The sequence below is a fragment of the Arachis stenosperma genome, chromosome 9 (assembly GCF_014773155.1).
Source record: "Arachis stenosperma cultivar V10309 chromosome 9, arast.V10309.gnm1.PFL2, whole genome shotgun sequence".
Taxonomy (NCBI): Eukaryota; Viridiplantae; Streptophyta; class Magnoliopsida; order Fabales; family Fabaceae; genus Arachis; species Arachis stenosperma.
In genome coordinates, this window is record NC_080385.1 from 15,165,238 (window position 1) to 15,237,326 (window position 72,089).

Genomic DNA, 72,089 nt, shown 5'->3' on the forward strand with positions numbered 1-72,089 from the left:
CAAATACGGTTTATATATCTCTTCGTGCAACAACCGTCACTAAAATATCAATGATTTAGCAACAAATATGTTTTCTGCCTTGCCAACCGCTACTAAACTGTTATTTAGTAGTAGTTTTGACTAAACTGCTGCTAAATAAAATTGATTCCACAACCCATAAAATTTTCACCGCTACTTTCATTAATGTAGTAGTGGTTTTCAAAAATTGGCTTTCAAAAACTGCAATTATCTGTTGGAATTGTTGTAGTAAACCGTACCCTTCTAGTAAGAAACGATATCTAGTTGGTCTAAGGTTCCACGAAATCTATTGTAGACATAAGGTCAAGTATTAGTAGAAGATTTACTTGTCAATAATACGTAATCTAGATATCATTTTTGGAATAATAATAATAATAATTGTTCCTTAACTCTTATAATTCGGATGAAGACGGTTATACCTCGGATTCATATTCAAAATTTTAAATAAAGTTCTATCCAGTAAAAAAGAACCACTTCGCTCCAACTCTCTCGGATTCACCCCAAAATTCGATGATAGTGGCGACAGGTTGGTTAACCGGAACAACGATAAATAACAGCACTAACAGGGCTAAAGGGGCAGATTTCAAGAGAAAGAATGTCAATCCTAATACTTTTAGTTTAGTTTTCACTTTAAGAGATATATTATTGATTTGAGTGTTGGAGTTCGTTTTAAAGGTTCTACGACTAGGAAAAAACTTCAGGGATCTCCTATTTCCGCTGTTCAGGAAATGTGGAAGCGTTTATCAAGTAGCGGCGACAAGCTATAGCTCGGAGAATATCCTTGACGGAACATTTGGCACCCACCGTGGGGCTGAATTCTAACGTTACCCCACAATTCTTCTTCTTTGTTTATTTTACTTCTTTTTTGTAGAATTCCTAGCATGACCGATGACGCAGCATCACCCCTCCCTCCCACTCATGCTAAATTAGCAGTTGTGAATGTTGTCCTCCAAGCGGAAGTGAAGAAAATGTCCAAACTTCTAGCAGGTAGAACAGGTGGAGATAGGGAGGAAGGTGACAAAAAGAATGCGAGTAAGGAAAACCCTAAGGATGAACATCATTCTGAAACAAATACGGCGATGGAAGATACTCCCCCGAAATCCGTAAAAAGAAGAACAAATCCTTTCTTGGCAAAAAATAATGAGTTTCCAAATGACAAAAATGTCACACTCCCAACAACATTAAAACCATATAAGGGTTTTGGTGATCCAAAAATTCACGTCACTAAATTTGAATCCATGATGTGTTTTAAATGGCGCTTCTGATCCAATCTTATGTCGTTCCTTTCCAACTTTCTTGGACGGAGCTACTTTATTATTATTTTTCAGTTTGTCTGTAGGTTCAATTTCCAGCTTTAAAGAGTTTGCCAACCTATTCGTTAACCATTTCGTGGCCTCAAAGATCTACGTCCATGACTCTAATTTCCTCAGCACCATCAATCAAGGCCAACATGAAAGCTTAAAAGATTACATGATAAAGTTTGCCACAGGCGCAATGAAAATTCCTGATCTCAGTCCAGACTTGCACTTACATGTGCTGAAGAGCGGCCTCTGCCTAGGAAGATTCCAGGAGACTATTGTAGTCACTACCCAAAATATTAACCAAGTATAGGGATAAAGCATCGGGGCAGATAGAAAATGAAGAGCTAAGAGAAGCCAGGAAAGCCAAGAAGCAAACACCCCGAAGAGAAGAAGACAAATACGAGAACAAAAGAAGCCATTCAATTTGACGCCGAAGTTCGACTCATACACAAAGTTTAACACGAAAAGAGAAGACATAATAAAATAAATCCTTCACGTTAAGAACTTAAGATCATAAAATCATCCAGTAAAGCAGGAACTTATCAAGATCAGAAGTACGTAGACAAGAGCAAATACTGCACATTCTATCAAAAGTTCGGCCACACTACCGATGAATGTGTAGTAGCCAAAGACCTATAAGAAAGGCTGCAAGACAAGGGATGCTGGACAAATACATCAATGACAGGATTCAAAACGAAACAACAAGCCCTACAACAGATCAACCAAAATATAACTCAGCATCCAAAGATAAAGAAAAATGGCATACTTCATCTAAACTTTCCACGCCAAAGGGAGTCATTAACTACATTTCAGGAGGTTTTGTAGGAGGAAGAACCACCAACTCGGCTAGAAAGCGAAGTTACCTAACAATGCTAACCATGGAAGGATCTTCGTCATCACAACAACCCCTCCCTCCGAACACATTTCTTTCAATGCATCGGATTTCAAGTCACAATTCCCGAACTTAGATGATCATGTTGTAATCTCAGTGAACATGGAGGACCTGACAGTCAGAAAAGTATTACTTGATCTAAGAAGCAACACAAATGTATTATTCTACTCAACTTTTCAAAATATGCAACTTAGCGAAAAAACTTTGCAACCTTCAACCGGAGAATTTGTAGGATTCTCTAGGGAAAGGGTTCCTGTGACAGGTTATGTGTGGTTAAGAACTACACTAGGGGAGCACCCACGCTCAAAAACCCTAGATATTCAATTCTTAGTGGTTGACTGCGTCAACCCTTATAATGTTATTTTGGGATTACCATCCCTTCATTCTTTTAGGTAGCATTTGGTAGATAGACAGAGACTGAAAGATTGAGACTGAGAGACAGAGACTAAGAGACATAGACTGAAATAAATTTCAGTATTTTGTTTGGTGCAAAGTGAGAGACAGAAATTGAAATAAGAATAAAACTCTAATTTAATTTGTACAAAGGATAAAATTGAAATTAATTAATTAAAATGAGGGTATTTTAGGTATAAAATGTTATTAAAGTTTCAGTCTCTGTCTCTAAAAATTTCAGTCCCCTGTGTCCTTACTTTTTGGAGGTACTGAAATATTGAAATTTTGGATATAGAGACAGAAATTTTAGTACCAATCTCTGAGTCAACAAACATGATACTGTGTCTCAGTCTCCCAGTCTCTGTCCCAATACCTCAAAACAAATGCTACCTTAGAGCTATTATTTCTACAGTTCACTTGTGCGTAAAGTTCCATTTGCAAGATGACATTGTTGCAATCGTACACGCTGACCATAAGGATGCACGACAATGTTACAATGCAAGCTTGAAATTGAAACCACCATCAATAGAACCAATTCAACGGCTCAACCCTGTTTACAATACAGACAACATCCCTACACTGGCCGAACTCGACCCTCAAGACAACGTCTCCAGCTGACCTACACTAATGGACGAGCTGCACAAGGTAAACTCACCGAACTTGAAACCCAATACACTAATATCGGATCTCCTTTTTCTGCAGGCAATGAACAAAACCTCACCAAATTACTCCAATCCAATATCGACCTTTTCGCATGGACACTAGCAGATATGCCTCGAATTGATCCAAATATCATATTCCATAAGCTTGCCATTAGCCCTAATGTCCGTCCAATATGTCAGAAAAAGCAAAATTTGGGAACAAAAAGAAGAGATGCTGCCATTACAGAGACACAGAAATTGCTTGTTGTAGGGTTTATCCGTGAGATCAGATTCTCATCATGGTTATTAAATGTCGTTATGGCAAAAAAGAGCTTAAGGAAATGGCGCATGTGTGTAGAATTTACAGACTTGAATAAAGCATGTCCCAAAGATTCATATCCATTGCCGAGCATTGACAAATTGGTAGATAACACCTCGGGTTTCAAAGTCTTAAGCTTCATGGACGCCTACTCCGAACATAATCAGATACTAATGTACCCAGAAGATCAAGACAAAACCGCATTCATAACTGATCACATTAACTTTTGTTATAAGGTAATGCCTTTTGGACTTAAAAACGCAGGAGCAATAAATCAGAGGTTGATGGATTAGGTCTTCAAAGATCAAATTGGTCAGAATATGGAAGTATACGTTCACGACATGGTAGTAAAATCAGATTCGGAAGAAGCCCACCAAGCTGACCTTCACAAAGTCTTCAGCAACTATGACAATACAATATGAGGTTAAACCCAGAGAAATATGTGCATTTGGATTTCATGGGGGCAAATTCCTCGATTTCATGTTAACACACCGAGGGATAGAAGCAAACCCTGACAAATGCTGAGCTGTGATACAGATGCAATCACCTCGAACAATTAAAAAGGTTTAACAACTCACTGGTTGTATCACTTCTTTAATAGCCTTAGGAAGGCCAAAAATTTCACCTAGACTGACGAGTGCAAACAAGCTTTCACCAACTTAAAAAATCTTCTCAGCTCGCCACCTATTCTTCAGAAACCACAACATGGTAAACCTCTTTACTTATATCTTCCAGTTTCAATTCACGTAGTTAGCTCTGTACTTGTCACAGAAATAGGAAAAGAACAACGCCCAGTGTACTTCATTAGCAAGGTGATACAGAATATGGAAACCAATACCCAACTGTGGAAAAACTAGATTCGCCTTAATAATCACATCTCGACGACTGCAACATTATTTTTAGAATAATCAAATTATAGTTCGGATAAACCAACCACTACGCCAAATATTAGCACGGCCATACCTAGCGGGAAGGCGCAACAAGTGGTCAGTCGAACTATCAGAGTTTAACATCTCCTACTAATAAAGAGGATCATTGAATGCTCAAATACTGGCCAACTTTTTTGCCAAATTCACCACTATACAGGAAATCCTCCCAGTTTGGGAATTATATGTCGACGAAGCCTCCAACGATGGGGTCTGTGGATAAAGAATTCTCCTTAAAGACAACATCAGCGTCTTCGCCGAGCAATCCATAAGGTTCTCATTCTAGGTGAACAACAATCAGTCCGAATATGAAGCATTGCTCGCTGGACTACGACTTGCGAAGGAGGCAAACATTCAAAATCTCAAAGTACACTGTGACTCCCTACTCATCATCCAACAAGTAGGTGGTCATTTTCAGGTATGAGACTCTCTCTTAGAACAATACTTAAATGCAGTAAAAGATCTTACACAACATTTCAAAATTTTGAAATATCACACATACTTAGAGAACAAAATCATAGAGCAGATATCTTGTCCAAATTAGCAACTTCTAGAATACAAGATTTTCAAAAAATTTTATCACAACTAACCTTTATTGAACCAAGCATATATGATAAAAGTGTTCTAAGTTTATCGCAGCAGGCAGATTGAAAAAGCTCATACATAAACTATTTGAAAACTGGGAACATACCACCCGAAGAAAAACCATAGTTATTTAAAAAGAAAGCAAGTTACTACACAATCATGGGAAACGACTTGTATAAAATAGCGTTCTCCCAGCCATTATTGAAATGTCTCGGACCCACAGATGTAGAATTGGCAATTTCCAAGGTCCATGAAGGTATCTGCAGCATGCATATTAAGTTGGAGCCTGGCCTCGAAGCTCTTAAGAGTAGGATACTACTGGGTACTCGCCAATGTTAAGAAGAGATTGCATGGAAAAAGTCCACTGTTGTGATAGTTGTCAAAAATGCGCACCAATTATCCATAGCCTAGCAGAACTGTTGCATGGCTAAAAAATCGGATGACCTTTTCATAAATGGGGACTCGATATCCTCAGACCATTCCCAACATTAGTAGGCTAGGTAAAATTCTTGCTGGTAGATATAGATTACTTTACAAAGTGCATAGATGCACAACCACTTGCCAAAATAACCTCAGATAAGGTACGCTCTTTTGTTTGGAAATTTATAATATGTAGGTATGGTTTGCTTAGAGAAATCATTTCCGATAATGGTCGACAAGTTACTGATAAAAAAATTGCATCTTTTTCAACGAATCTTCACATCAAGCACCAGTTTTCCTTTGTAGAGCATCCACAAAGTAATGGGCTTACAGAGGCAGGTAAAAAAATTATTTTACAAGATTTAAGGAAAAAATTATCAGAGGCCAAAGGATGTTGAGTCAAACTTATTCCCAAAATCTTATGGAGTTATAACACCACACCACAGTCATCAACAAAGAAACACCGTCCCGACTAGTACACGGCACATATTCGATAGTTCCAGTGGAGATCTCCAAACGATCACTATGAACTGACCTCTTGGATGACACGACCAACACACAGGTACAATTAACCGAACTCGACACACTTGATGAAGAACGTGACTTGGCCAGGCTAGGACAACAATCTATGCAACTTACAATACGACGAAAGTATAACAACAGAGTTTGGCCAAGATTATTGCAACAAGGAGATTTGGTATTTCGAAAAATTAAAGAAGTTTGGAAACCTCCAGGACATGAAAAACTTGCAGCAACTTGGAAAGACCCTTTCAGAGTGTCAAAGGTTCATGGAAAAGGAGCTTGTTCTTTGTAGGCACTAGCCGGAATGGAGTTACCCAATACATGGAACATGTCTTCCTTAAAATTGTATTATAGATAATCCTGTGTAAAAGACGGGACTGAGATGTACTCTTTTTCCTGATCATGAGTTTTTATCCCACAAAGAATTTTACTGGGACAGGATTTAATAAGGCCGATCACCCCACGCCCTCCACAACGGAAGGTCTTATCAATAAAAACAAATTAAAACATTCCACACTATCTCATTTCTACAAACAACATACAAAAGTTGAAAGTCAACAAGTGAACATAAAAAATCAAAACTGACATATTATTCAAACATCTAAATAAGTTTTCTACAAAACAAAACCGATATTAAAGATTAGTCACAATCCAACAATAACAGTTCAAATAAAAAAGTTCCAAAACTAGAGAAAGACATTTTCAAAACTAAGCATCTTTATCAATAGCAGCCACGTTCTCATCTTCCACTTCACCAGCTTCGTCATCAATGAGCTCACCATTGATGACGATCTTCGTAACATCAAGCTTGCCGATGTCAAATTCGGGTGCGAAAGTCACCACCTGACTCACTACTCAATCAAAACCTCCAGCAAACATCTCTAACCCCTCATGCTCCAACTCATGAATTCTGGACATCATTTTCCTTTTTCATTATTAGCTTCCTTCATTTGGCTTTGTAAGAGGTGAATATGATCCTGAAGCTTTATAATATCTTTTTCTCCGTCTTTCATCTTTGCAGTAACGGCCTCCATCTCTTTCACAGACCAAGTTTGCCACCTTTTTTGCCTGACCCTTTTCTTCGGTCCCTAACAACTTGGTGGTCCGACCTATACACAACGGCCTTGAAGTAATTACCTACAAACAAATGGTCACATAAGACTAAATGAACAACAAACGAATATATAATCCAAACATTACAAACTCTACCTGCATATACTTCCCAATACCCTCCTTCCCAATTTTCTTCAACATCCTCACGTCGCTAACATGCTGAGCGATCTTATTAGACAGCTCTGCAAAAGGAAAATGCTCACTCCATCGAGACTGTGCACCATCCCCATTGATAAAACCATGTAACTTCTTTTGCCTTTCGAAAATAGATTTACCCCCTGATCCCACATTTAACTCCTCCTCAGAAAGAATCTTTAAAGACTTCTCTAAGTCAAGTCATTTCCTTTTCATCTGGTGAACATGAAGAGCACTTGATTGAATGGCATCAGTGCCAGCCTCCTTGTTCACACCAGAAGCAACACCATATGTCACTCTTCTTTTTCTGGCTCAGAAAAGACTGTAAATAAGAAGTGGTCAAGTTCGAAACCCTTCTACATACAATATACAGAAAAATATACGTATGATATGAAAATAAAATTATTATACAACAAACTCTCTAAAAACAATTCATTTACCTGTATAATCCACCAGTGCCTCATTTTCTGATTCCACTTTTAACAATTCAGATATCGACAACAATTCCCTTGCTGCAAAGCAATCTATCAAGTAATCCAAAAACAAATTTTGCTCGTCAAACGTCACTCCTCACAATAGTCCCCAATATTTGCATCGGCTCCGGACACCAGTAAAAAAGAAATTTTCACCTAACTCGTCATCTAAAAAGAAGGGGTACTCAGTTTCTGATGACCAAACCTTCACAAATATAGCCTTAAATCTTTAAATGAAGATTTATACAAAATAAATAGAAAGCGACTTAGGTAGCTACTAAGGTTAATCCAGAAACATTTTCGCACACCCTTAAATTGAAATAAGGAGAAAAAGATATTCAATGAAGGAGGAAACTCAAGGAAATCCATTAAACATTCAAAGGCTCGCAGAAAAGCCCATGCATTTGGATGGAGTTGCGAAGGAGCACAATTTAGTTGAGTCAATACATTGCATTCGAACTCTAAAAAAGAAAACTTCAAGTTTAACTCTGTCAAACAAAAAGTGTACAGGTAGAAATACACCCAATCCCCTCTTTTCTCGCAAATCATTTCTTCACCACTTCAGGGAAGTAACTCAACACCAACAGCCGCACCAGTCGTTATCAACTTTACAGAATTGAGTGCATGCAAGGACTCAACATTGTTGAAAGCTAAAGCACGATGCTTCACATCATGGTGAACCCACCCGTAAATATAATCTTTTTTAACTTTTACTACCTTATCTCTAGCCATCACCTAAAAAAAACAAAAAGAAAGACAAGAACTACTAACCTTTTAAAGTCATGTCTTTTTTTTTTTTCTTCAAACTAGATACAGTAGATAACTAGTGTTCTTTTCCAAAGCAAAACAAGTAATAAAGAAACTAAATAAACCCCCTCACACGTTCTCCCACTACTCAACGGTTAAATTTAAAAAAAAATGTTTATTTACCAATGTGATGTGCAGTAATGATTTCTTTGAAATAACCACACAAAAATTTATTACCACATCACACTTTTCGAATTCCAGAGGTATGAAACCAAGCTTGTCTCTACCTTTTAAAATGTCGCGAGTTGAGCTTGGGGGCTCAAGGGACAACATTAATCCAAGGTTTAACACCATAATGAAAACTCAACTTGCTAACAAGAAGGTGCGATTCAGCAAGTCAAGTTTGGGGGCTGTGTTCCTTAACCTTTATAACTCGGATAAAGACGGTTATACTTCGGATTTATATTCAAAATATTTTAAATAAAGATCTTTCCAGTAAAAAAAAAACCACCTCCAACTCTTTTGGATTCACCCCAAAATTTGGAGATAGTGGTGACCGGTCAGTTAACCTGAACAACGATAAATAGCATCATTAACAGGATTAAAGGGGCAGATTTTAAGAGTAAAAATGTCAATCCTAATACTTTTAGTTTGGTTTTCACTTTAAAAGATATATTATTGACTTGAGCGTTGGAGTTCTTTTTGCAAGTTCTACGACCAGGCAAGAATTTCAAGGTCTTCTATTTCCGTTGTTCAAAAAGCGTGGAAGCGTTTATCAAGTAGTGGCGACGAGCTATAATTCGGAGAGTATCATTAACAGAACAATATTAATATAATAAATGTACGTATTTGACACAAGGTGGAAACTCAGGTGCATAGTTAACTTTATGTGAAGTTGATAGTTGAGAGTTGTTAGATAACGATTTAATCAAACTTATCAAATCATTTAACGAGTTTCAACTATCAACTCCACATCAAGTTAACTACACTTAAGTTTCTACCTTGATACAAACTCTCTAAGAATGCTCGGTTGCTTAATTACTCTTAAGCAGTAAAATAAATATTTTATTAAAAAGTTAATGTATTTTGAAAAAATGAAATAGACTGCTGTAAAAAGCAAAAACAAATAATTTACACGATAATGCTACATGATCAAATCATTTTAGTAATTAAATTCATCTAAATTAGTCCAATAACTTATTAACACAATAAAATCTAATCGAAAAAAAAAATGCATAAAAAAAACTTTACAAAAATAACTTTTATATCTAAGATTTCTCTAATTTTTTTTCTCATACTTTATGGAATGGATGAAGATACGTACGTACGAGCAAAAGCTTCATAACAGTCGTCGTTATTTAAATGGGACCCACCTCCGAAGTCCAAAAAGCGCCGTGGCTTTCATTCTTTACTTAGAGCATTATCCACATTTTGGACTTTAACAATAATAGAAGGCAGGTGCACCAACGAAAAAGAAGAAAATTTATTGAACACAAAAATAGAAATATGGGATCTAACTCGTTAGGGTTAGCAAATTTCACAGACCACACAAATCAATTCGTGGCAGTTACTTACTTGCTAACTATATGGAAGCTACTATTTTGGATGTTTTGATTTGGAAATAGTAGAATAAGAAGAAGAATATTAATAGAGGTGATTGGTTCATTGTTTGGTGGTGTACGTGCGAATAATACATTTGAATGGCTCTGAACTTGCCCTCTCCAGCGCAAGTGAAGCCCTTCTTTTTCGCTTCTGATTCCCCAAAGCTTCCAGGTTCTTCTCTTCTTCCTCTTTCTTCTCATTCATTTCTCTCTCCTCTATCTGTCTTTTTCTAAATTATATGTGCTTCTGCTTCTCACTTTTCACTTTTCACTTATAATTTTCATATTTACTAATAACGTAACAAAAACAAAAACTAATAAGAAGGTGATCCTATTATACCTAATTTATAAAATTTGAAAAAATTGGCTTAAAAAATTCTGTTTAATTTTTTATTGATTGCTTTCTTAAAAAAATAATTCTCTAACTAAATTGATATATATACCTTTTTACACTGGTAACTTCTACTTCTCTTTTTTATTTATTTTTTTTATTCTTTTATGATTTGGACCAATATTTATGGGCTATTATTGTGATGACTTAGTAATATTTTCTTGAATAACCGTCTTTTTTTTTCTCTTAGTCTTAGCCACATGTGCCATCGTCCTTTATTACACCTATGATGTATATATGCTCTGATCAACGCTTTGATGCAAAATTGGAAACCATGGAGAAGGCAACAAACTAAAGCAGTTTAACTGGTTTTCTTAGAAGATCATAAATTAAAATCATGCAGCATATTATTTTGATTACTGAGGAAGAAAAAGCTTTTACCAAAGAAGCCTTGTTTGTATATATTTGACAAAGAGTTGACTGATAAGCTGCATGGACTGAAGATAAGAAATATTTGGACCGAGAAAAGAAATGGGAAATAAAGGTTGAATTATTTGTTTTCATTTAATTATTAGGAGATCAATATATTTTGAGTAGTGATATATAGGAACGTAAACCCGCTTTTAGTGGGTTATCCATTTTAAGAAGAAAGATAAAGAAAGGGAGAGAGGAGCTAGGAATACAGACAAGGAAAGAGAGAAATAGGAAAAAAAGGTGAAAATATTATTTTGACGGACAACAATCACAATATAATATATAGGGAGCTATTTAGATAAAGGTATTTAAAATGTTTTTTTTTAAGATATTTTTAAATAATTAAAATTTAATATATATAATTAATTAAATTATATTATTTTTATTAAAATTGGATCAAATAAATTAATTTAGCCAAAAAAATTGATAAATTATACTTTAAACCGATCTAAATTAATATTTTTTATAAAAAATAATTATAATATTTCTATTATAAAAAATAAATAAAATATATATATATATATATATATATATATATATATATATTAAGAATTTTAAATTCTAACCCTTTTCTTTTCTTTGTGTCGTTATAGGGTTAGAATTTAAAATTTTTAAAACTAAAAAAATATATAATAAAAATATTTTAGTCATTTTTTATAATAAGGTTATTGTAGTCATTTTTTATAAAAAATATTAATTTAAATCAGTTCAAGGTTTGGTTTATCAAATTTTTTATCAAATCAATTTGTCTGATATAATTTTGATAAAAATAATATAATTTAATCAATTATATGTATTAAATTTTAGTTAATAATAAACATCTTTAAAAAAAGACGTTTTAAACATCTTTATCAGAGTATCTCCCTAATATATATATATATATATATATATATTACTAAATCATCCATTAATATAAAATATATATTAAAATAAAAAATACAATTAAAATGAGTTAAATACTTAAACTACACATATATGTATTTATAATTAAATACATAATGATTTAATTGATAACTATTTTTTAGTGTATATATAATATTTTTATTTGATAAATACAATAGATAAATTTTTTTATAATATTTAAAAAAATATAGCTAAAATTAAAACTATAATTTCTTTTTTCCTATTTCCAGTACTATTTAATTTGAAAACTAAAAATGTGTGATTAACTTAAAAGTGTTGTTAAAAAATAAAAGTATGTAACTTTAATTTTAGTTTTATTTTTAATTGTTGCTAAACTTTTATAACTATTTTAGCTATTATAATTATAGCCATCATGATCATACACTTCGTCAAGAAAAAAAATGTATCTACCAAAATACTGTATCATTATTATATTTTTATTTATCTACCAAAAGATCTTTTTTACTGTACAATATTTTCCGAACGTATTTTCTAACATAACTAAATATAAATTAGCCCTAAAAAGCATTTTCTAACAAATTTTTTTTCCTTATTGATAAATTCACATTTTGCATGCTTGTATAAAGTTTATGAAATAACCAAGGTTTCAACAAAAATCATTTTTCAACAATATTTTAGAAACATTTTTAATAATAATAATATTTCGGAATAAAAATAGTTTTCACATTTTTCAACTATATATAAAAGTGAAAACCTTCATGCAGTTATTTTTATATAAAATTGATAGTTAAAGATCGTTAAATGATAATTTAGTCAAATATGTCAATTTATCTAATGATTTTTAACTATAAATTTTTACTTTCAACTTTACTTAAGTACTTGTTTGGGTATCATTAAATCGATAAAAAATATTTTTTTATTTTTTAATGTGTTTGACAAATTTTTAATAGTAAAAATAAAAGAAATAGAAAAATAAAAAAATCTTTTTTAAAAAACTACAATTTACAATTTTTTTAAAAAGATCTTTTTTCCTTTAAAAAATATGTTTTTTACATAATAAATGAACAAAAAAATATTTTTATCTTATTTTATTTAAATATAATTGATAAATAAAAATATTTTTTTACATGAGATATTTAAACATAAAATCACTTTTACTTTTGTAAAAAATATTTTAAAAAAACACTCTAAAAAAATCTTTTTTAAAAATAGTATCTAAACAAACCCTAAAAATAACTGTGTCTGAGTGTCCCATATACAAATATTAAACTTTAAAATAACCTTTTTAATATCCCAAACACCCTTTAATAATGAATAGTTCTATAACTAGCATTATTGCTTTTTTACATTCTTAAAACATACACATTTGATTTTTATTTTTTTAGAATTTTCTAGAGTAGTTGTAGCCATGTAGAAAAATAATAGAAAATATTTAACTATAAGTTTTCTTGCAATTGATTTTATTACCCCTGAAATATAAGATCTTCAAAAACGGAGTTACGAGTAACAGGCTTATACAGTTATATTAGTTTGATAGTTTCATCGATCAATATTTAATTTGCTACTAATAATATATGCATGCAAAATGATAAGTATTATTATTGAAAGAAACTTTTGAGGGGATTTCAACGTTGAAAAATTTTATTATTTTGTCACTGTCTTGTTTACCAAATAAATTTGTATACCTGCCAACGAGTTATAGTTCAAATAATATAGTCTCTCCATACTCATTTAGATTACAGATTCGAGTCTTACTTCTAATTTTAAAAATAAATAAATAAATTTGTATAGCTTCTATTTTCATGTTAATGCTCCAAAACAAAACAACTCAAATAGCCAACTGTCCTACCAGCTCTCTCAAACAACGACATACGTGTAGTTTTACATGACTAATAAAATTATTAAATAACAATACTACATGATCAATAAAATTTGTTGTTTTTTATTAACACTTGATCAATATTTTAAATATTAAATTTTAAATTTTAATAGTATATAAATAAAGTATTAATCAAAATATTAATAAAAAGTGATAATTTCGTGACATTTTTAGATAAACTTGGTTGTAGTGGAATAGTAGGTAAATATTGATGGTGGAATTTGATTGGTATTATCAGGAAGCTTTTCTTTGAAGAGAAAAGAAAATGAGACAACAGTAGAAAGAAGAATATGTTGCTCAGTGCAATCACCAGCACCAGCATGGCCAGGAACTGCTATTCCTGATCCTAATGCTAAAGTATGGGATGGACCAAAACCAATTTCTATCTTAGGATCTACAGGTTCAATTGGAACCCAGGTATGCACAATTAACTCACTTAATTGTTTCAATTCATTTAAGGAAGCACTTGCAATTCATTTAAGTAATTTGCTTATTTTCTATTGTAGACACTGAATATAGTGGCTGAGTTTCCGGATAGATTTAAAGTGGTGGGGCTTGCAGCTGGTTCAAATGTTACTCTTCTTGCTGATCAGGTAATAAATAACTACTTAGTCCAAATAATTGCTATCAATTTGAATCATTCCTAGAATTGTTGCACCATATGCAGTATATGCTCATTGTCATTCCTTTTTGGCAAGAAATTGGCCCTTGCAATTCATTTTTTGCTCTTAAAGCATTTCAGTTTTCTGTTACAACTGTATAGTTAGCAGTTACAGTTATTTATTTATTTATTAGTTAGTTATCTAGACTGTATTTGGAAGAGAGATCGAGACTGAGACTAGATTACAGAGACTAAAAGGCAGATATTGTGTTTGGTATTAAATATACATAACAGAGTTATATCTCAATATCATGTTTAGTTTGTGATAAATATAAAGAATGAATAATAGATTTAAAATTTAAAAAGTTAAATGAGAGTATTTTTTTTTTAAAATGTTATTAAAATTTAAGTCTCCGTCCATAAAACTTTCGGTCCCTGTTTTTCTACTTTTCGTTGATACCGAAAAATTGAATTTTTCTATCTTAAAACTAAAATTTTAGTTCGGTCTCTAGTTACCAAATACTATACTGAGTTCAGTCTCCTATATCTTCACACGCTAGTGTAGTTAAACATTTTAACTAGATTAGATTAATACGGTTTTAAGATTGATTCAATATCAATTCAAACGGTTTTGATAAATTAATTTAATTGGTATAATGTTTCCATGTTATGCAGATAAAAACATTTAAGCCTGAACTTGTTGCTCTTAGAAATGAGTCTCTAATTGGTGAACTCAAAGAGGCTATTGCTGATTCCGATCACAAACCTGAAATCGTCGCCGGAGAACAAGGAGTCATTGAGGTGGGAAAATCTTTTGTCCTCAACACCATATCATTCACTTACTTTATACAACACAATTTGTTCTTCCATTTTATTTTATTTTATTTTTTCAGGTTGCTCGCCACCCTGATGCAGCCACTGTAGTTACAGGAATAGTTGGTTGCGCAGGATTAAAGGTAAATTTAAATTCTAATTGCTTAGATTATCTCATTTACCTATTTAATGTGTATCTAATTTTGAATGTTGTAATTTAATACAAAAATAATATAAATAAAATAAAATAGCAAATTGTGTTTCAGAACAAGTTGACTAAACTTGTTTGACTGAATCATCCATCAGTTTGCAATGTTATCTTCATGTGAAGATATCTTCGTGGGAATATCCACCTTCATAAATTCAATTCTGTTAAAAGATATCTCTTTGTGGTGATAACTATCTTTAGATTATGTTTATTGCATACTATGAATTTTTCCCTGCAAAGCAATTTTCTTCAGATACAAGTTATTACTGGATTTGGATCCTCTAAAGTTTGAATTTCACTTTAGAGAGTAAAGTGTGATCTCTCACCATTTATTTCATAGGTGGGACCAAGAATAAATATGAAAGAAAAGCCATTCAAGAATAGAAGATCACACTTTACTCTCTAAAGTAAAATTCAAACTTTAGAAGATCTAAATCCCAAGTTACTACATTTCAATTACAGAAAAGACATATAGAAAATGGTGAATTACATTAAACTCTCCTCGTTATACACATATATCGATACACAAATACAAAGATCATTATAAGCTTAAAAGAAAATGTTACTATTTATTACTTAACAGGAAGTTGATACTTTCCCTTATTTGTTGAATGTTATAGCCAACTGTTGCTGCCATAGAAGCAGGGAAAGACATAGCATTGGCCAACAAAGAGACAATGATTGCTGGAGGCGCCTTTGTTCTTCCTCTTGCTCACAAACATAACATCAAAATTCTTCCAGCTGATTCAGAACATTCTGCCATCTTTCAGGTGCTTTCTAAGTTCTTCGTTTATGTCCAATTTTGTGACTATCTCAGGGTAAAGATACTGAGATATAAAAACAAACAATGTCTGTATTTTAGGGGGAAAAAAATCCGTCTAGTTTTGTATTTACCCGAAAAAAATGAAGACAGTATTAGAATTGATATTAGATGGGCCTAACTTAACCCCAAAAACTAGTTCATGGGTGAAGGATGATTCACACTTTATCCTTGAGAGATTTGAGACTTGTAATAGACAGAGATATAACCTTCTGTTTTGTCACTGTCTCGGTATTTTCGAATTCAATCATGCTACTACACATAAAAAATCCGTCACCAAATCAGCGCTCGTATAAAATACATGTTTGAAATACAAAATACATATTGAAAATGAGTTAAACAATATATGCGTTTATATACAAATACATAATACCTGATTTGGTAGTTGATTTTGTGTATGTACATAGCATTTTTGTTTCGAATTTCAGTCTTGAGATACTTACCAAACATGACTTAGAGATAATCCTTATCTCATTTATTTGGTTGGAGTCGATGGATTTACTATTGCACTTTTTTTTTACCACTTAATGCTGATGATCATCACTGATGCTTGAAGTACTATTTCCTATATACAGTGTATCCAAGGGTTACCAAAGGGTGCACTTAGGAAAGTAATTTTGACTGGATCTGGAGGTGCTTTCAGGTAAAGAAAAGTAGTTAGAAGAAGTGTTTTCAAAGTTGGCTTTTGAGTTGTGAGTCTTGTGTGGTTGGTTCTGCTTTTTATAGAATTGGTTTTTGTGTAAAGTGATTTATGTTTTGTAGGTTTTCTGAAACTGATTTATGAGTCTACCTGCTTTTATTGTTGACTAGTCTATTTGAATAATTGACAGGGAATGGCCAAAGGAAAAGATGAAAGACATTAAACTTGCTGATGCACTAAAGCATCCTATCTGGACTTTGGGAAGAAAGATAACTATTGACTCAGCTACCCTTTTCAATAAGGTTTTCCTGTCCTCAATGTTTCTGGATGTTTTTTTCTTTGAAAAAAGAAATCTATTTGATAATATTATTCATAGTTATAAATTAAATTTCTCTATTTCTTATTCTGTAGGGTCTGGAAGTAATTGAAGCACATTATTTGTTTGGAGCTGAATATGATGATATTGAGATTGTTATTCATCCACAATCTATCATACATGGAATGATTGAAACTCAGGTTTAACCTTGCAATATTCTTTTAGATGTTACTTGAATTTGTATTATTTATATTTATTTAGAAAGCACAAAATCACCACATTAATTGCGTATTTGTGTGTCAAGCACATATATTTTCTCTTTTTGCCTCTACTTTTCTATTCTTTCTTTATAAAATTCTGAAAACAAAAAACACTAAAAATGAAAGCGCAAAACAAAGGCATAGTTTTCTTTTCACCTCTCACTTTATTTTCCTTTTTGTTTGATCTCCTTTGTATAATATCCAACAACAAAAATGGGTTCATACAGCAGAACAAGATTTCCAGATATATTCGATTATTAAACTTACGAAAAAATTGTTGTTTTTTTCAGGACTCATCTGTTATTTCACAGTTGGGGTTACCAGATATGCGTTTGCCTCTCCTCTACACATTGTCATGGCCAGAAAGAGTCCCTTGTTCTGAAGTAACTTGGCCCCGTCTTGATCTTAGCAAGTAATATCACTTGAAAACTTTTTTATTGATTTTAGAGAGGGAACTATGCAAATTTTGGGTGATTGATAGAGTTTATGTTTAAAATTTGAATACTCAGGTATGGTTCCCTAACATTTCAAGCACCAGACACTGATAAGTTCCCATCTGTGAATCTTTGCTATGCTGCTGGACGTGCCGGAGGAACAATGACTGGAGTTCTCAGTGCAGCAAATGAGAAAGCTGTTGAATTGTTTGTTGAAGAAAAGTAAGTAGTATTACTTCCCTACTTACTTATTTTTCTTATGCAAATTTCGTTGCATTCTTTATGTTTCTATGGACATTTTTAATTACCTTTATTGAAGGTTATCATACACCTAAGTAGTATGCATCTGGACTATTGAATTGCGTAAGCTTATTTTTCCCAAGTAAAACTACTTATATGAGAAGAACAATCTTGTCTCTTTAGAAACAATTTTGCAGTTTCAATCCACTATTACAATGACTACTCATTTTCAAGAGAATATATGCCACTTGACTTATGTAGCATGAAGAATTCCTTCTATTTGAAGCTATGAATAGTGAAAGAAACTAATTGGCTGTTCACTAAGGATGAGAGTTTGGAGAAGGAAGGAAAATGAAGGGTTTTTAGTGTAAAATTTACAGTAGAAAACTTTCTTTACCTTTCCTTCCAGTTCTCCCTGAAATCCAACTCACAAACAGCCTCTAAGAAAACATATTAGTCCAATAATGTGTGCATATGCATGTTTTGCGCAGACTCATACCGCAATTAGGGTAAAGTTAGCAAAACTGAAATCTTAAATCCTAAATCCTAATTCCTAAAACAGATAAAACATGCATTAAATACTGTTCTGATTAACTACTACTTGGTTCTGTTTCCAGGATTACCTATCTGGATATTTTCAAGGTTGTGGAGTTAACATGCGAAGCGCATCAGAAAGAATTGGTGGCATCTCCTTCACTTGAGGAAATCCTTCACTATGACCAGTGGGCACGACAATATGCTGCTGGTCTGCAAATAGCTTCAAGTATTTGAAATTCGAATCCTATTTGATGGCATGCATCAAGTGTGTAAATGTATATGAATAGCCAGAATATGTTTCTACACTTAGAAATGGTTTCAATAAAAGTTCACTCAACACAATGTTGCAAAAGCAATTTGTCATTTTGATGCAACCTGCAACAATATCAAGTGTATCACAAAACACTCTAGCTCCATGAATGGTGAGCGTGGAATGAGAATCAAACTATTTTTCTGAGAAATGAGAGAACACTACACTAACTTCACAAGGAGACACGAATAAACAATGAAGAATGATTCATATTGTTTCTAAGTTAGTGATTATACACTGTATATATACAAACTAACTAACTAGAGTCAGCCGCATGTGACCATGGTTAGCCTAACTGTAACTAACTACCACATACCAATGTCATAACTGACAAACTAACTTAATTACTTATTATGCACATTACCAAGATCCTCATAAAAGAAGGTGTTTTGCCCAAGGGCCCTGGTTAAGGTTGCTTCAAATGGAAAACTTCAAAGTTTTTATTAATTAAAGAATTTAATTTTATTGCCTTGTTAATATAAAGCAATTTTACATATGCATCCAATAATATATACTACATTAGTAAAATTAACTACCTTTCACTTTATATAAGAGAAATATAAAGTGAGATGCACAAACCTGTTTGAAGAAAGACAAATACAAAAGCAATCAAAATGCCACTATTAGGAAATGATAATTTGTCCACCAAAGCCTAAGGACAATGATAAAAGAACTCTGTTTTAACTCTCTTCTGATGTCTCTAAATTTTCTATCCACCAAAAAAAGGGATAATTATCAAACTGAGAAATGACAAAAAGGGGTTAAATCTGACTAATTAATCCATTTAACTTGTCAACGATAATGGGTTAGATTATATTTTGCAAACCCTTCTTTTGGTACATGTATCATTCTTATCATTTTCTATTCAATAAAATGACACTTATAATCATCATTTCAAGTGGTGGTAAATGTCTAGATGATATTGGTAATCTCCATTCAAACGCTTCATATATGTTGCACTCAAGCATTCGCAGGCACAACAACAATTGAATTTCAATCATGACTTTCAGAACCTTACATAAACAACAAAATTGAAACCCTATATATAGTATAATGAAAATGAAGAACCATCATTATAATCTATATTAAGGGACCAAAACTAACTTCTAAAGACAAAGTGCTGGACCTGGCTGAAGAAGTGCTTGTCCCTTGAATTTTTCTTGTATGCAATTTTGATTTTGGAAGGAAAAGAAGGAAAAGGAAACGCTTGAAGTGCAAGTCGCATCCGTTTAGCACTTATAACCCTTTACTTCTATCCCTTCTCCTTCAAAACTTCAACTTAAAAACACACCCTAAAAGAAGTGATGATTTATGGCATGTTATCGCATTATAAGCAAGAAGTGAAACATAAAAGGAAGATCTAACCATCAACTATAAGTCAACTTCACAGTGGAGGCGACTTCAAAATTTCTGAACCTGTCCATGATAGTATGTCTTTTGAATTCATCGAGGTCTAGGCTTCAGCATTGCTCGTAGTGTGGTTAACAAAACTTTCAAGAATGCAAAGAAAATCCTTCCAAGTGAAAGCTCCACAAGAACTATTGCCCTTCGCAATATGTAGGAGTAGGAATACTTTGCAAGAATGTGGCCCTTGCAGCGCGGTCAGTTGAGAAGTGTCCTAATACAGCAATGGTAGATGTGCTACTTCCGATCTTCTCAATTCCCCTAGAGATCATGCATGTATGGCTGGCCTCTACAACTACTATTACATTTCCACCTAACAATGGCGAAATGGTTTCAGCTATCTGCCTTGTAAGCTGTTCCTGAAGCTGGAGCTTGAAACCATAAAAATGTACAATTGATTGCAAAAGGGATTTTCCGATGCAAGTGAAGCCTTCGGAAAGGAAGTATCCTATGTGAACAACTCCATGAAATGGAAGTAAATGATGCTCGCACTGCGACCAAAAGGGCAAGTTCAGCTCAGAGCATATTTGTTTGTTGTTGGAGTTTACTTCCAATTTGGAGTTCAGAGAGTTTAAGCCACCAGAAAGAGTACCGTTCAACTTCACATCCATGTCAATGCTTTGGAAATTCAACAACCATTTCACATATTGGCTAGGAGTTGCCGCAAGTTCCTTCCGCATCGGATCTTCTCCCAGTGATTTTAGAATTGAAGATACAGCTGTGACCATTGCAGGATTGAGAGGTACAATTTTTGACGAAACTTTAGCAGAAAGAGAAGACACAGATGGACACCAGCATTGGTCAGATGATCCTCTAGGACAAACATTTTCAATATCTATATCTCGAAATTTAAGTAGGCCAAAAAAATCGGTCCAAACATCTGCATTTTTGTTTCCAAAAACTCCAGAACCTGAAGAGACAATCACATTCACCCACCTTTGGTGGTTTGACTCAAGAAAGATTGATTCTATATCTGGAAAGTGTAAATGTTTACACTGAAGTATCACAGCAACACCTGCTGGCTTTATTCCCTGTTGCAAACCCAAACACACTTCATCTGCTAGACGTTGTGGCTCTTGGAGTCGTTTAGCAAATACATCGGTCACACGAGAAAGTTTGCTTAAACCCAACACTCGTTTTCCAGAAGGGACATAACCGACATGACACTTGATTTGGAATGGTAGCAAGCATGATTCACAATAGGAAAAATGATCGAGATCACGGACTACCACAAGTCCGCCTGCACCCCCTGCATGACCGATTCTATTATTGTCCAGACCAGCTTCAGGGAACAAAGCATCGCCAACGATTTCATTCACCTTTTGTCTGTAACCTGGAAGAAGATCAATTCACTAAAGATTAGTAAGAGTACCATCAAGAAAATATGATAACACAATTTGATAAAATGCTAAACGGACATCAAAATCAAAAGAAACCGTAGAAGATGATCAAATATTCAAGGCAGAAAAAAATTTCAAAAGTTTTGAACGTAATAATTAGTCAGCCAACCATAGAAATAAACAATGATCATCATGACTATCTATATCTTAACCATAGTGTACACATTTAATTAAAGAGCAGTAACCTCAAATCCTTTGTGCCTAATAAAGTTGAGACTATAAGCAAAGGATCCAAAGTTTGTGGTTGAAGTAACATACATTCACTCAACAATATGCAATGATTTCACAACCACATTAAAATGCTGGACCAAAAGGGATTCTATTTGGCTACATCTGGTAGTTGATAGAGAACGCAAATACAGAAAGATACACAAATCAGAACTCAAGACATGTACTGACACTGTGTCCTAGCATACAAATTTCATGTATTTTCTGTCCTTCTAGAAAGTGGAGATAATGAGAACACAAACTTTTTGTCTCTGTATTTGTATACTATCCCCGCAGCTAAATGCAGCATTAATTGATAAGAGGAGTGCTAGAGGGCCAGCAATTTTTGTGATTTGTAATCATCAAATAGTCATCAATGATGATTTTAATGGTGTGAGATTGGTGTGAGATTTCATCCAATGGCTCACTTTTTTTTGCTTGTAATATGCTGGCCAGAATTTAATAAAGTTGCTGGGCCCCTAGACTTTTCCAATTGGGATAAAGATCATAGCAGCAAAAATAAAAGAAAGTATAGCACCCTCCACCAACTTCCACCATCTTAATTAGATCCAAACATGCACTAGGATGGAACAAGGAAGAAACCAATATTAATGGCAATGATGAAGTAACAACTTGATAGATCTCCCTCTAAAAGAAAAATCAACAACGACTAACATGCACTAGTTTTAACCAAAAGGGTTGATTGAATGGTAAACTATTCAACCACTTAAACAAGTCTGGGGTTCAAATCCTGCCTTGTGTATAAAGCAAACTGCCAGCGGCAAACCCTTGAATGGATTTCTGATCGGCGGCATATTAGTCCTTGTCCGGGGAAACCATGGGAAACCAAAGATGCACTAGTTTTTGGGTTCAGTTACGTCTACACAATTCTAATGATGTTGTCTCAAAAGAATATTAACTAACACAGAAGCTAGAAGTTACTCTAAATAATTGAAAAAGGAGGATATAAATGATATACCTCTGGTTCCTTCAAGGAGGGCTTTGGCGACACGAAGAGGCGTCTTTCTAAGACCTTCCCTGTTTACATCTTCACCAAGACCTTGCAAGAGAAGCTTCACAGCATCACCAATGGCAGCAACACGCTCTTCATCAAAACCAACTTCACCAAGTCCAATACTCAATTCATTCTCAAGCTCACCGTTGAAATGCCCCTCATCCAAACAGCCCATTGAAATCTAACAATTCCCACAAAACCAGGAATATCGATATCAATATCAAACAACAACAGAAAACGGATCCAAAGTGACGAGAACAAGATCCGAGACAGAGTGAGAAACAGATCAGAAATCAGAAAAATGATCTATCAGATCGGTCTCGGAAACAGAAGGAATTAAAGAATCATGAATTAGAGACAGAGAGAGAAAGAGAGAGAGATAGGGAAGACAAAGAGGAATGGATTCGTGGGGTTAAGGTTGATCTTGAAATGTGTGGATCCTGGTCTTCTATCTCGTAGAATGCTAAGAAATGGAATTGTAAAGACGGACCCACACAAAGAAGAAAGAAGGTTGGTGGTGGTGTTGGTAACGAATGGTACGAAGGGTGGGGATGTAATGAATTTGTGTGTGGTGTATGTATATATAAGGTGGCGCTGCAAAGTGCAAACCAAAAAGGAAGGGATAGGGATCTGTGTAGTGGGATTGGGTTGGTGGGTGGGTAAATGTTTTGGTGGCTGCAGCCATGCACCAACTTCACCTTCACTCACATTTAAAGATAAGGGTAAAGGACAAATAGATCCTTGAGCTTTTAAATTGTGGATATTTAAATTCTTTAAGATTGGAAAATACAAAATGATCCATGACCTCTTAAAACGTCGTATAAATTGGTTCTTTCGATAAATTTGTATGACAACGCGTTATGGATCCAGGTTATCTGGTGTTTATGTGGCATAGCAATGGGTGCGTGTCTTTAGGATAGTGTAAACGGGACTGACGTGGTCACCTTGAGAAAGTTATGGGACATTGTGGTCCTTGGGCACTAAGAGGACGTCGTTTCGAAAAATGTTTTGTAATGGTTCTTATGAGATATGCCAATGCTGCCCATATCAATTACATACAATTACAAAAAGCCCTAGCACTTACGTTTTTCCTCCAAAAAATACAACATTTCGTCTCCGTGTTGTGGTAGATGCTGTTCCGTGAAGCTATTCCATCGAAGCTTTGTGGTTCTACCTGCGTCTGCCGTGGAGAGTGGTAAGTACATTGTTGTTCAAGTTTGTTATGCTTATGCTCGTTATTTTGTTATCAATGTCGTAGGGTGGGACTAATAGGGTCTGTAAGTAAGTGCCGTAGGTGATTAGTTGTGGGGTTAGTCATTTATCGTTTATTGTCTAGTGAGGTTTTGGAGATTTTGATAATAAGGGTTTGTTTTGTCTTCTGTTGTGAATTGGAAAATTCAACAGATGGTTGATTTATTCGATGTTCCCGTGTTTCATCATGGGAAAAAATTTTCAACGGCACCCACCGGTGAGTTAGTCTATCTGCATGGTCAAGTTGAGAAATTTTCTCCGATGGACCTGGATTTTGTCAATTTCAGAGATCTGGTGACGATGTTTAAAGGACTGGGATATCAATCGTATAAGGAGGTCTACTAGTATGATCGAAAAAGCAAAGATATGGAGTCAGGGTTGCATGTACTAAGGGGGTGCAGGGATCAACCAAATGCGATAGGCTAAGTTGAGGAACAAAGACACAGAGGAGTTTTACATTTTCTTTGACCATCCTGTTGACCAACCTGAGATCGCGGATGGTGATGGTGAGAAAAATGATGAGATGGAGAAAGAAGTCGATCCGAATGACTTGGATGAGTTGGATGACTAATCTACTGATGATGATAGCGATGACAGTGAGGAAGATGAGTTGTATAAACCACCACCAGCTGGTTATGAAAGTGGGGGTGAGAGTGGTGAAGACGATGAGGGCAGGAGGGTAAGAGCTGCCAAAATAAAGAGGAAACAAGTGTCTCTATCGTCAAGGAAAGGGGATGAACCCAAGGAGAAGCCAAAAAGACAAGCAACTCCTGAGGTTAAGAGGCAGAGATTTAAAGCAAGAAGGGTGGGCTCATTTGGAGAAGGTTCCTCAAGGTCTACTGGGCCTGCAAAATAGCCCAGCACAAGTAGGCCAGGAACGCAGCCCAATAAATCTAGGCCTGCTAGGGAGCACAGCATGATGCCTGCCATTGCAAAGTATGTCAGTGATATAGACACAGAGGATCAGGACATTATGTTTGAGTACAAGTCTGAAGAGCTGCATACCCCTGTCTCATTGGAGGATAAAGGGAACAAACCACAATGGCCTAAGTTTGATGAATAATATGGCTTTGGATAAGGCAGATTTAAGCTAGGGACAAAGTTTGCTACAATAGAAAGGTTCAAGGAGGTTGTAAAGGATTCATTTATTGCTGAGGGGAGGGAGTTGGTCTGGATTAAAAATGATAAGGAAAGGGTTAGAGTTGGCTGCAAGGGTAAGGATTGTCTTGGATTTCCCATCTCTCATACAATAAGCAGCTGCAGTGTTTCCAAGTTAAAACATATAGGAGTGAACATACATGTGCACGAGATCTGGGAAGCAATGCAGCTGACCAGCATTGGATCAGCAGAAAAGTGGAGAAAAGGATGACCACACATCCCCACATGAACACACATGAGGCTATTGATTTCTTGAAAGAAGAGTTCAACCTAGTGCTACACCCTAAAATGGTTTACAGAGCTGTGAGGGAAGCAAAGGACAGGATCATGGGCAATGAGATAGAATAGTATAGGAAGCTCAAGGACTATCTAATAGAGATACACAGAAGCAATCCAAGGTCTACTGCCTTGCTGGACATTATTCCCCAGTCACAAGCACCCCCAACATTCGACAAAATGTATATATATTTCGATGCCTGCAAGATAGGATTTAAGAGTTGATGCAGGCCGTTGATTCATTTGGATGGAGCATTCCTCAAGACATATCATGGGTGTAAGAACCAGAGTTTTCACGAATAAAATAATTTAAATGCCCAAATTAGGTTTCGGAAAGTCAGAACGAGAATTTAGAAATTTAAATATGATTTTTGGACTCAGTAGGAATTTCCGAGTCAGAAAATGTGTTTTCTGCAAAAAACCATGAAAAATCGTGGACCGACTGTTAAACCGGTTGAACCGGTTCAAGTCTGCTTGGTGCTGCGCGAGAAAAAGTGAAACAGTCAAAAACTTTAGAAAAATATTAGAAATGAAAAACCGGGCGTTAGTGTTAAAGGTTTGGCCCAAAATTGGGCCGAACGGGCTAAAAACGCTAACGGGTTGGACTGGGCCTAAGTTGGACCCAAGCCCAACATATATAAGGGTTCATTAATGAATCCTTCAGCCATAAGACACACACACACACACACACACACACCAGATTTGAGAGAAGAAGGAGAAAAGAGAAGAAGTACTATTCACTTCTCCCTTCAATCCGTGATATCTCGAGCTATGGTGCTCCGATTCGCGTGCCGTCAGCAGCTACGTGAAGCTCTTGCTGAGCCCGTCACTTTTATCCAAGCTTTGTGGTAAGATTTTCGAGTTTTCCTGCCCAGTTTTCGTGCCCTTGTGCATTTTGAGTTTTTGGTTTGGTTTTTGAGTGAAATCTTGTGATTTTGGGTGTTTAGGTACACTCTAGCACTTGATTGTTTGAGATTTTGGCTTCCAAAACTGTTGGGCAAGGTAAGAACTCTTGAAACCCTTGTGAGTTTATGTTTATGTTGAGCCTTAGATTGTTTAGTGATGATTGGTGTGTATATAGCTTGTTTGTTGTGAGTTTGGGAGCTTTTGGAGCTTGTTGGAGTCATATTGGAGGCTTGCTTGTGGTTGAAAGCTCACCTTGTGCTCTTTTGGAGTTTTGGTTTATATTGGGAATCGGCCAAGGTATGATTTTGGTTTCCTCTATGTAGTATATAATATTCATGGACACTTAGGTTAGTTAACCTTAAGATAGGTTGAAAGATGTGAATGTATGATTTGATTGTATATAAATGTATGCTTGATGATGGGTTGAATGTAGGTGAATGGGTTTGAATGTGATAAGTTACATAGTGTTAGATGATGATTATTAATGATTTGTGTTGGTGGGTATTGAGATACAAAGATGGATGTTGATGATGATTTTGATTATTGGTTATTGTGGTTGATAATGATGTTGAGATTATGATGTATGATGAATTTGGATGTTTGATAATTGTTGATCATTGATGAGCGGATAATTTGTATACTTTTTGGCATTGTTTTTAGTATGTTTTTAGTATGATCTAGTTAGTTTTTAGTATATTTTTATTAGTTTTTAGTTAAAATTCACTTTTCTGGACTTTACTATGAGTTTGTGTGTTTTTCTGTGATTTCAGGTATTTTCTGGCTGAAATTGAGGGACCTGAGCAAAAATCTGATCCAGAGACTCAAAAGGACTGCAGATGCTGTTGGATTCTGACCTCCCTGCACTCGAAGTGGATTTTCTGGAGCTACAGAAGCCCAATTGGCGCGCTCTCAACGGCGTTGGAAAGTAGACATCCTGGGCTTTCCAGCAATATATAATAGTCCATACTTTGCCCAAGATTTGATGGCCCAAACCGGCGTTCAAAGTCACCTCAAGAAATTCCAGCGTTAAACGCCGGAACTGGCACCTAATTGGGAGTTAAACGCCCAAACTGGCACTAAAGCTGGCGTTTAACTCCAAGGAGAGTCTCTACACGAAATTTCTTCATTGCTCAGCCCAAGCACACACCAAGTGGGCCCGGAAGTGGATTTTTATGTCATTTACTCATCTATGTACTAGTTTTCTATAAGTAGGACCTTTTACTATTGTATTAGGGAGAATCTTTTGATCATGTTTTTATGATTGAACCCTCTTTGGGAGGCTGGCCATTCGGCCATGCCTAGACCTTGTTCTTATGTATTTTCAACGGTGGAGTTTCTACACACCATAGATTAAGGTGTGGAGCTCTGCTGTACCTCGAGTATCAATGCAATTACTATTGTTCTTCCATTCAATTCCACTTGTTCTTTGTCCAAGATATCACTTGTTCTTCAACATGATGAAGGTGATGATTGACGCCCATCACCATTCTCACCCATGAACAAGGTGACTGACAACCATTCTTGTTCTACAAGCATCTGAGGCTTAGTGAATATCTCTTGGATTCCTGATTGCACGATGCATGGTTGATCGCCTGACAACCGAGTGCTCGCCTGACAAACGAGCCAACCATTCCGTGAGATCAGAGTCTTCGTGGTATAGGCAAGAACTGATGGCAGCATTCAAGAGAATCCGGAAGGTCTAACCTTGTCTGTGGTATTCTGAGTAGGATTCAATGATTGAATGACTGTGACGTGCTTCAAACCTGTAACCTACTGGGCGTTAGTGACAGACGCAAAAGAGTGATTCTATTCCGGTAGGGGAGGGAACCAAACCGGTGATTGGCAGTACTGTGACAGAGTGCGTGCATTAGCTTTCACTGCGCGGATGGGAGGTAGCTGCTGACAACAGTGAAACCCTACACGAGCTTGCCATGGAAAGGAGTAAGAAAGGATTGGATGAAGGCAGTAGGAAAGCAGAGAGACGGAAGGGAAGGCATCTTCATACGCTTGTCTGAAGCTCTTACACCAATGATATACATAAGTATCACTATCTTTATCTTTATGTTATTTTCGTTCATCATCACATATATCTGAGTTTGCCTGACTAAGATTTACAAGATGACCATAGCTTGCTTCAATGCTAACAATCTCCGTGGGATCGACCCTTACTCACGTAAGGTATTACTTGGACGACCCAGTGCACTTGCTGGTTAGTTGTGCGAAGTTGTGTAATGCCATGGTATTGAGCTACCAAGTTTTTGGAGCCATTACCGGGGATTATGAGAGTTGTGAAAAAGTATTGTTCACAATTTCGCGCACCAAATTTTTGGCGCCGTTGCCGGGGATTGTTCAAGTTTTGAGCAAGCTTTTGGTAACAATGCCTGGGATTGTTCTAGTTTGGACAACTGACGGTTCATCTTGTTGCTTAGATTAGGTATTTATTTTTTTCGAAATTCTTGAAGATGAATTCTAGAGTTTCATGATGATTTGTTGAAATCTGGCTGGCTGAGAAGCCATGTCTAATCTGATTGGACCGAGGTTTCAACTTATCACCACAAGAGCTTGTTGATTTTCATCAATTTTGCTTTTGGAGCAGTGATCTGCTAAGGCTTGGCTGACCTTTGGTCATGTCTAGTGTTTTGGACCGAAGCTTTCTTTGAAAGCTTGGCTGGCTGTGAAGCCATGTCTAATTCCTGGACCGGAGTCTTAGACTAGCATTGCACTGATTCCTGGAATTCTCATTAAGAATTTTGATACCTTTTTCCACTTAATTTTCGAAAAACACAAAAAAATTACAAAATCATAAAAACCAAAAAAATATTTGCTGTTTCCTGCTTAAGTCTAGTGTCTCATCTTAAGTTTGGTGTCAAATGCATGTTTTTGTTATATTTTTCGAATTCATGCATATAGTTCTTTGTTTTGATCTTTGAATTCTTTTGGCTTGAATGTTTCTGTGTCTCATATAGTGTCAGTAGTACACAAACTGCTAAGTTTGGTGTCTTGCATGCATTGTTTTTTTTTATTCTTGTTGCATTTTGATTATTAAAAATCCAAAAATATTTTTAATTTGTGTCTTTTCAAGTCAATAATACAAAGAATTGAAGATTCAGAACATACTGCAGAGGAATTATACAGAAAAAGCTGAGTATTCAAAAATGCCCAGTGAAGAAGGCAGACTGGCGTTTAAACGCCAGCCAGGGCACCTGGTTGGGCGTTTAACGCCCAAAGAGGTAGCATTTTGGGCGTTAAACGCCAGAATGTATACCATTCTGGGCGTTTAACGCCAGGATGGTGCTAGGGGGAAGATTTTGTTTTCAAATCAATTTTTTTTCAAGTTTTCAAAGTTTTTCAAAATCAAATCTTTTTCAAATCATATCTTTTCAATCAAATGTTTTCAAAATCAATTTCTTTCCTTTTTCAAAGATACTTACTAACAATTAATGATTTGATTGAACATTTTTTGCCTTTTCTATTAAGGAAGGTTTTATGTTTGAATCATATCTTTTCTTGTTAGGCAAGTCATCAATTTTTTTTTATCATATCTCTTCAAATTGTTTTCAAATCATATCTTTTAAAATTGTTTTCAAATCATATCTTCTCAATCACATCTTTTTAAAACCATAACTTTTCAATTAAATCTTTTTAACCACATCTTTTTCAAAATAGTTTTCAATCAAATCTTTTTAATTTCTAATTTCAAAATCTTTTTCAAAAATCACTTGATTTCTTTTTCACTTTGAATTTTCGAAAATTATCAATCAAATTTTCAAAATGTTTTCAAAATCTTTTAAATGAATTTTCGAAAATTCTCTTCCCTCCTTCCCACATCCTTCTATTTATGGAGTACCACTCCTTCTAAATGCACAATTCGAACCTTATCTAATAAAGTTCGAATTCTTCTTCTCCTTCTTCTTTCTATTTCTCTTTTCCTCTGACACTTCAAGGAATCTCTATACTGTGACATAGAGGATTCCACATTTTCTTGTTCTCTTCTCTTTCATATGAGCAGGAGCAGAGACAAGGGCATTCTTGTTGAAGCTGATCCTGAACCTGAGAGGACCCTGAAGAGAAAGCTAAGAGAAGCCAAAGCACAACTCTCTTTAGAGGACCTGACCGAATTCTTCAAGGAAGAAGAACCCATGGCAGCCGAAAACAACAACAATGCCAACAATGCAAGGAAGGTGCTGGGTGACTTTACTGCACCTACTCCTGATTTCTATGGGAGAAGCATCTCTATCCCTGCCATTGGAGCAAACAACTTTGAGCTTAAGCCTCAATTAGTTTCTCTAATGCAACAGAATTGCAAGTTCCATGGACTTCCAATGGAAGATCCTCATCAGTTCTTAGCTGAATTCTTGCAAATCTGTGACACAGTCAAGACTAATGGGGTTAACCCTGAGGTCTATAGACTGATGCTATTCCCTTTTGCTGTAAGAGACAGAGCTAGAATATGGTTGGACTCTCAACCTAAAGAAAGCCTGGACTCTTGGGAAAAGCTAGTCAATGCCTTCTTGGCAAAGTTCTTTCCACCACAAAGATGGAGTAAGCTTAGAGTGGAAGTCCAAACCTTCAGACAGAAGGATGGAGAATCCCTCTATGAAGCTTGGGAAAGATACAAACAATTAATCAGAAAGTGTCCTTCTGACATGCTTTCTGAATGGAGCATCATAGGTATTTTCTATGATGGTCTCTCTGAACTGTCCAAGATGTCTTTGGATAGCTCTGCTGGAGGATCTCTTCATTTGAAGAAGACGCCTACAGAGGCTCAAGAGCTCATTGAAATGGTTGCAAATAACCAATTCATGTACACTTCTGAAAGGAATCCTGTGAACAATGGGACTAGTCAGAAGAAAGGAGTTCTTGAGATTGACACTCTGAATGCCATATTGGCTCAGAACAAGATATTGACTCAACAAGTCAATTTGATTTCTCAAAGTCTGTCTGGAATGCAAAATGCACCAAACAGTACTAAGGATGCTTCATCTGAGGAAGAAGCTTATGATCCTGAGAACCCTTCAATGGAAGAGGTGAATTACCTAGGAGAACCCTATGGAAACACCTATAATTCTTCATGGAGAAATCACCCAAATTTCTCATGGAAGAATCAAGAGAGACCTCAACAAGGTTTCAATAACAATAATGGTGGAAGAAACAGGTTTAGCAATAGCAAGCCTTTTCCATCATCTTCTCAGCAACAGACAGAGAGTTCTAAGCAGAATACTTCTGACTTAGCAACAATGGTCTCTGATCTAATAAAGACCACTCAAAGTTTCATGAATGAAACAAGGTCCTCCATCAGAAATTTGGAAGGACAAGTGGGACAGCTGAGCAAGAAAATTACTGAACTCCCTCCTAGCACTCTCCCAAGTAATACAGAAGAAAATCCAAAAGGGGAGTGCAAAGCCATAGACATGGCCGAATATGGAGAGGAAAGAGAGGAGGAGGACGCCACTGAGGAAGACCTCAGTGGGCGTGTACCAATCCCCTCTGAGTTCCTCAATGAGGAACAATGGGAATCTGAGGCTCAAAATGAGACCATAGAGATTCCATTGGACTTACTTCTGCCATTCATGAGCTCTGATGAGTATTCTTCCTCTGAAGAGGATGAGTATGTCACTAAAGAGCAAGTTGCTAAATACCTTGGAGCAATCATGAAACTGAATGACAAGTTATTTGGAAATGAGACTTGGGAGGATGAACCTCCCTTGCTCACCAAAGAACTGGATGACTTGTCTAGGCAGAAACTACCTCAAAAGAGGCAAGATCCTGGGAAGTTTTCTATACCTTGTACCATAGGCACCATGACCTTCAAAAAGGCCTTGTGTGACTTAGGGTCAAGTGTAAACCTCATGCCCCTCTCTGTAATGGAGAAATTAGGGATCCTTGAGGTGCAAGCTGCAAGAATCTCATTAGAGATGGCAGACAATTCAAGAAAACAAGCTCATGGACTTGTAGAGAATGTTTTGGTGAAGATTGAAGACCATTACATCCCTACTGATTTCATAGTCCTAGAGACTGGGAAGTGCATGGATGAATCCATCATCCTTGGCAGACCCTTCCTAGCCACAGCAAAGGCTGTGATTGATGTTGATAGAGGAGAGTTGATCATTCAAGTGAATGAAAAATCCTTTGTGTTTAAGGCCCAAGGACATCCCTCTATCATCATGGAGAGGAAGCATGAAGAGCTTCTCTCAAAACAGAGCCAAGCAGAGCCCCCACAGTCAAACTCTAAGTTTGGTGTTGGGAGGCCACAACCAAACTCTAAGTTTGATGTTGAACCCCCACATTCAAACTCTAAGTTTGGTGTTGGGAGGTTCCAACACGGTTCTGAGTATTTCTGAGGCTCCATGAGAGTCCTCTGTCAAGCTAACGACATTAAAGAAGCGCTTGTTGGGAGGCAACCCAATGTTTTATAGTTAACTATTTTCTTTTGTTATTTTATCTTTTTTGTAGGTTGATGATCATAAGAAGTTACAAAAACAATGAAAAAAGCAAAAACAGAATGAAAAACAGGAAGAAAAATAGCACACCCTGGAGGAAGAAGCTGCTGGCGTTTAAACGCCAGTAAGCCTAGCAGTTGGGCGTTTAACGCCCAGTCTGGCACCATTCTGGGCGTTTAACGCCAGAAAGGGGCACCAGACTGGCGTTAAACGCCAGAAAAGGGCTAGAACCTGGCGTTAAACGCCAGGAATGGGCATCAGCCCGGCGTTTAACGCCAGAAATTGCTCAAAACGTGATTTTGAGCAACATTTGGTGCAGGGATGACTTTTCCTTGACACCACAGGATCTGTGGACCCCACAGGACCCCACCATCACTCTCTCTCTTCTTCCCCCATTCACCAATCACCTCAATACCTCTTCCCCAAAAACCCTTCACCTATCAAATCCCATCTTTCTCTTCACCACTCACATCCATCCTTCATAAAACCCCACCAACCTCACCCTTCAAATTCAAACCACTTTAACTCCCAAACCCACCCATACATGGCCGAACCATTACCCCCCCTCTCTCCTATATATACCCTTCTTCAACACTTCATTTTCACACAACCTAAACACCACTTCTCCCCCTCTTTGGCCGAATACACCACCATCTCCCTCTTCTTCATTTCTTCTTCTTCTACTCTCTTCTTTCTTCTTTTGCTCGAGGACGAGCAAACATTTTAAGTTTGGTGTGGTAAAAGCATTGCTTTTTCATAACCATTTATGGCATCCAAGGCCGGAGAAACCTCTAAAAAGAGGAAAGAGAAGGCAAAAGCTTCCACCTCCGAGTCATGGGAGATGGATAGATTCCTCTCAAGGGTGCATCAAGACCACTTCTATGAAGTTGTGGCCTTGAAGAAGGTAATCCCCGAGGTCCCCTTTTCACTCAAAAAGGGTGAATATTTGGAGATCCGCCATGAGATCCGAAGAAGAGGTTGGGAAGTGCTTACCAACCCCATTCAACAAGTCGGAATCTTGATGGTTCAAGAGTTCTATGCCAATGCATGGATCACCAAGAACCATGACCAAAGTGTGAACCCGAATCCGAAGAATTCTCTCACTATGGTTCGGGGGAAATACTTGGATTTTAGTCCGGAGAGTGTGAGGGTGGCGTTCAACTTGCCTATGATGCAAGGAGATGAGCATCCTTACACTAGAAGGGTCAACTTTGATCAAAGGTTGGACCAAGTCCTCACAACCATATGTGAAGAGGGCGCACAATGGAAGCAAGATTCAAGAGGAAAGCCGGTTCAATTGAGAAGGCATGACCTCAAGCCCGTGGCTAGAGGATGGTTAGAGTTCATACAACGCTCAATCATTCCCACTAGCAACCGGTCCGAAGTTACCATAGACCGGGCTATCATGATCCATAGCATCATGATTGGAGAAGAAATAGAGGTTCATAAGGTTATAGCCCAAGAACTCTATAAGGTGGCGGACAAGACCTCCACCTTGGCAAGGTTAGCCTTTCCTCATCTCATCTGTCACCTCTGTTATTCAGTTGGAGTTGACATAGAAGGAGATACCCCCATTGATGAGGACAAGCCCATCACCAAGAAAAGGATGGAGTATACAAGAGACCCCTCTCACCATGAGATCCCTGAGATTCCTCAAGGGATGCACTTTCCTCCACAAAATTATTGGGAGCAACTAAACACCTCCCTAGGAGAATTGAGTTCCAACATGGGACAACTAAGGGTGGAGCATCAAGAACACTCCATTCTCCTCCATGAAATTAGAGAAGACCAAAGAATCATGAGGGAGGAGCAACAAAGACAAGGAAGAGACATTGAGGAGCTCAAGCACTCCATAGGATCTTCAAGAGCAAGAAAGAGCCGCCATCACTAAGGTGGACCCGTTCCTTGCTTTCCTTGTTCTTTATTCTTCTGTTTTTCGATTTTTATGCTTTATGTTTATCCATGTTTGTGTCTTGTGATCATTAGTGTCTTAGTGTCTATGCCTTAAAGTTATGAATGTCCTATGAATCCATCACCTTTCTTTAATAAAAACGAGCTTAATTGAAAAGGAAAGAATTGCATGAATTCTGAATTTTATAATAGTTTAATTATTTTGATGTGGTGGCAACACCTTTGTTCTCTGAATGTATGCTTGAACAGTGCATATGTCTTTTGAATTTGTGGTTCATGAATGTTGGCTCTTGAAAGAATGATGAAAAAGGAGACATGTTACTGACGATCTGAAAAATCATAAAAAATGATTCTTGAAGCAAGAAAAAGCAGTGAATACAAAAAAAAAATCGAAAAAAGAAAGAAAATGAAAGAAATAAAGTTGTGATCCAAGGCAAATAAGAGTGTGCTTAAGAACCCTGGACACCTCTAATTGGGGACTTTAGCAAAGCTGAGTCACAATCTGAAAAGGTTCACCCAATTATGTGTCTGTGGCATGTATGTATCCGGTGGTAATACTGGAAGACAGAGTGCTTTGGGCCACAGCCAAGACTCAATAAGTAGCTGTGTTCAAGAATCATCATACTTAACTAGGAGAATCAATAACACTATCTGGATTCTAAGTTCCTAAAGAAGCCAATCATTCTGAATTACAAGGGATAGAGTGAGATGCCAAAACTATTCAGAGGCAAAAAGTAAAAGCCCCGCTCATCTAATTAATACTGATCTTCATAGATGTTTTTGGAGTTCATTGCATATTCTCTTCTTTTTATCTTATTTGATCTTCAGTTGCTTGGGGACAAGCAACAATTTAAGTTTGGTGTTGTGATGAGCGGATAATTTGTATACTTTTTGGCATTGTTTTTAGTATGTTTTTAGTATGATCTAGTTAGTTTTTAGTATATTTTTATTAGTTTTTAGTTAAAATTCACTTTTCTGGACTTTACTATGAGTTTGTGTGTTTTTCTGTGATTTCAGGTATTTTCTGGCTGAAATTGAGGGACCTGAGCAAAAATCTGATCCAGAGACTCAAAAGGACTGCAGATGCTGTTGGATTCTGACCTCCCTGCACTCGAAGTGGATTTTCTGGAGCTACAGAAGCCCAATTGGCGCGCTCTCAACGGCGTTGGAAAGTAGACATCCTGGGCTTTCCAGCAATATATAATAGTCCATACTTTGCCCAAGATTTGATGGCCCAAACCGGCGTTCAAAGTCACCTCAAGAAATTCCAGCGTTAAACGCCGGAACTGGCACCTAATTGGGAGTTAAACGCCCAAACTGGCACTAAAGCTGGCGTTTAACTCCAAGGAGAGTCTCTACACGAAATTTCTTCATTGCTCAGCCCAAGCACACACCAAGTGGGCCCGGAAGTGGATTTTTATGTCATTTACTCATCTATGTACTAGTTTTCTATAAGTAGGACCTTTTACTATTGTATTAGGGAGAATCTTTTGATCATGTTTTTATGATTGAACCCTCTTTGGGAGGCTGGCCATTCGGCCATGCCTAGACCTTGTTCTTATGTATTTTCAACGGTGGAGTTTCTACACACCATAGATTAAGGTGTGGAGCTCTGCTGTACCTCGAGTATTAATGCAATTACTATTGTTCTTCCATTCAATTCCACTTGTTCTTTGTCCAAGATATCACTTGTTCTTCAACATGATGAAGGTGATGATTGACGCCCATCACCATTCTCACCCATGAACAAGGTGACTGACAACCATTCTTGTTCTACAAGCATCTGAGGCTTAGTGAATATCTCTTGGATTCCTGATTGCACGATGCATGGTTGATCGCCTGACAACCGAGTGCTCGCCTGACAAACGAGCCAACCATTCCGTGAGATCAGAGTCTTCGTGGTATAGGCAAGAACTGATGGCAGCATTCAAGAGAATCCGGAAGGTCTAACCTTGTCTGTGGTATTCTGAGTAGGATTCAATGATTGAATGACTGTGACGTGCTTCAAACCTGTAACCTACTGGGCGTTAGTGACAGACGCAAAAGAGTGATTCTATTCCGGTAGGGGAGGGAACCAAACCGGTGATTGGCAGTACTGTGACAGAGTGCGTGCATTAGCTTTCACTGCGCGGATGGGAGGTAGCTGCTGACAACAGTGAAACCCTACACGAGCTTGCCATGGAAAGGAGTAAGAAAGGATTGGATGAAGGCAGTAGGAAAGCAGAGAGACGGAAGGGAAGGCATCTTCATACGCTTGTCTGAAGCTCTTACACCAATGATATACATAAGTATCACTATCTTTATCTTTATGTTATTTTCGTTCATCATCACATATATCTGAGTTTGCCTGACTAAGATTTACAAGATGACCATAGCTTGCTTCAATGCTAACAATCTCCGTGGGATCGACCCTTACTCACGTAAGGTATTACTTGGACGACCCAGTGCACTTGCTGGTTAGTTGTGCGAAGTTGTGTAATGCCATGGTATTGAGCTACCAAGTTTTTGGAGCCATTACCGGGGATTATGAGAGTTGTGAAAAAGTATTGTTCACAATTTCGCGCACCAATCATGGATATAAAGCATGAATGAGTTTAATGATGGAAATTGATAGTGATAGAGTGATGAATGGTGAATGTGTGTTCGTGGAAAATTATTTGTAAATATTATATGTTGATATTTGAGATTGAGAATGATGAAGTGTGGTGGAAGATTGGTATAGATTGTGAAATTGTGACCCGAGAGGGTAGGATTTGGTTAAAAATGGAGTTTGGAATGGTTTGGTATGGTTTTGGTTGTGTTTTGTAAGAAATTGTGGAAATTGTGGTATTTGGTAAGAGTTGGTTTTTGGTAAACTTTGTCTGATCATAACTTTTGCCTCAGTTTTCAAATTTTGTTGAAACTGGTTTAGAATTAAAGATTTTTGAAAATCCTTCGATTTGATGTAAAGTTTGTAAAATTTAGAATTTTGTAGAGGGAGTTATGATCATTCAAAGAATGGTGTAAAAATCTGAAATTTTGCAAAGTTACAGAATTTTGTGATTTCTGGTATGTGCACACCCACAACCCTGCAAAAAGTTTGACCTGTGCGGATGCACAGACCTGTGCGTACGCACACGTAGGGGAAGGCTCCCTGTTTGCAGTGCTAGCACAACTTGTGCGCGTGCATACCAATGAGGAATTGCAACCTGTGCATACGCACAGCCCTGTGCACACGCACACGTTGGGAAGGGTCGTCTGTTGGGGGCGCTAGCACACCTTGTGCGAATGTACAGACCTTACAAAATTTAGTACCTGTGTGTACGCACACTTTCAAAAACTTCTTCTGGGCGTGCGCACACACACCCTTGTGCATACGCACACGCCCTGTTTTTCAAAATTTAACTTTGTTTTCAACTATTTCACCTTCCCAACAAGATTGTGAGCTTCTATAACACCATTCTAAGACTTTTGGGCTTGTTTTTGAGTATGAGGATTATTATGAAAAAAATTAGCAACCGGAGGTTTAGGTTTCTGGTATATTGAGAATGAGTTTGGTTGAAAGAGAAGGAACATCAGTGAGCTTGGTGAGTACTGATAACGAATTGAGAAACTGATAAACATGAGAAATATGAATGTTTAAGGGTGTTGATGGGAATGATGAATCTTGATGAATGTTGAGAGTGTGGGCACTATATCCTTGGAATGATCGTGTTTGAAAGAGAGTGTGCTGTACTATATCCTTGGAATGTTGAGAATTGATAAGTTGAAAGTGGATTGAGATGAGAAATGGTGATGACTGGTGATGATTTAAGGTGAATGGACTTGTTGGATGTGGAAAGTGTGCCAAGCACTATATCTTTGGAATGATTTATGATGAAATATATGTTGTAGTTGTTTTCCTTCTCTGCCGCAAGAGTGTGCCAGGCACTATATCCTCGGAATGAGCATGCAAGTGTGCCAGGCATTATATCCTCGGAACGATAGTGTGCTAGGCACTATATCCTCGGAACAAAAGTGTGCCAGGTGCTATATCCTTGGACGTGGCAGAAAGGCAACATCCGAAAGGATATGTCGGGTTTGCATTTATAGACCGACAAATGATATTACGAGCCAATAGGATAGACATTCATCATGTCCATTTTCTATGTGTCTTGTTTGTTTTGCCTAATTGTAATTCTTGTCTAAATGAATAATACGATTCTAATGCTAGTTTCCCTACTTGCTGTATATCTAAACTACTTGTGTTTTACTTGCTTGTATTAATTGTGATTGTCTGGTGTTGATGAGGTTAGGTAGGCGGTGGCGATGGGATCGCATGGAGGATAGGCAAGTGGAGGCTGTAGGACATCGGTGTTTAGTTAAAATAGAAATCCCCTAAGATAGAGTACCCTGTTTATTTCTATTAAGATGTATATATATACTTTATTGCTTTAGTTATGTCTTAAGATGAATCGTGTGAGGGATATGAAGTCTAGGATTGCCTTTGGCGTCCCGGGATCTTATATCCTACATCACTGGGCACCATTACCATACTGAGAACCTCCGGTTCTCATACCATATTTCTGTTGTGTTTTTCAGATGCAGGTCGCAACCCACCTTTGTGAGTTGCTTGGATGGTGACAGAAGCTGAGGATCTTGTTATTCTTGGAGTCTTTTTGATTTATTTTGTTTATACATCTCTCACTGTTGTATTTTGCTTTGCCTAGAGGCTTGTATTTGAGAGAGAAAAACTTGTATACGCTTAATTTTTTTACTATCAAGTTTCAGTTTGTCTGTATATATATATCTAGTCGGCTTAAACTCCGCAAGCTGTGGCTAGTTTATTATGATATTATACTCCTCATTTTTTTTGTTATATCACACCTGTTTCTTGCTCTTTAAGATAGAAGCTTCATTAGTACGTTTGCACTTTTTAAATCTTGGTTTTGGACTATATCCTTCATCGGACTTCTAGATTATATTAATTTCTTCTATATAGTATATGTATGAGCTTAGAACTGTCGTAATCTCTGATTAACCTTTGCTTTACGACGCGAGGTAAAGTTTAAACTAATTAGGGTGTTACAATGGGGGCCAATTACTGTCTGCTGTGGCACAGAACACTAATAACCAGTTTTATGTGATTGCCTATGCTGTAGCAAGGTCTGAATTAAAAGAGTCATGGAAGTGGTTTCTGACCCTACTATAAGAGGACATTGGAGATGTGCAACAACATAGTTAGAATTTTATGTCCGACCAGCAAAAGGTTAGTTAGTGACTTTCTCTACCTAATTTAAATACTTATGATGTAATTTAATCAAAATCCCTCTTGAATGAATCTGTGTTAGAGGCTGATGCCTGCATTGAAAAAGATAATGCCAACAGCACATGTGCGAAATTGTATCATTCACATGTGGAAGAATTTCATCAATCATTTCAAGGACTTATACATCAGGAAGTTAATCAGGATGCCTATGCATACCTAATGAAATTTGAACCTGCCACATGGGCAAGGGCCTACTTCAGTCATGGTCCAAAAATGGACAACCTGACTAACAATATGTGCGAGTCTTTCAACTCCAAGATCACCAAGTACAGATGCAAGCCTATACTCACAATGTGCGAGGAAGTGCGCTGCTACCTCATGAGGCGTATGGTTCAGCACAAGAGACTGATAAACTGCCATCCGAAAAAGCTTGCACCGGTTCAGGAGAAAAGGCTGAAGTAGCTTGTCAAGCCAAGTAACAAATAGACTGTGGAGTGGATTGGTGATAACGAGCGCAAGTGATTCGAGGTCACATATAAGGACCTATGTTGGATGTGGACCTGATCAAACATACCTGTACATGTAACAGATGGCAACTAACCGGTCAATGTGTAATTGTATTTCTCTGCATATTTTTTGTTGTCTTTGACTGCCTGCTGGTATTATTATAAATTAAGGTTGTATATGTCTAATGGTGTTTGTCTAATTGTTATCCTTACTTGCATGCATGTTATCAATTTGTTGGATTATCTGGAAAAGGAATGCCTTTCATGCAGTTGCAGCAATCAGAAAGAGACATGACAACATGAAAGATTATGTCCATCCATGGTTATGCATGGAATCACTGAAGAAGACTTACGAGCACTTCATACAGCCTGTTACTAGTGAACAGTTCTGGACACAAATTGATCAGACTAAGCCTGCTGCACCTGTCATTAAGCAGCCAATCGGTCATCCAAAGGATCATAATAGGCAAAAAGCCCCAACAGAAACTGTTATCGAAGGTGAAAAACTGAAGAGAAGTTTCTATGTGACCTGCAGTAAGTGTGGTCAAACAGGGCACAACTATAAGACTTGTAAGGGTACGCCATCCAACCCAAATTGGAAACCTAAGACCAGAAAACCAAAGAAGAAGACCCAAGACAACCTTTCTTGTGGTTCTACCACTATCACAATTAGCACCTGAGGCAGAGGTACTTGACTGGATGAAGGATCTTTCTATCCCCCCGATAAAATATTGAAGAATTTAGTTGTCCATTTTAAAAGTGTTGAAGGACCTATATGTACTTTTTTTATTTGTTTGATGGCTTTATTGTCTTCCTTTATGTTAGGGTGACGAGCATAACTCAGCTATTCCAACTAACCAGAACCATTCTGCAGCTACCACAACTCCAGATGTGGCCTAGCAACAACCTGCTCCAGAAGTTGCATCTATGACCACTACTGCAATCCTTGGAAGACAATGTCAGGTTCCATTCAAACTTCCAGCCAGAGTTTCAGCAAGGCCATCCAACAAAATCTTGAGACCAAAACAATCAATTAGAAGGAAGGTTGATGACAAACAGCATGTTCAAGGATCACAGCAGCAAAGTGTAGAAGCAACTGAAGGACCATCTAATGAGACACTGGCTGCAACAAGCACTGGAACTAAAAGAGTGTTTCGGTTCATCCCCACCCAGGAGTCAATAATTCCAAGAAATTATGTTGATATTTTAGGAATTTGATGTAAAAATCTAGACAAACTTATTTTAGTATCTTTTTGGAAAAATTATGATGCTCAAGTTGTGACCTGTTATGAGAATACTTATCATGTTTTGTTAGGATTGTAATCCTTCAAATTTATCTTTTGGTTCAATTTTTAATGATATTATAGCCATCTAAACACAAGATGTTACAACAATAGCATATTATCATTCATCAAAGGATAAACATAAATACATTATGTGGTTGTTCCTTACTTTGCTGGATATAGCATAATTTAATACAACACTTTTGTTCCAAAAGCATACAATTCTTAGGAACTCATCCCATACCACATTACATCATTTTTTTAAACTACTTTCCCACTTTTCAGCCAAATTTGGCAATAACGGAAGCAAAAATTACACTAACCACTACAAGAATAACCAAATACAAATTAATATTTTTCTTCCTCTCTAGATGCAACATCTTCTTCTCCAAATCAGTCAGTCTCTGTTCCACTACCTTCTTCCCAAGATACACTTTTAGATCATCAACCTCGTTCTCAGTCATAAACTTATCAAGGACTCTTATTGTTGAAACATGGTCATCCAGCCATAAGAAGAACTTGCAGTGATTGGGATTTTTCAGCTGCATGTTCATTGTTCCAAAATAAAAAAAAAAACACATAAGCAAGGGATTGGTGATAATCAAGTTCACTAAAATAAAATCACCAACTGACCTTAAAGAATGGACATCCAAAGAACAATCTATTGGGGTTCGTCGTCGTCCTCGATTTGTATAATATGGCGTACACTCCACATTTACACGTCGGAGCAATCTCGCCTTTCTCCTCTGCAGCTTCCACGTATTTTACGGTTGACGGTAGTGGAACGTGCCGTGCGCTGGATGAAGCTCCGTCGATGGCCATTTAACGTTGCACAATACCACCACCCTCAACCTCTCACAGAAATGATAACGGCAATGGCGACTGGGTTCCATTTGAAAACATAGGACACACAACAAAAACGATGTCATCTTTCCATCCAGGGACGCGTTTGTCCCAAACCTCAATCCACCTTTACACATAGACACCGTTACGGTGGAGGTCACCCATAACACGCCAACTAAGCGACACATCACCTATCTTCGTTACATCTGAGGGAGCATTTTTTAACAAAAGGACCAATTTGTACGGCGTTTTGAGAGGTCATGGATCGTTTTGTATTTTCCAGTCTTGAGGGATTTAAATGTCCACAATTTAAAAGCTCAGGGACCGATTTATCTTTTACTCTAAAGATAATTTCGGAAAACATTCATTTTTCACCAAAAATGACAAAATGACTCTTTAAAAAATAAATTATAGGGTAAACTTCTAAAAGTTTTTAATATTATTTTTAACATTTAATTTATAAATTTAATTTTAATATATTAACCGTATGAAATGTTTTATATAGTCATCTAATCATATCTGTTTTTTAATTACTATTCACGTGATCAATGTAAAAAAATATATTTTTTTGAGATGACATTATATAATTAAATGCACATATCAAATTCTTATATACTAACAACGCTTCAAAATTGAATTATTAATTTATTTTAACTTTATTTCTATCATCTAATTTTACTCTTAACGCTAACCTTTAATAATTAACCTTTAGCCAAATTTTTTCACTAAGTTTATTCCCTTCAACCTAATACCATCATTATCATTCATCATCCTCCATACTCTTGTCTCTCTCTCTCTAACCCTCACTTCACATTCAATCATCCCTTGTCCCTTCACCCTGTTGCAAGATATCCGAGTGATGAACTAAGTATTGAAAATTGATAATTTTAGATAACGTGAAAGCATAATCAAGTTAAATGAACAAATGCTTTCATACTAATACTTTCTTTAAGAATTTGTAAGTGAATTCTAAACTTTGCACAATACTTTAAAATATAATAATAATAAAATATATAGAATTTAAAGATAGAGAGATTTTACTCAGTAAATTTTATTTTGGTTTGGTCACATCTCTGTATCTATGTTTGGTCCTTCCCACAACCATTTCAAAAAATAAGAAAAAATGACATATTAGTTCCTGAGCTTTTATTTCATTGATAAATTCGTCTCCGAAGATCTAAAAATACAAAAATTCTCCTAACTATTCAAAACGCATGACAGATCGGTCCTTTCGTGCAAAATACTCCCTCAGACGTAACAGAGACAGGTGATGTGATACTTAGTTGGCGTGTATGTGTCGAGACGGTATCGTTGAGGAAGCTTTGTGTGTCCGTTGTGGAAAAAGTCTTGGACAAATAGGTCCCTATGACTTAAAACGGCAACGTTTGAGAACATTGACGGTAGTCCTTGCGTTTAAACATAATTCCAAAGAAGCCCATATGAATCCCACACAATTACTTGATACCCTAGCACACATATGTATGATCTTTTTCCTAAAAAAAACAACGATTGATCTTTTCTAGTTCTCCGTTTTTATTTAACGTTGCACCAGTGAAGCTTCGTTGGTGGAGTTGACAGTGTCGTCTATACTGGTAAGTACCTTTATTGCAAAACTAATTGGGTTTGTGCTTTCGAACGTTATTTGCTATACATGTCGTGGGTTGGAGTTTCTGTGTAATGTAGTTAGTGAGGGATATGGAAGATGGGTTATGTGGGGGGTTTAGGGAATAGGTAGGTGCTGATTTGCTATTGCTTAGTGCTAATCATGGTAGACAAGTTTGGTAAATTGTGAACTATTTTAGTATTTTGTGCCGAACAATATTGCAGATGGACAATATTTTTGTGGTTCCTGTTTTTCATCACGGGGCTACTTTTCAAGGGTCCCTACTGGTGAGTTAGTTTACCTACATGGTAAAGTTGAGAGGTTCCCATCGATGGACTTGAATTTTGTAAATTTCGGTGATTTGATAATATTGTTCAAAGGATTGTGATATCAAGCATACACGAAGGCATATTGGTATGATCCAAAGAGCAAGGATATAGAGTCAGGGCTTCATGTACTGAGGGGAGATGCAGGAATCAACCAGATGCGTCAAGTTAAGATGAAAAATAAAGACACTGATGAGTTCTATATATTTTTCAATCATCCTATTGATGACCCGGAGCTTACAGATGGTGCTGGTAAGGAAAACGATGAGGTAGAAGAAGATGTTGTTCGTATTGAAGTGGAGGAATTGGATCAGTCGTCGAATGAGCATGATAGTTACGAGAGTGCAGAGGATGAGGTGTATGCACCTTCACCTCCCAGTTATGAAAGTAACAGTGAGAGTGGAGAAGCTGGTGTCAGTAGGACTATATTTGGCAAAGGAAAGAGAAAAAAGTGCTGGATTCCTCTAAGAGAACCATTTAGCCCAAAAAGTAACCCAAAAAATAATTAAGACGTGTGTCTCAGAGAACAAGGTCTAATGCAAGAAAGAATGGGCCTGCGCATGAGCCTGAGACAGGTGGGCCTGCAAGACAACCCAATAGATCTAGGCCTGCAAGAGAGCCCAATAGAACTAGAGGGACAAGGCCAGCACTTGTAGACTATATCAGTGATGTAGACACGGATGATGATGATATTGTTTGGGAGTATGAGTCTGAGGAGCTGCATACACCCGTTTCTTCTGAGGATGAGGGAAACAAACATCATTGGCCTGAGTTCAATGACCAATATAGTTTCAGAGAATGAAGATTTGAGCTTGGAACAAGATTTGCCACAATTGAGAGGTTCAAAGAGGTTGTAAAGGATACATTTATTGCTGAAGGCAGGGAGTTGATTTGGATCAAGAATGACAGAGAAAGAGTTAGGATTGGGTGCAAGGATGAAGAGTGTCCTTGGATTGCCCACTTGTCTTATAATAGGCAATTACAATGCTTCCAAATCAAGACTCATAGAAATGAGCACACTGCAAACTAGGATTTAAGAGTGGCTACAGACCATTGATTCACCTGGATGGAGCATTTCTTAAAACCTACCATGGGGGCAACTACTTTCGGCCATTACACAGGATGTTAACAACCAGTTCTATGGGGTTGCATATGCAGTTGCAAGATCTGAAAACAAAGAATCATAGAAGTGGTTCCTACCACTTTTACAAGAGAATATTGGTGATGTGAGCAACCACAGTTGGAATTTTATGTTGGACCAACAGAAGGTTAGTTCCCTTTTTGTCAATCCTTATGTGTTCTGTGAGTCATTGTGTGGATTATATTTGTTTGTAAACTTGGATTATTTCATTTTTATTAGGGCCTGCTACCTGCACTGAAAGAGGTGCCTAATGCACATGTCAGAAATTGTGTCATGCATATGTGGAAGAATTTCATAAACCGATTCAAAAATTTGTATATAAGAAAAATAGTGTGGGACTGAGCAAGATGCACCACCATCTTTGAATTCAAGTCAACCATGAAAAGACTGAAAGAAGTGAACAAGGACGTTTGGGTCTATCTCATGAAATTTGATCATGCTACCTGGGTTAGAGCATACTTTAGCCATAGTTCTAAGGTTGATAACCTAACAAACAACATATGTGAGTCATTTAATGCAAAGGTGTTGAAGTATAGATGCAAGCCGATACTTAGAATGTGCGAGGAATTACGGTGCTATGTGATGCGGTAAATGGTTCAACACAAAAAACTACTAGGGACTCATGAAGGAAAACTCGCACTAGTGCAAGAGAAAAGGCTGAAGAGGCTCATCAAACCAAGCAACAAATGGATAACGGAGTGAACTGGTGATAACTAGCGCAAACATTTTGATGTCACGTACAAGGGCTCCAAAGTCAATGTGGATCTGATCAAGCATAGCTGCTCATGTAACAGATGACAACTCCCTGGTCAGTCAAAGCCTAAAATTTTAATCATGCTGTGAATTTAAATTTTAATCATGCTTATGCCATTTTATTATTGTCTTACTGTTGTCTTACTGTAAAGGGATGCCGTGCATTCATGCTATAGCTGTAGTAAGAAAAAGACATGATAACCCTAATGATTATGTGCATTCATGGCTGTGTATGGAGTCTATTAAAAAGACATACGAACACTTCATCCAGCCAGTAACTAGTGAGGAATATTGGACGTGGTCTAAGTATACTAAACCTGTTCCATCCGTGTTAAAAAGGCCAATTGGATGTCCCAAAGTCCATAATAGACAGAAAGACCCAGCTGAGGCTGTCATTGATGGTGACAAGTTAAAGAAGAGTTTCTATGTCACGTGTAGCAAGTGTGGTAAGAGGAGACACAACTACAAGACGTGCAAAGGGCACCATCCAACCCAAACTGGAAGCCAAAGATGAAGAAGCCAAGGAAGAAGCCCAACGAATGCCTCTCACTTGTGGTGCTTCCATTGTCACAATCAGCCCCTCAGGGAGAGGTAGTACTTAGTTACTCAGGAATGTTACTATCCCCCCGATAATAACTTCAGGAGTTTAATTATCCATTTTAAAATTACTTAGGGTTTTATCTGTCTTCACAGTAATTCATTAGGGTTTTAAACGTCTTAATTTATTATATGCTTCATTGAGACTATTAAGTATTAACACTAAATGGCATTTCAGACTGGGGAGCAGAGTAATCTTGATGCAACCAACCCTCCTCATGTTGAAAAGAATTCTACTGAACATTCATTTGCTAATGATGTATCCTCTCATAGACTTTGTTGGATTTTGTTTGTTGTTTTCGATGCATTTACAATTCTTTCAACCTTGCTGCAGAGTAGTTCGAATACAAACTCTGCCCCCAATATCTGAGCAAGAATTTAGACCCTCAATAGCAGTGGCTGCGATACCATCAAGGCCTCTGCAAGCACCATTTAGGCCTTTCGCCCAGTTTTCATCACGGCCTGCTCCTAGGCCATTTAGACCTAAGCAAACCATAAGGAAAAAGCTTGGGACAAACAAACCCTCTCAACCTGTACCACCTCCCCAGCCTAAACAACACCTGCCCTCTCCAAAACAACCAACTACATCAGGAGCCTCTCCACAGACTTTGGCATCAGCAGGCAAAACAACTCAACTACTATTTAAGTTCATCCCCACTCCAAAACTAAACAAGCCTAGTAGTTAACATACACTACATGTTTAGACTTCAGTTATGACATCAACATCTTTTTTGAAAATAGTGTGATTTATAAACCAACTCTTTTTGAAAACAATGTGATTGTATAACTCGCAAGTTTAAGTTATGCCTTATTTTAGCAGTAGGCATGTTTAGGCTTCTTTGATGAAATTAACATCTCTTTCATGAAATTAATATATGCTTTACTTATCTAATCATATCTCTACAGATTATGCCATTAACTTACTTAGGGCAATAGCTTCATACACAATTTTTTATCACTTTGCTGGATATAACATCGTTTAATACAAAATCACCAACTTACCTTAAAGAATGGACATCCAAAGAACAATCTATTGGGGTTCGTTGTCGTCATCCTCAATTTGTACAATATGGCATACACTCCACATTTACACGTCGGAGCAATCTCGTCTTTCTCCTCTCTAGCTTCCACGCATTTGACGATTGATGGCAGTGGAACGTGTCGTGCGCTGGATGAAAATCCGTCGCTGGCCATTGAATACTGCACAATACCACCACTCTCAAGCTCTCACAGAAATAACAATGGCAATGGCGACCGGGTTCCATTTGAAGCCATAGGGTATGATGAGCGGATAATTTATACGCTTTTTGGCATTGTTTTCAGTATGTTTTTAGTATATTTTAGTTAGTTTTTATTACATTTTTATTAGTTTTTAGTTAAAATTCACTTTTCTGGGCTTTACTATGATTTTATGTGTTTTTCTGTGATTTCAGGTATTTTCTGACTGAAATTGAGGGATCTGAGCAAAAATCTGATTCAGAGGCTAAAAGGACTGCAGATGCTGTTGGATTCTAACCTCCCTGCACTCGAAGTGGATTTTCTGGAGCTACAAAAGCCCAATTGGCGCACTCTCAATGGCGTTGAAAAGTAGACATCCTGGGCTTTCCAGCAATGTATAATAGTCCATACTTTGCCCGAGGTTTGATGGCCCAAACCGGCGTTGCAAATCAGCTTCAGAATTCCCGGCGTTTAACGCTGGAACTGGCACAAAAATTGGAGTTAAACGCCCAAAGTAGCATAAAAGCTGGCGTTTAACTCCAGAAAAAGTCTCTACACATGAAAGCTTCAATGCTCAGCCCAAGCACACACCAAGTGGACCCCGGAAGTGGACTTTTACGTCATTTACTCATTTCTGTATACCCTAGGTTACTAGTTCACTATTAATAGGACCTTTTGATATTGTATCTCTACCTTATGACACATTACGCGCTTCTCATTGTATCTTCTACGGCATGAGTCTCTAAACCCCATGGTTGGGGGTGAGGAGCTCTGCTGTGTCTTGATGGATTAATGCAATTACTATTGTTCTTCTTTCAATCACGCTTGCCTTTGTTCTAAGATATCACTTGTTCTTAAACCTGATGAATGTGATGATCCGTGACACTCATCATCATTCTCACCTATGAACGTGTGCCTGACAACCACCTCCGTTCTACCTTAGATTGAGTAGATATCTCTTGGATTCCTTAATCAGAATCTTCGTGGTATAAGCTAGAATTGATGGCGGCATTCAAGAGAATCCGGAAGGTCTAAACCTTGTCTGTGGTATTCTGAGTAGGATTCAATGATTGAATGACTGTGACGAGCTTCAAACTCGCGATTGTGGGGCGTTAGTGACAGACGCAAAAGAATCACTGGATTCTATTCCGACATGATCGAGAACCGACAGCTGAATAGCCGTGCCGTGACAGGGTGCATTGAACATTTTCACTGAGAGGATGGGAGGTAGCCATTGACAACGGTGAAACCCTACATACAGCTTGCCATGGAAGGAGTCTTGCGTGCATGAAGAAGAAGACAGTAGGAAAGCAGAGATTCAGAAGATAGAGCACCTCCAAAACCTCAACCTGTTCTCCATTACTGCAAAACAAGTATTTATTTCATGTTCCTCTACTTTTCACAATTAAACCCGAGAATTCTTGATTTCCTGACTAAGAGTTACAAGATAACCATAGCTTGCTTCAAGCCGACAATCTCCGTGGGATCGACCCTTACTCACGTAAGGTATTACTTGGACGACCCAGTGCACTTGCTGGTTAGTTGTGCGGAATTGCAAAAGTGTGATTGCAATTTCGTGCACCAAGTTTTTGGCGCCGTTGCCGGGGAGTGTTCGAGTTTGGACAACTAACGGTTTATTTTGTTGCTTAGATTAGGACTGTTTTATTTTGTTGGTTTATAGTCTTTTATTTGAGTATAATTTCATATTTTAAGTTTGGTGTCAATTGCATGCTTTTGTTTTTCTTTTAATTTTTCAAAATTGCTTGTTCTTAGTCCCTTTTTGATCTTTAAAAATTCTAAGTTTGGTGTCTTCTTTGTGTTTTTCTTTAGGTTTTCGAAAATTTATGTTTGATTTTCTGAAAAATTTTAAGTTTGGTGTCTCTTTGTTGTTTTTATCTTTCCTCTTTTCAAAAAAATATATATACATATATATCTTGATTACTATTCACATCAATTCCCTTTTCTCCATCATGGACATAAATGGGAATGAACAGTCCAAAAGGACTCTGGGGTCATATGCTAACCCCATTACAGCTGCATATGGGAATAGCATTTGTATACCTCCCATTAAAGCTAGCAGCTTTGAGCTAAATCCTCAACTCATTATCATGGTGCAGCAAAATTGCCAGTATTCCGGTCTTTCACAGGAAGAACCTACAGAGTTTCTGGCACAGTTCTTACAACTTGCTGACACAGTACGTGATAAAGAGGTGGATTAGGATGTCTACAGATTATTACTATTTCTATTTGCTGTAAAAGATCAAGCTAAGAGGTGGTTAAATAACCAACCCACAGCAAGCATAAAAACATGGAGACAGTTATCAGACAAATTCCTGAATCACTTTTACCCTCCAAAAAGGATGACACAGTTAAGGCTGGACATCCAAGGCTTTAAACAAGAGAATGATGAATCTCTTTATAATGCCTGGGAGAGGTATAGAGGTATGCTAAGAAAATGCCCCTCTAAAATGTTTTCAGAGTGGGTACAGTTAGACATCTTTTACTATGGGCTCACAGAAAAAGCTCAGATGTCTCTAGACCACTCAGTTGGTGGATCTATACATATGAGGAAGACGATTGAAGAGGCTCAAGAACTCATAGATACTGTTGCTAGAAATCAACATTTGTACTCTAGCATTGAGCCCTCTACAAAAAAAAGAAGCCATGGCAGTAACTGCTGATCCTCAAGAACAGGATGTTGAGCTTAATCAACAATTAATCCTGATGACAAAACAATTAGCAGAATTTAAAGAGATGCTCCAAGAAACTAAAATTGCTAACAAGAACATAGAACTACAGTTGAATCAGACAAAATAGCAGTTGTCTAAACAGATAACAGAAGAATGTCAAGCAGTTCAACTGAGGAGTGGGAAGACATTGAATAACCCTACTCAAGGTAGCAAAAAGCCAATAAAGGAACAATTGACAGAGGATAAACAAACCACTGTCCAAAATCCCTCTGAGGATAGTAAGAGCCCAGAGAGGAATACTCTTGGCGTTCAAACGCCAGAAAAGGGGGGGAAGCTGGCGTTAAACGCCCATTTCCTGCCCAGTTCTGGCGTTCAAACGCCAGAAAAGGGGGAAAAGTTGGCGTTAAACGCCCATTCTTCACCCAATCCTGGCGTTCAAACGCCAATGGGGAATCAGACACCTGAGAGTGCTGGTAGTAACCCCTCTAAAAAGGCTTCTCCAACCACCTCTGTAAGGAATAAACCTGCAGCAACTAAGGTTGAAGAATATAAAGCCAAGATGCCTTATCCTCAGAAACTCCGCCAAGCGGAACAGGATAAGCAATTTGCCTGCTTTGCAGACTATCTAAGAACTCTTGAAATAAAGATTCCGTTTGCAGAGGCACTTGAGCAAATACCTTCTTATGCTAAGTTCATGAAAGAGATCTTAAGTCATAAGAAGGATTGGAGAGAAACTGAAAAAGTGTTTCTCATTGAAGAATGCAGTGCAGTCATCCTGAAAAGCTTACCAGAAAAGCTTCAAGATCCAGGAAGCTTTATGATACCATGCACATTAGAAGGTGCTTGCACCAAGACAGCCCTGTGTGACCTTAGAGCAAGTATCAATCTAATACCTGCATCCACTATCAGAAAGCTTGGGTTGACTGAAGAAGTCAAACCAACCCGGATATGCCTCCAACTTGCTGATGGCTCCATTAAATATCCATCAGGCATAATTGAGGACATGATTGTCAAGGTTGGGCCATTCGCCTTTCCAACTGACTTTGTAGTGCTGGAAATGGAGGAGCACAAGAGTGCAACTCTCATTCTAGGAAGACCTTTCCTAGCAACTGGACGAACTCTTATTGATGTACAAAAAGGGGAAGTAACCCTGAGGGTCAATGAGGATGAGTTCAAGTTGAATGCTGTAAAAGCTATAAAGCATCCAGACACACCAAATGACTGCATGGGCGCTGAAATTATTGACTCTTTGGTGGAAGAGATCAATATGACTGAAAGTCTAAAATCAGAGCTAGAGGACATCTTCAAGAGTGTAGAGGACATCTGATCAGGAAGGAAACCTGAGGAAACAAAAGAATTTCTGAAGAATTCCTGAAGGAAGAGGATAAGCCTCCCAACCTGAGCTCAAACCACTACCACCATCCCTGAAGTATGCATTTCTGGGAGATGGTGACACTTTTCCAGTGATCATAAGCTCTGCTTTAAACCCACAGGAAGAGGAAGCACTGATTCAAGTGCTGAGGACACATAAGACAGCTCTTGGGTGGTCCATAAGTGATCTTAAGGGCATCAGCCCAGCAAGATGCATGCACAAGATCCTATTGGAAGATAATGCCAAACCAGTGGTTCAACCACAAAGGCGGCTAAATCCAGCCATGAAAGAGGTGGTGCAAAAAGAGGTCACTAAATTACTAGAGGCTGGGATTATTTATCCTATTTCGGATAGCCCCTGGGTGAGTCCTATCCAAGTTGTCCCCAAGAAGGGAGGCATGACAGTGGTTCATAATGAAAAAAACAAACTGGTTCCTACAAGAACAGTTACAGGGTGGCGTATGTGTATTGACTACAGAAGGCTCAATACAGCCACCAGAAAGGATCATTTTCCTTTACCATTCATAGACCAAATGCTAGAAAGACTAGCTGGTCATGATTATTACTGCTTTTTGGATGGCTATTCAGGTTACAACCAAATTGCAGTAGATCCTCAAGACCATGAGAAAACAGCATTCACTTGTCCTTCTGGCGTGTTTGCCTACAGGAGAATGCCTTTTGGTCTGTGTAATGCTCCTGCAACTTTTCAGAGATGCATGTTATCCATCTTCTCTGATATGGTGGAAAAATTTCTGGAAGTCTTCATGGATGACTTCTCAGTATATGGAGACTCATTCAGCTCCTGTCTTAATCACCTAGCACTTGTCCTGAAAAGGTGCCTAGAGACTAACCTAGTTTTAAACTGGGAGAAATGTCACTTTATGGTGACTGAAGGAATTGTCCTTGGGCACAAAATTTCAAGCAAGGGAATAGAGGTGGATAAAGCAAAGGTAGAGGTAATTGAAAAATTGCCACCACCTACCAATGTTAAGGCAATCAGAAGTTTTCTGGGGCATACAGGATTCTACAGAAGGTTTATAAAGGATTTTTCGAAAATTGCAAAACCTCTGAGCAACCTGCTAGCTGCTGACACACCATTTGTGTTTGACACACAGTGTCTGCAGGCATTTGAGACCCTGAAAGCTAAGCTGGTCACAGCACCAGTCATCTCTGCACCAGACTGGACACTACCATTCGAACTAATGTGTGATGCCAGTGACCATGCCATTGGTGCAGTGTTGGGACAAAGGCATAACAAGCTTCTGCATGTCATTTATTATGCCAGCCGTGTTCTAAATGATGCACAGAAGAATTACACAACCACAGAAAAAGAGTTACTTGCAGTGGTCTATGCCATTGACAAGTTTAGATCCTATCTAGTAGGATCAAAGGTGATTGTGTACACTGACCATGCTGTTCTTAAGTACTTACTCACAAAGCAAGATTCAAAACCCAGGCTCATAAGATGGGTGTTGCTTCTGCAAGAGTTTGATATAGAAATAAGAGACAGAAAAGGGACAGAGAACCAAGTAGCTGATCATCTGTCCCGAATAGAACCAGTAGTTGGGGCGTCCCTCCCTCCTACTGAGATCTCTGAGACCTTTCCAGATGAGCAACTTTTCACCGTTCAAGAAGCTCCATGGTTTGCAGATATTGCAAATTGCAAAGCTGTGAGGTTCATACCCCAGGAGTACAGTAGGGTGCAAAGAAAGAAATTGATTTTAGATGCCAAGTACTACCTGTGGGATGAGCCATACCTCTTTAAGAGATGTGCAGACGGAATAATCCGCAGATGTGTACCTAGAGAGGAAGCACAAAGAATCCTGTGGCATTGCCATGGATCACAATATGGAGGACACTTTGGAGGTGAGCGAACAGCAACCAAGGTCCTCCAATGCGGATTCTACTGGCCTACTCTCTATAGAGATGCCCGAGAGTTTGTGCGTAACTGTGACAGTTGCCAAAGAGCTGGTAACTTGCCTCATGGTTACGCCATGCCTCAGCAAGGGATCTTAGAGATTGAATTGTTTGATGTATGGGGAATTGACTTCATGGGCCCCTTCCCACCATCATACTCAAACACTTATATTCTAGTGGCAGTAGACTATATATCTAAATGGGTGGAAGCAATTGCCACACCCAATAATGATACCAAGACCGTGCTGAAATTCCTCTAGAAACACATCTTCAGCAGGTTTGGCGTTCCCAGAGTACTGATCAGTGATGGGGGCACTCATTTCTGCAATAAACAACTGTACTCTGCTATGGTTAGATATGGAATTAGCCACAAAGTAGCAACTCCGTATCACCCACAGACAAATGGGCAAGCTGAGGTCTCTAACAGAGAGCTCAAAAGACGGACTGTTATTGCCCGTAGAAAGGATTGGGCAAAGAGCTTGGATGATGCTCTGTGGGCATACAGAACAGCATTCAAGACTCCTATAGGAACCTCTCCATACCAACTGGTGTATGGGAAGGCCTGTCATCTGCCCGTGGAACTGGAACATAAAGCCTACTGGGCAACCAGATTCCTAAACATGGATGCTAAGTTAGCTGGTGAAAAAAGATTGCTCCAGCTAAATGAGCTAGAGGAGTTCAGACTCAATGCCTTTGAAAATGCAAAAATTTATAAGGAAAAGGCAAAGAAGTGGCATGACAGGAAGTTGTCATCCAGAGTCTTTGAGCCAGGATAAAAAGTTCTGCTCTTCAACTCTAGGCTCAGACTGTTCCCAGGAAAACTTAAATCCCGGTGGAGGGGTCCGTATGTGATTACAAGCGTGTCACCATATGGATATGTTGAGCTCCAGGATATTGATTCTGACAAAAAGTTCATTGTTAATGGACAAAGGATCAAGCATTATCTCGAAAGCAATTTTGAGCAAGAATGCTCAAAACTGAGGCTTGAATGATTCTCAGTGAAGGTCCAGCTAAAGACATTAAAGAAGCGCTTGCTGGGAGGCAACCCAGTCATTAGCAGGTTATCTATTTTGTTTAATCAAAGTTTGATACATATTCTCAAAGGGCAATCATCAAAATTAAAGGAATTCACAGAGTTACAGAAAGATTCAGTGCAAAAAGCAGAGAAAAGGAGCTTGCTGGCAAAAAAATGCCAGTAAGGGGTATTCTGGGTGTTAAACGCCAGAATGGGCACCATTCTGGGCGTTTAACGCCAGTAAAGGTGCCATTTTGGGCGTTAAACGCCAGAATGGGCACCATTCTGGGCGTTTAACGCCAGGTGTGCAGCATCCTGGGCGTTTAGCAAAACGCCCAGTGATAAAGGGATTTCTGGCGTTTAACGCCAGCCAGGGTACCTGGCTGGGCATTAAACGCCCAAATTGGCCAACAAATGGGCGTTAAACGCCAGAATGGATACCATTCTGGGCATTTAACGCCAGAAAGGCAGGGGGAGGATATTTTGTTTCCCACTTCAAATTTTTTCGAACTTTCTTGTTTTGATCCATATTTTTCTCCATAAACACATTACAAACTTTCATCATTCACCTTCCAATTTTAAAAATTAAAATCTTCTTCAAATCTATTTCAAATCCTTTCCTAGACTCTTTCAAAAACTCAAATTATCTCCTCAAATATTTTTTCCATATCTTCTCAAATCTCCCTCAAATTTTCGAAAATCTCTCATCCTCTCCTATTTAAACACGTTCGGCCACCCTCTTTCCCCACACCATTCGAATTGGCTCTCCTCCTCTCTCCCCTCTTTGCCTTCTTTTGCTTGAGGACAAGCAAACCTCTAAATTTGGTGTGCTTTCCGTGATCACTAGGCCAAGATTTACCAAGATCATGGCTCCTAGAGGAAAACAAACCAATTCAAGAGGCAAGAAAGAGAATAATCCAAAGGATGTCTGGAGTCAAGAGAAGTTCTTAACCAAAGAACATGCAGACCATTACCACAAAATAATGGGTCTGAGGTCAGTGATCCCGGAAGTCAAATTCAATCTGAAAGAAGATGAATATCCGGAGATCCAAGAGCAAATTCGAAATAGAGGATGGGAAGTTCTAACCAACCCTGAGACAAAGGTTGGAAGGAACATGGTTCAGGAATTCTACTCAAATCTGTGGCTGACAGATAAGCAAAGAATGACTGGAACTGCTTTTCATACCTACAGAACCATGGTCAGAGGGAGAATTATTTACTTCCATCTAGACAAAATAAGAGAGATCTTCAAATTGCCTCAACTGCAAGATGATCCTGAATCCTTTAATAGGAGGATGGTGAGAGCAGATAAAGGGTTGGATCAAGTTCTAAAGGACATATGCCTCCCTGGAACTAAGTGGATAACCAATTCAAAAGGTGTCCCAAGCCAACTCAAGAGGGGAGACCTCAAACCAATTGCAAGAGGTTGGCTAGACTTTATTGGGCGTTCTATATTGCCCACTAGCAACCGTTCTGAGGTCACTATCAAGAGAGCAGTGATGATTCATTGCATTATGTTGGGAAAAGAAGTGCAGGTTCATCATCTGATTACTTGTGAGATCTACACAATTGCAAACAAGAATTCCACTGAAGCCAAACTGGCGTACCCAAGCTTGATCTCCTTGCTCTGCAAAGAGGCTGGGGTGAAGATGGGAGTAGATGAATTCATCCCAATTGAACATCCAATCACCAAAAAGTCAATGGAAGGACAAATGCAAGACAACTCTATCAAAAAGAGGGCGCAAGAGTTCCTCCCTGAACTTCCTAAAATTGACTACTGGGCCAGCCTAGAAGCATCTATTACCAAGCTGCAAGAAACTATGGAACAACTTAAGGAAGAACAGCAGAATCAGAACTGCATGCTCTGCAAATTGCTGAAGGAACAAGAGAAGCAGGGGCGTGAACTCCAAGAGTTAAAACGCCAAAAGCTAACCCCACAAGTTGAGGGAGCATCCACCTCTCAAAATCAAGGTTGTTGAGTCCTAACTCTGTGATAACCTCTATCATTAGGAGCCTATTTAAATTTTTTGTTTTCTATTACTATCAATCTTATCTTATATATATTTTTGAGTTTTGTTCTTAATTCATGATTAATATAATTTAAGGTTCATGTCTCAAAGCTATGAATGTCCTATGAATCCATCACCTCTCTTAAATGAAAAATGCTTTAATCACAAAAGAACAAGAAGTACAGGATTTCGAATTCATCTTTGAAACTAGTTGAATTGGTTTGATGTGGTGACAATACTTTTTTGTTTTCTGAATGAATGTTTGAACAGTGCATATGTCTTTTGAATTTGTTGTTTTAAGAATGTTAAAATTGTTGGCTCTTGAAAGAATGATGGAAAAGGAGAACTGTTATTGAGGATCTGAAAAATCATCAAATTGATTCTTGAAGCAAGAAAAAGCAGTGAATACAAAAAAAACGAAAAAAAAGAAAAAAAGAGAAGAAAGAGAAAGAAAAAAAAAAGAAAGAAATAAAGTTGTGATCCAAGGCAAAAAGAGTGTGCTTAAGAACCCTGGACACCTCTAATTGGGGACTCTAGCAAAGCTGAGTCACAATCTGAAAAGGTTCACCCAAGTATGTGTCTGTGGCATGTATGTATCCGGTGGTAATACTGGAAGACAGAGTGCTTTGGGCCACAGCCAAGACTCATAAAATAGCTATGTTCAAGAATCATCATACTTAACTAGGAGAATCAATAACACTATCTGAGTTCTGAGTTCCTATGGATGCCAATCATTCTGAACTTCAAAGGATAAAGCGAGATGCCAAAACTGTTCGGAAGCAAAAAGCTACTAGTCCCGCTCATCTAATTGGAGCTAAGTTTCTTTGATATTTTGGAGTCTATAGTATATTCTCTTCTTTTTATTCTATTTTAATTTTCAGTTGTTTGGGGACAAGCAACAATTTAAGTTTGGTGTTGTGATGAGCGGATAATTTATACGCTTTTTGGCATTGTTTTCAGTATGTTTTTAGTATATTTTAGTTAGTTTTTATTACATTTTTATTAGTTTTTAGTTAAAATTCATTTTTCTGGGCTTTACTATGAGTTTGTGTGTTTTTCTGTGATTTCAGGTATTTTCTGGCTGAAATTGAGGGATCTGAGCAAAAATCTGATTCAGAGGCTAAAAGGACTGCAGATGCTGTTGGATTCTGACCTCCCTGCACTCAAAGTGGATTTTCTGGAGCTACAGAAGCCCAATTGGCACGCTCTCAATGGCGTTGGAAAGTAGACATTCTGGGCTTTCCAGCAATGTTTAATAGTCCATACTTTGCCCGAGATTTGATGGCCCAAACCGGCGTTGCAAATCAGCTTCAGAATTCCCGGCGTTTAACGCTGGAACTGGCACAAAAATTGGAGTTAAACGCCCAAACTGGCATAAAAGCTGGCGTTTAACTCCAGAAAAAGTCTCTACACATGAAAGCTTCAATGCTCAGCCCAAGCATACACCAAGTGGACCCCGGAAGTGGACTTTTACGTCATTTACTCATTTCTGTATACCCTAGGTTACTAGTTCACTATTAATAGGACCTTTTGATATTGTATCTCTACCTTATGACACATTACACGTTTCTCATTGTATCTTCTACGGCATGAGTCTCTAAACCCTATCGTTGGGGGTGAGGAGCTCTGCTGTGTCTTGATGGATTAATGCAATTACTATTGTTCTTCTTTCAATCACGCTTGCCTTTGTTCTAAGATATCACTTGTTCTTAAACCTGATGAATGTGATGATCCGTGACACTCATCATCATTCTCACCTATGAACGTGTGCCTGACAACCACCTCCGTTCTACCTTAGATTGAGTAGATATCTCTTGGATTCCTTAATCAGAATCTTCGTGGTATAAGCTAGAATTGATGGCAGCATTCAAGAGAATCCGGAAGGTCTAAACCTTGTCTGTGGTATTCTGAGTAGGATTCAATGATTGAATGACTGTGACGAGCTTCAAACTCGCAATTGTGGGGCGTTAGTGACAGACGCAAAAGAATCACTGGATTCTATTCCGACATGATCGAGAACCGACAGCTGAATAGCCGTGCCGTGACAGGGTGCGTTGAACATTTTCACTGAGAGGATGGGAGGTAGCCATTGACAATGGTGAAACCCTACATACAGCTTGCCATGGAAGGAGTCTTGCATGCATGAAGAAGAAAACAGTAGGAAAGCAGAGATTCAGAAGATAGAGCACCTCCAAAACCTCAACCTGTTCTCCATTACTGCAAAACAAGTATTTATTTCATGTTCCTCTACTTTTCACAATTAAACCCGAGAATTCTTGATTTCCTGACTAAGAGTTACAAGATAACCATAGCTTACTTCAAGCCAACAATCTCCGTGGGATTGACCCTTACTCACGTAAGGTATTACTTGGACGACCCAGTGCACTTGCTGGTTAGTTGTGCGGAATTGCAAAAGTATGATTGCAATTTCGTGCACCAGGGTACATAAGCAAAACGACGTCGTCTTTTCACCCAGGGACGAATTTGTCCCTAACATCAATTGACCTTTACACCTGTACACCGTTACGGTGGAGATCACCTGTCAACGCCAACTAAGCGCCACATCATCTGTTTCCGTTACGTCTGACGGAGCATTTTGCACAGAAAGACCGATCTGTCATGCATTTTGAATAGTAAGAGGCGTTTTTGTATTTTTAGATCTTCGGAAATGAATTTGTCCACCAAATAAAAGCTTAGGGACTAATTTGTCCTTTTTTCAAAAGATTATTTATTATTCACCAACCTTCTAAGATGCTTGATAAACCATCACAAACAATAACACTTTGATACATCTCACATAATCCTCACCATTAATTTATTAAATTGAACTCTACTTAAAATTGCTAGCTCTAAGAACATGAAGAATTTCAAATTTTATATAGTTTTTCTTCGAACACTTAATATATTTTGAGGTATTGTTTTCGACTTAGTGTATAAAAGTCTCACTACTTAGAGAATCATACTCTAAGAAAACCTTAAAGTATTCCCAACTTCAAGAATCAACAAAGAATTAATATCTCTTTATAATTTGTACGGATGTTTGTGAATAGGATTGGATCGAATATACTACAATAAAATTGACCTATGATCACAATTTAAAACCATGATCATAGCTAGTGAAAAACATTATTATAAATCTATGGTCACTGTTTTTTATTTTAGGTCACAATTTTCAATGTGACCTATTGTGGCGTGACCATAAATATATGATAACAATTTCTTTATCTATGGTTTTATTGTAATGTTTTCTATTTAATACTTTAGGCCACAATTTTAACTGTGACCATAACTTACTCTCGGTCATGCTATTTTAAAACCGTGACCATAATTTACTCTATGATCACAGTTTAAGTATGACCATAACTTACTCTATGATTATGCTTTTTTAAAATTATAACCATCTAAAAGCTATGACCATCCAAATTTTAAACTGTGACCATAACTTAATCTATGGTCAGCCTTTCAAACCGTGATAATAACTTACTTTATGGTCACCCTGATTTAAAAATCGTGACCATATAATAAGCTATGGTCGCAATTTTAATACTCTACCATCTCTACATCATAGTTGTTAGACAATAATTTAAGATTGCAATATTTTTTTAAAGCATAATCATATCTAAAAATTATGATAATTAATTACAAAATAATTTTTAAAAAGATATAAATTTAAGTCATCTAAATTATAAAATAAAATATATATTATATGCTAAATATATTTTTGGTTCAGACAACACAAATCAAAATATATTATATTATCCATTACATGTAATATATTATAAAGACTCATAATAAAAATAAATCAAAAAACATCAAAATATTACAATTAGATAACTAAAATATATGTGAGACTCATTCCATCTCATATATCTATCCAAAATAATATTCTTCACATCATATTGTTACCTGCTAGCAAAAGAAATAAATATTTTAATGATATTTATATTCACATTGTCTGTTATTAGATGAAAAAATTAATGATAAAATATGATATAAATATCATTTGTTAACATAACATTTTTGTGTTTAAAATTTATTTTAATTTTTTCTATTTCATTTTACTAATTTTTTTACTTTTGAGCTTCTATACGGTTTGTTTTATTATTGTTGTTGTTATTGGGCAATGATTTTCAATTGTCTCACACAAAATTAGGGGTGCACAGATCCGGCTCGACCCGGTCTTGAACACTTTAGGGGCTAATTTGGTGTGATTTCATTGGGTTTGGGGCCAGGTAAGGGTCTCAAAAATAGACCCAGTCATTATTTTGGGTCGGGTCCGGGCCATAGCTCGGGTCACCCGAAGTCGGTCCGGTGGCCCGGTCATCATACACAATTAATATTTCGTGTTATTAGTGATGGATCATGACTATTCTTATGTGTAATTTAAGTATTGTAAACCTTAATATTTTGTGTTATTAGTCATTAAAAAACTATAAGTTAATGTTTTATGTTTAGAATGCATAAGACTTTAGACTAATACATAATATTGTGTTATTTGTATTGATTTAAATATTTTGTATTATTAGACAATATTAGTATTGATGATTGGATTTTTGACGGTTTAGAATTTTACAAATGAAATCTCGTTGAAGTATAGTCTCTAAACCAACAATAATCCTCTCATACAAAAATTTGTTTGTCACAAGTACAAACCCCTAAAATCTATAAACCGAAGTATTTAAACCTCGGGTCATCTCTCAAAGGACTTGCAGGGTAGTGTTCTTGTTATTGGTTATGGAATTGTTTATTTTGGGGTTTCGGATGAGAAATATGAATAGTAATTGGTAAGAAAACTTTATTAACAAAATGGTCTTGGCAAGGTTTGGTTGTCAAGGGTCTTCATCATTATCACTAGCCACAAGTATGGTAGTTGCAAGGATTAATCCCACTTAGTCATCCTTTAATCAAATAGCAAAGGAAAGTCAAGTGAGTAATATCAATCCAAGTCCATAAATCCTAGCTTTCCACTAATTGGATTAATGAAGGCTAGAGTTAATGGCTATCAACTATCAATCAATTGGACACTAGAAACTCAAGAAATCCTAAGTCACCTTCTCAAGCCAAGAACATAGAATTCTACTCTAACATCCTCTCAAGCATTTCATCAAACACTTGGAGGGTAATGAAAGAAAGCATTTTTATTTGTAAGAATAAAAGGAACCAACAACTAAAAATAACAAAGAATTAACAAAACAACAATCAACAACATCACAATCACATGAATTATCTCAAATTGCATTATTAAAAGAAAACAAAAGAACAAAAATATCTCAATTACAAAACCTAGAAACAAAATAAGAGAAATTACAACAAGAGGATAGGGATAGAAAGAAGAACCAAAGTGTAGCAATCATCAATTGAAGGTAGAAGTAGAAGGAGACTTGAATTAAACCTAGAACTATGAGATCCTAATATAACCCTAATTCCTAATCCTAATTCTAGAGAGAAGAGAGAGCTTCTCTCTCTAACTCTAACTACTTCTAAAACTAAACTATGACTAATGACTAAAAGTATGTTGATTCCCCTTCAATCCTTGGCTTAAATAGCATCAGAAATGAGTTGGATTGGGCCCACAAGGCTTCTGAAATCGCTGGCCACGAGTTGCATTAAGTGGATCATGTGCCACCATCGATGCGTCCGCGTACTATGCGCGTGCGCGCCCCTATGCACGATGAAACTATGGCAAATCTTATATCGTTTCGAAGCCCCGGATGTTAGCTTTCCAACCCAACTAGAACCGCATCATTTGGACCTCTGTAGCTCAAGTTATGGTCGTTTAAGTGCGAAGAGGTCGGCTTGACAGCTTTCCGGTTCTTTCATTTCTTCATGAGTTCTCCAACTTTTCATGCTTTCTTTCTTCATTCCCTTGATCCAATCTTTGCCTCCTAAACCTTAAATCACTTAACAAACATATCAAGGCATCTAATGGAATCAAGGTGAATTAAATTTATTTATTTTAAGACCTAAAAAGCATGTTTTCACTCTTAAGCACAATTAAAGGAGAATATACAAAACCATGCTATTTCATTGAATAAATATGGGTGAAAGGTGATAAAATCCCCAAAAATCAATACAAGATAAACCCTACAAATGGGGTTTATCAAGTATTGATTGTGGTTTTGCTTTAGTATTGATTGTGGTTATGTTAATTTTAAAGAAGGGTTGATTTTTGTTATATTTTTCTAAGTGAATTTTACCATGTTAAATAATGGTTGGAGTCTTGAAAATTTGGATATTTTTACATGCTAGCTTACAAGAAGATATCAACGTAATGTAATGTTAACGGCCCGGTTTTCACCCGGTATAATTGTAGCCCGAAAGTGTATTGGTTTCATCGGGTCTAGAGTCGGGTTCGGGTCTAATAAATAGACCCGGTATATATTTCGGGTCGAATCTGGATCCCATCAAACCTGGCTTCACCCGACTCATGTGCACCCGTACGCGAAATAAAGGGAATGAGTTTACTGTTTATTTTGAATAAATTATCATTTTTACACATAAAATTTTAAAATACTGACAAATTTATTCATAAAAAGATGAAATTAATTTTATATACATGAATGATAAATTTTTGCTGACAAAATTACTTAAATCTTAAAAAATTATTTAAAATTTTTAAACTACCTTCTAATTTAATCTAATTTGAATTCTAATTTTATTCTACAACACTATCATTTTGGTCCCAAACTCCACTACCACTTAAATTCTTTCTCACTACTATTCTCGTCTTCAATGACCACCCTCACTGTCGTCATTATTGCCATTACCGATATTGCTGCCTCTTTTTCTTTACCACTACCACCACTACCAATGAACTCATCCTCTGCCTTATCTAGGAATAAATCAAATATCTCATTTTCTTTGTCTCAAAACAAATTGCAAATCTTCCATCTAACAACTCTATAGATGAACGTTCTGATGTTGTAACTTCTCTGGTTTTTCTTGCTCACGACAAATATTGGATGACTATTTAATAATTAAAATAATCCTATATTTAATAATAATAAGTTATTTATAGTGATCCCAACTATATCGTATGCAAATTTGGACTATAGTTCGAGATCTGTTTCGCTGTTATAGTGCTAGTAGTGAATGCATTATGGTGCTCTTTTTAATTGCGCAACCTTTTACTGCGTTATAGTACTTGACTGCAAAATAAAGAAATAATATCTAAAACATTAAAAAATTTGAATTTTAACTAAAAACATAAATATGATTTTTTTATTTATTAAAAAAAAGCCTAAAAATAGGAGTTATTCATTTACTGTTTATACATTGAGTAGTGCTAGGGAGCCAATGGTATATGCATACAATCTGTACAATGGGCTAAAATTTTTGGCCCAATATGATTTTTTTAAAAAAAAAAACCCAGATTTACCCTAGTGGATAGGTGATGTTCAGTTTAGAAATAACCACCCCGCAAAATCAAGAATCCTAATTTTCCCTCTACCCCCTTTTCTTCCGTTACCGTCACGTAACAAAACAAACCTTTCATACTCTATTTTTAACATCCCACCGTCTCCCCCATTGGAACTCTGATCAGCGCTGACCATCTTTCAACGCGACCATCCGTTGCGTGTCTCTCGCAAAGCAGAATCCACCGGCTCTCTCGTCGTCATTGGTGCACAACACGCAGGCGGCTCAGCCCAACCTCCGCCGTGGCTGACCATCAGTGCAGTACGGAGAACAAACTCAAAGCTTTCCTCAGCGTCATTTCACAGTAGCAACGCAAAGCTTTTTTGCGGCACCACCAACCCCGGCCTTCAACCTGCCACTCCACTCTTGGTTAGGCGCATGCAGTACAAAACGACGGCTGCGCGCTAGTTTCATGTAGCCGCAGGTTAGTGCGTAGTGTCTTTGTTTTTTTTTCAGTCATTTGAATTACTTTTTGTTGTTCCTGGTATGAGATGCATTGACCTGTGTGTTGGCGTTTGATTTTAATTAATGATAAGATAAAATGTTCGATTTCCAATGGACTAAAACGTGCCCAACCAGCTGTAGGGGTAGAGGTTTACTATTTAAAAAGTCTTGGCGCGGGAAGGTTTTCAAAAGTTTGTTCTATTGTTGACTGGTGTTGTCCTACTACTGAAAGTGTGTCGATGGTTACCGTAGCAAGCTTTCATATGGTTATTTTGGTATGCATTTGGATGTTGTTCAATTTTTAATGGTTGCTGCGATATTCAATTTTTAATGTTTGCTGGGTAGGTCCATGCTTCATCACGGGTGGTTATAATTGTCAATCATTCAGCCTTATTTAATTCTTCCCGAGCAAAGAGTTTCCTATTGAATTGAAGTTTTCCAGATTTCTGTTTGTGCCATATCTAGTGCTAGATGCTGTTTATCTCGATTTGTTGGCGAATTTCTAAACCTGAAATCTTGACCTTGCTGCATTTTATTGTGCGGGATCGTGTAGTTTAGCATTGTGAAGTGGTGCACGAAATTGCAATAACACTTTTGCAATCCCGCACAACTAACCAGCAAGTGCACTGGGTCGTCCAAGTAATACCTTGCGTGAGCAAGGGTCGATCCCACGGAGATTGTCGGCTTGAAGCAAGCTATGGTTATCTTGTAAATCTTAGTCAGGAGATCAGAAATTATCAGGATTGATTGTAAAAAGTAAAAGAACATGAAATGGTTACTTGTTTTGCAGTAATGGAGAATAGGTTGGGGTTTTGGAGATGCTCCATCTTCTGAATCTCTGCTTTCCTACTGTCTTCTTCATCAAACACGCAAGTCTCCTTCCATGGCAAGCTCATGTAGGGTTTCACCGTTGTCAATGGCTACCTCCCATCCTCGCAGTGAAAGCTAATGCACGCACTCTGTCACAGTACTGCCAATCACCGGTTTGGTTCCCTCCCCTACCGGAATAGAATCCCTCTTTTGCGTCTGTCACTAACGCCCAGTAGGTTACAGGTTTGAAGCACGTCACAGTCATTCAATCATTGAATCCTACTCAGAATACCACAGACAAGGTTTAGACCTTCCGGATTCTCTTGAATGCTGCCATCAGGTCCTGCCTATACCACGAAGATTCCGATTAAAGAACCCAAGAGATAACTACTCAATCTAAGATAGAACAGAGGTGGTTGTCAGGCACGTGTTCATAGTTGAGAATGATGATGATTGTCACGGATCATCACATTCATCCGGATTAAGAACAAGTGTTATCTTAGAATCGAAGCAAGCATGATTGAATAAGAAACAGTAGTAATTGCATTAATCCATCAAGACACAGCAGAGCTCCTCACCCCCAACCATGGGGTTTAGAGGCTCATACTGTGGAAAGAAACGTGTACAAAATGTTATGGGGTCATCAGGTACGGATACAATGTCAAAAGATCCTATAAGTAGTAAACTAGTGTCCTAAGGTCTACAGAAATGAGTAAATGACAGAAAAATCCACTTCCGGGCCCACTTGGTGTGTGCTTGGGCTGAGCAATGAAGGAATTTCGTGTAGAGACCTTTTCTGGAGTTAAACGCCAGCTTTCATGCCAGTTTGGGCGTTTAACTCCAAATTTTATGCCAGTTCCGGCGTTTAACGCTGGAATTTCTGTAGGTGACTTTGAGCGCCGGTTTGGGCCATCAAATCTTGGGCAAAGTATGGACTATATATATTGCTGGAAAGCCCAGGATGTCTACTTTCCAATGCCGTTGAGAGCGCGCCAATTGGGCTTCTGTAGCTCCAGAAAATCCACTTCGAGTGCAGGGAGGTCAGAATCCAACAGCATCTGCAGTCCTTTTCAGTCTCTGGATCAGATTTTTGCTCAGGACCCTCAATTTCAGTCAGAAAATACCTGAAATCACAGAAAAACACACAAACTCATAGTAAAGTCCAGAAAAGTGAATTTTAATTAAAAACTAATAAAAATATACTAAAAACTAACTAAAAGATACCAAAAACATACTAAAAACAATGCCAAAAAGCATACAAATTATCCGCTCATCACAACACCAAACTTAAATTGTTGCTTGTCCCCAAGCAACTGAAAATCAAAATAGGATAAAAGAAGAGAATATACTATAGACTCCAAAATATCAAAGAAACATAGCTCCAATTAGATGAGCGGGACTAGTGGCTTTTTGCCTCCGAACAGTTTTGGCATCTCACTCTATCCTTTGAAGTTCAGAATGATTAGCATCTATAAGAACTCAGAACTCAGATAGTGTTATTGATTCTCCTAGTTAAGTATATTGATTCTTGAACATAGCCTGTGTATGAGTCTTGGCTGTGGCCCAAAGCACTCTGTCTTCCAGTATTACCACCGGATACATACATGCCACAGACATATAATTGGGTGAACCTTTTTAGATTATGACTCAGCTTTGCTAAAGTCCCCAATTAGAGGTGTCCAGGGTTCTTAAGCACACTCTTTTGCCTTGGATCACAACTTTATTTCTTTCTTTTTCTTTTTCTTTTCTCTTTTTTTTCGAAATTTTTTTTTTCACTGCTTTTTCTTGCTTCAAGAATCAAATTGATGATTTTTCAGATCCTCAATAACAGTTCTCTTTCTCCTCATTCTTTCAAGAGCCAACAATTTTAACATTCTTAAAACAACAAATTCAAAAGACATATGCACTGTTCAAGCATTCATTCAGAAAACAAAAAGTATTGTCACCACATCAAACTAATTCAACTAGTTTCAGAGATAAATTTCGAAATCCTGTACTTCTTGTTCTTTTGTGATTAAAGCATTTTTCTTTTAAGAGAGGTGATGGATTCATAGGACATTCATAGCTTTAAGGCATAAACTTAAATTTTATTAATTATGAACTAAGGACAAGACTCAAATATAGATATAAGATGAAACTAAAAAAAGATAAATAGAAAACAAAACAAAAAAAAAACGCAAACATAGGCTCCTAATGATAGAGGTTTTCACAGAGTTAGAACTCAACAACCTTGATTTTGAGAAGTGGATGCTCCCTCAGCTTGAGAGGAGAGCTTTTGGCGTTTCATCTCTTGAATTTCACGCCCCTGCTTCTCTTGTTCCTTCAGTAATTTGCAGAGCATGCAGTTCTGATTCTGCTGTTCTTCCTTCAGTTGCTCCATAGTCTCTTGCAACTTGTTAATAGATGCTTCTAGGTTGGACCAGTAGTCAATTCTTGGGAATTCAGGGAGGAATTCCTGCGCCCTCCTCTTGATGGAGTTGTCTTGCACTTGTCCTTCCATTGACTTCTTAGTGATTGGGTGTTCAATGGGTATAAACTCATCCACTCCCATCTTCACCCCAGCCTCTTTACAGAGCAAGGAAATCAAGCTTGGATAAGCCAATTTGGCTTCAGTGGAATTCTTATTTGCAATTGTGTAGATCTCACAAGCAATCACATGATGCACCTCCACTTCTTTTCCAAGCATAATGCAATGAATCATCACTGCTCTCTTGATGGTGACCTCAGAACGGTTGCTAGTGGGCAATATGGAACGCCTAATAAAGTCTAGCCAACCTCTTGCAATTGGTTTGAGGTCTCCCCTCTTGAGTTGGTTTGGGACACCCTTAGAATTGGTTATCCACTTAGTTCCAGGGAGGCATATGTCCTCTAGAACTTGATTCAACCCCTTATCTACTCTCACCATCCTCCTATTAAAGGAATCAGGATCATCTTGCAGTTGAGACAACTTGAAGATTTCTCTTATTTTGTCCAGATGAAAGTATATAACTTTCCCTCTGACCATGGTTCTGTAGGTATGGTAAGCGGTTCCAGTCATTCTCTGCTTATCTGTTAGCCACAGATTTGAGTAGAATTCCTGAACCATGTTCCTTCCAACCTTTGTTTCAGGATTGGTTAGAACTTCCCATCCTCTGTTTCGAATTTGCTCTTGGATCCCCGGATATTCATCTTCTTTCAGATCAAATTTAACTTCCGGGATCACTGACCTCAGACCCATTATTTTATGATAATGGTCTTCATGTTCTTTGGTTAAGAACTTCTCTTCATTCCAAAGATTCTTTGGATTATTCTCTTTCTTGCCTCTTAAATTGGTTTGTTTTCCCTTAGGAGCCATGATATTGATGAATCTTGGCTTAGTGATCACGGAAAAGCACACCAAACTTAGAGGTTTGCTTGTCCTCAAGCAAAAGAGAAGAGAGAAGAGAGGGGGAGGAAGAGAAAATTCGAATGGTGTGGTTGGAAGAGGGGAACAAACGTGTATTTATAAGGTGGGGAGGGGAGTTTTCGAAAAAAAAAGAGGAATTTGAAAAGAGAGTTGAGAAGATATGAGAAGAAATTGAGAAAAGGGTGAAATTTTTGAACAATGTTTGTAATTGATTTGAAATAAATTTGAAAAATGGTTTTGATTTTTTGAAGATTTGAAAGTGAATGATGAATGATTGAAGTGTGATTTTGTAGAAAAGCATGGGTGAGAAAAGGAAAGTTTGAAAAAATTTGATTTGAAAACAAAATTGTGGTCCCCCCACCAAGCTGGCGTTAAACGCCCAGAATGGCGGGGTACCTGGCTGGGCGTTAAACGCCAGAAATTCTTCCTCACTGGGCGTTTTTTCAAAACGCCCAGGATGCTGCACACCTGGCGTTAAACGCCCAGAATGGTGCCCATTCTGGCGTTTAACGCCCAAAATGGTACCATTACTGGCGTTAAACGCCCAGAATGGTGCCCATTCTGGCGTTTAACGCCCAAAATGCCCCTTACTGGCGTTTTTTCGCCAGTAAGCTCATTTTCTCTGCTTTTTGAGCTGAATCCTTCTGTAACTCTGTGAATTCCTTCATTTTTGATACTTGCCTTTGTAAGAACAATTCATACAACCTTCTAATGACTGGGTTGCCTCCCAGCAAGCGCTTCTTTACTGTCTTTAGCTGGACTTTCACTGAGAATCACTCAAGTCTCAGTTTTGAGCATTCCTGCTCAAAATTTCCTTCAAGATAGTGCTTGATTCTCTGTCCATTAACAATGAACTTCTTGTCAGAATCAATATCCTGAAGCTCAACATATCCATATGGTGATACTCCTGTAATCACATACGGACCCCTCCACCGGGATTTGAGTTTTCCTGGAAACAATTTGAGCCTGGAGTTGAAGAGCAGAACTTTTTGTCCTGGCTCAAAGACTCTGGTTGACAATCTCTTGTCATGCCACTTCTTTGCCTTTTCCTTATAAATTTTGCATTTTCAAAGGCATTGAGTCTGAACTCTTCTAGCTCATTTAGCTGGAGCAGTCTTTTCTCACCAGCTAACTGTGCATCCATGTTTAGGAATCTGGTTGCCCAGTAGGCTTTGTGTTCCAGTTCCACAGGCAAATGACAGGCCTTCCCATACACCAATTGGTATGGAGAGGTTCCTATAGGAGTCTTGAATGCTGTTCTGTATGCCCACAGAGCATCATCCAAGCTCTTTGCCCAATCCTTTCTTCGGGCTATCACAGTCCGTTCTAGGATTCTTTTTAGCTCTGTTAGAGACTTCAGCTTGCCCATTTGTCTGTGGATGATACGGAGTTGCCACTCTATGGCTGATTCCATATCTAACCATAGCAGAGTATAGCTGTTTATTGCAGAAATGAGTGCCCCCATCACTGATTAGTACTCTGGGAACACCAAATCTGCTGAAAATGTTCTTCTGGAGGAATTTCAGTACAGTCTTGGTATCATTAGTGGGTGTAGCAATTGCTTCTACCCACTTAGATACATAGTCTACTGCCACCAGAATGTAAGTGTTTGAGTATGATGGTGGGAATGGTCCCATGAAATCAATTCCCCATACATCAAACAATTCTATCTCTAATATTCCTTGTTGAGGCATGGCATATCCGTGAGGCAGGTTACCAGCTCTTTGGCAACTGTCATAGTTACGCACAAACTCTCGGGAATCTTTATAGAGAGTAGGCCAGTAGAAGCCGCACTAGAGAACTTTAGTGGCTGTTCGCTCACTTCCAAAATGCCCTCCATACTGTGATCCATGGCAGTGCCATAGGATCCTTCGTGCTTCCTCTCTGGGTACACACCTGCGGATCACTCCGTCAGCACATCTCTTAAAGAGATATGGTTCATCCCAAAGGTAGTACTTGGCATCTGAAATTAGTTTCTTTCTCTGCACATAACTGTACTCTTTGGGTATGAACCTCACAGCTTTATAGTTTGCAATGTCTGCAAACTATGGAGCTTCCTGAATGGCAAAGAGTTGCTCATCTGGGAAAGTCTCAGAGATCTCAGTAGAAGGGAGGGACGTCCCAGCTACTGGTTCTATCCGGGACAGATGATCAGCCACTTGGTTCTCTGTCCCTTTTCTGTCTCTTATTTCTATATCAAACTCTTGCAGAAGCAACACCCATCTTATAAGCCTGGGTTTTGAATCCTGCTTTGTGAGTAAGTATTTAAGAGCAGCATGGTCAGTGTACACAATCACCTTTGATCCCACTAAGTAGGATCTAAACTTGTCAATGGCATAGACCACTGCAAGTAATTCTTTTTCTGTGGTTGTGTAATTCTTCTGTGCATCATTTAGAACACGGCTAGCATAATAAATGACATGCAGAAGTTTGTTATGCCTCTGTCCCAACACTGCACCAATGGCATGATCACTGGCATCACACATTAATTCAAATGGTAATGCCCAATCTGGTGCAGAGATGACTGGTGCTGTGACCAGTTTAGCTTTCAGGGTCTCAAATGCCTGCAAACACTGTGTGTCAAACACAAATGGCGTGTCAGCAGCTAGCAGGTTACTCAGAGGTTTAGCAATTTTCGAAAAATCCTTAATAAACCTTCTGTAGAATCCTGCATGCCCAAGAAAGCTTCTGATTGCCTTAACATTGGTAGGTGGTGGTAATTTTTCAATTACCTCTACCTTTGCCTTATCCACC

The 72,089-nt window shown here is 37.6% G+C and overlaps 2 protein-coding genes and 1 non-coding gene across 3 annotated transcripts; 1 reads left to right on the plus strand and 2 right to left on the minus strand.

Moving 5' to 3' along the window:
- Positions 1–10,000: 10,000 nt before the first annotated feature.
- On the plus strand, positions 10,001–18,859 carry LOC130951850 (1-deoxy-D-xylulose 5-phosphate reductoisomerase, chloroplastic-like). Its single transcript, XM_057880593.1, has 12 exons — positions 10,001–10,258; positions 13,873–14,051; positions 14,141–14,227; positions 14,911–15,036; positions 15,129–15,191; positions 15,877–16,026; positions 16,652–16,719; positions 16,907–17,018; positions 17,128–17,232; positions 17,583–17,704; positions 17,802–17,948; positions 18,584–18,859. Exons 1-12 carry the CDS (start codon positions 10,186–10,188, stop codon positions 18,735–18,737), a joined length of 1,386 nt encoding a protein of 461 aa, XP_057736576.1. The 5' UTR covers positions 10,001–10,185; the 3' UTR covers positions 18,738–18,859.
- An 863-nt stretch (positions 18,860–19,722) lies between these two features.
- LOC130951849 (GTP cyclohydrolase 1) lies at positions 19,723–23,408 on the minus strand. The gene is made up of 2 exons (XM_057880592.1): positions 22,804–23,408; positions 19,723–21,550 (listed from the first exon to the last, which is right to left on the minus strand). The coding sequence occupies exons 1-2, from the start codon at positions 23,012–23,014 to the stop codon at positions 20,352–20,354; spliced, it is 1,410 nt and encodes a 469-aa protein (XP_057736575.1). The 5' UTR covers positions 23,015–23,408; the 3' UTR covers positions 19,723–20,351.
- Positions 23,409–30,974: 7,566 nt separating this feature from the next.
- Positions 30,975–31,082, minus strand: LOC130952309 (small nucleolar RNA R71). The gene has a single exon (XR_009074490.1). It is a non-coding gene; the product is annotated as a small nucleolar RNA R71 (small nucleolar RNA).
- Positions 31,083–72,089: the final 41,007 nt, after the last annotated feature.

Coding starts and splice junctions, on each gene's coding strand:
- LOC130951850 (XM_057880593.1), top strand. CDS start 10,186: ATGGCTCTGAACTTGCCCTCTCCAGCGCAAGTGAAGCCCTTCTTTTTC. Junction 14,052..14,140: donor CAGGTTCAATTGGAACCCAG/GTATGCACAATT, acceptor TTTCTATTGTAG/ACACTGAATATAGTGGCTGA. Junction 17,233..17,582: donor ATGGAATGATTGAAACTCAG/GTTTAACCTTGC, acceptor TGTTTTTTTCAG/GACTCATCTGTTATTTCACA.
- LOC130951849 (XM_057880592.1), bottom strand. CDS start 23,014: ATGGGCTGTTTGGATGAGGGGCATTTCAACGGTGAGCTTGAGAATGAA. Junction 21,551..22,803: donor CCTCCTTGAAGGAACCAGAG/GTATATCATTTA, acceptor ATCTTCTTCCAG/GTTACAGACAAAAGGTGAAT.